The 72,089-nt window shown below is 38.0% G+C and overlaps 3 protein-coding genes and 1 non-coding gene across 4 annotated transcripts; all 4 read right to left on the bottom strand.

The window, feature by feature from the left end:
* Positions 1-5,433: 5,433 nt before the first annotated feature.
* LOC133252267 (U6 spliceosomal RNA) lies at positions 5,434-5,537 on the bottom strand. Its single transcript, XR_009737879.1, has one exon. It is a non-coding gene; the product is annotated as a U6 spliceosomal RNA (small nuclear RNA).
* A 12,082-nt stretch (positions 5,538-17,619) lies between these two features.
* On the bottom strand, positions 17,620-18,658 carry LOC133252036 (olfactory receptor 2T29-like). Its single transcript, XM_061424792.1, has one exon. It carries the CDS (start codon positions 18,580-18,582, stop codon positions 17,620-17,622), a length of 963 nt encoding a protein of 320 aa, XP_061280776.1. The 5' UTR covers positions 18,583-18,658.
* Positions 18,659-54,950: 36,292 nt separating this feature from the next.
* Positions 54,951-64,371, bottom strand: LOC133252128 (olfactory receptor 2T3-like). Its single transcript, XM_061424844.1, has 2 exons — positions 64,120-64,371; positions 54,951-55,715 (listed from the first exon to the last, which is right to left on the bottom strand). Exons 1-2 carry the CDS (start codon positions 64,369-64,371, stop codon positions 54,951-54,953), a joined length of 1,017 nt encoding a protein of 338 aa, XP_061280828.1.
* Positions 64,372-68,972: 4,601 nt separating this feature from the next.
* Positions 68,973-69,926, bottom strand: LOC133252127 (olfactory receptor 2T29-like). The gene has a single exon (XM_061424843.1). It carries the CDS (start codon positions 69,924-69,926, stop codon positions 68,973-68,975), a length of 954 nt encoding a protein of 317 aa, XP_061280827.1.
* Positions 69,927-72,089: the final 2,163 nt, after the last annotated feature.

The raw sequence follows: 72,089 nt of genomic DNA, 5'->3' as shown, positions 1-72,089 counted from the left end.
CTCCAGACTTTCCTCCATATGGCAGCACCATTGTACATTTCCACCAACAGTGTATGGAGGTTCTTTTTTCTCCACACCCTCTCCAGAATTTATCATTTGTAGACTTTTTCATGGTTGCCATTCTGTCTGATTTGAGGTTATGCCTCACTGGAGTTTTGATAGGTGTTTCTTTAATAAGTAGTGATGCTTAGCATATTTTCTTTTTTTTTCCCTGGAGAATTCTTTTATTTTATTTATTTATTATTTTTTACTCTATAATATTGTGTTGGTTTAGCCATACATCAACATGAATCCACCACGGGTGTACATGTGTTTCCAATCCTGAACCCCCCTCCCACCTCCCTCCCCATACCATCCCTCTGGGTCATCTCAGTGCACCAGCCCCAAGCATCCCGTGTCATGCATCGAACCTGGACTGGTGATTCATTTCTTATATGATATTAAACATGTTTCAATGCCATTCTCCCAAATCATCCCACCCTCTCCCTCTCCCACAAAGTCCAAAAGGCTGTTCTATACATCAGTGTCTCTTTTGCTGTCTCGCATACAGGGTTATCATTACTATCTTTCTAAATTCCATATATATGCATTAATATACTGTATTGGTGTTTTTCTTTCTGGCTTACTTCACTCTGTATAATAGGCTCCAGTTTCATCCACCTCATTAGAACTGATTCAAATGTATTCTTTTTAATGGCTGAGTAATACTCCATTGTGTATATGTACCACGGCTTTCTTATCCATTCATCTGCTGATGGACATCTAGGTTGCTTCCACGTCCTGGCTATTATAAACTGTGCTGCGATGAACATTGGGGTACAACATGTGTCTCTTTCAATTCTCGTTTCCTCAGTGTGTATGCCCAGCAGTGGGATTGCTGGGTCATAAGGCAGTTCTGTTTCCAGTTTTTAAAGGAATTTCCACACCGTTCTCCATAGTGGCTGTACTAGTTTGCATTCCCACCAAGAGTGTAAGAGGGTTCCCTTTTCTCCACACCCTCTCCAGCATTTATTGCTTGTAGACTTTTGGATCGCAGCCATTCTGATTGGTGTGAAATGGTACCTCATTGTGGTTTTGATTTGCATTTCTCTGATAATGAGTGATGTTGAGCATCTTTTCATGTGTTTGTTAGCCATCTGTATGTCTTCTTTGGAGAAATGTCTATTTAGTTCTTTGCTCCCCCTTTTTTTGATTGGGTCATTCATTATTCTGGAATTGAGCTCTAGGAGTTGCTTGTATATTTTTGAGATTAGTTGTTTGTCAGTTGCTTCATTTGCTATTATTTTCTCCCATTTGGAAGGCTGTCTTTTCACCTTGCTTATAGTTTCTTTTGTTGTACAGAAGCTTTTAATTTTAATTAGGTCCCATTTGTTTATTTTTGCTTTTATTTCCAATATTCTGGGAGGTGGGTAATAGAGGATCCTGCTGTGATTTATGTCAGAGAGTGTTTTGCCTATGTTCTCCTCTAAGCGTTTTATATTTTCTGGTCTTATATTTAGATCTTTAATCCATTCTGAGTTTATTTTTGTGTATGGTGTTAGAAAGTGTTCTAGTTTCATTCTTTTACACGTGGTTGACCAGTTTTCCCAGCACCATTTGTTAAAGAGATTGTCTTTTCTCCATTGTATATTCTTGCCTCCTTTGTCAAAGATAAGGTGTCCATAGGTGCATGGTTTTATCTCTGGGCTTTCTATTTTGTTCCATTGATCTATATTTCTGTCTTTGTGCCAGTACCATACTGTCTTGATGACTGTGGCTTTGTAGTAGAGCCTGAAGTCAGGCAGGTTGATTCCTCCAGTTCCATTCTTCTTTCTCAAGATTGCTTTGACTATTCGAGGTTTTTTGTATTTCCATACAAATTGTGAAATTATTTGTTCTAGCTCTGTGAAAAATACCGTTGGTAGCTTGATAGGGATTGCATTGAATCTATAGATTGCTTTGGGTAGTATACTCATTTTCACTATATTGATTCTTCCAATCCATGAACATGGTATATTTCTCCATCTATTAGTGTCCTCTGTGATTTCTTTCACCAGTGTTTTATAGTTTTCTATATATAGGTCTTTAGTTTCTTTAGGTAGATGTATTCTTAAGTATTTTATTCTTTTCGTTGCAATAGTGAATGGAATTGTTTCTTTAATTTCTCTTTCTATTTTCTCATTATTAGTGTATAGGAATGCAAGGGACTCCTGTGTGTTGATTTTATATCCTGCAACTTTACTATATTCATTGATTAGCCCTAGTAATTTTCTGGTGGAGTCTTTAGGGTTTTCTATATAGAATATCATGTCATCTACAAACAGTGAGAGTTTTACTTCTTCTTTTCCAATTTGGATTCCTTTTATTTCTTTTTCTGCTCTGATTGATGTGGCCAAAACTCCCAAAACTATGTTGAATACTAGTGGTGAGAGTGGGCACCCTTGTTTTGTTCCTGACTTTAGGGGAAATGCTTTCAGTTTTTCACCATTGAGGATAATGTTTGCTGTGGGTTTGTCATATATAGCTTTTATTATGTTGAGGTATGTTCCTTCTATTCCTGCTTTCTGGAGAGTTTTTATGATAAATGGATGTTGAATTTTGTCAAAGGCTTTCTCTGCATCTATTGAGATAATCATATGGATTTTATTTTTCAATTTGTTAATGTGGTGTATTACATTGATTGATTTGCAGATATTGAAGAATCCTTGCATCCCTGGGATAAAGCCCACTTGGTCATGGTGTATGATCTTTTTAATGTGTTGTTGGATTTTTATTGCTGGAATTTTATTAAGGATTTTTGCATTTATGTTCATCAGTGATATTGGCCTGTAGTTTTCTTTTTTTGTGGCATCTTTGTCAGGTTTTGGTATTAGGGTGATGGTGGCCTCATAGAATGAGTTTGGAAGTTTACCTTCCTCTGCAATTTTCTGGAAGAGTTTGAGTAGGATAGGTGTTAGCTCTTCTCTAAATTTTTGGTAGAATTCAGCTGTGAAGCCGTCTGGACGTGGGCTTTTGTTTGCTGGAAGATTTCTTATTACTTTTTCAATTTTCGTGCTTGTGATGGGTCTGTTAAGATTTTCTATTTCTTCCTGGTTCAGTTTTGGAAAGTTATACTTTTCTAAGAATTTGTCCATTTCTTCCACATTGTTCATTTTATTGGCATATAATTGCTGATAGTAGTCTCTTATGATCCTTTGTATTTCTGTGTTGTCTCTTGTGATCTCTCCATTTTCATTTCTAATTTTATTGATTTGATTTTTCTCCCTTTGTTTCTTGATGAATCTGGCTAATGGTTTGTCAATTTTATTTATCCTTTCAAAGAACCAGCTTTTGGCTTTGTTGATTTTTGCTATGGTCTTTTGTTTCTTTTGCATTTATTTCTGCCCTAATTTTTAAGATTTCTTTCCTTCTACTAACCCTGGGGTTCTTCATTTCTTCCTTTTCTAGTTGCTTTAGGTGTAGAGTTAGGTTATTTATTTGACTTTTTTCTTGCTTCTTGAGGTATGCCTGTATTGCTATGAACTTTCCCCTTAGCACTGCTTTTACAGTGTCTCACAGGTTTTGGGTTGTTTGTTTTCATTTTCATTCATTTCTATGCAGATTTTGATTTCTTTTTTGATTTCTTCTGTGATTTGTTGGTTATTCAGCAGCGTGTTGTTCAGGCTCCATATGATGGAATTTTTAATAGTTTTTCTCCTATAATTGAGATCTAATCTTACTGCATTATGGTCAGAAAAGATGCTTGGAATGATTTCATTTTTTTTAAATTTACTAAGGCTAGATTTATGGCCCAGGATGTGATCTATCCTGGAGAAGGTTCTGTTTGCGCTTGAGAAAAAGGTGAAATTCATTGTTTTGGGGTGAAATGTCCTATAGATATCAATTAGGTCTAACTGGTCTATTGTATCATTTAAAGTTTGTGTTTCTTTGTTAATTTTCTGTTTAGTTGATCTATCCATAGGTGTGAGTGGGGTATTAAAGTCTCCCACTATTATTGTGTTATTGTTTATTTTCCCTTTCATACTTGTTAGCATTTGTCTTACATATTGCGGTGCTCCTATGTTGGGTGCATATATACTTATAATTGTTATATCTTCTTCTTGGATTGATCCTTTGCTCATTATGTAGTGTCCTTCTTTGACTCTTTTCACAGCCTTTGTTTTAAAGTCTATTTTATCTGATATGGGTATTGCTACTCCTGCTTTCTTTTGGACTCTATTTGCATGGAATATTTTTTTCCAGCCTTTCACTTTCAGTCCGTATGTGTCCCTTGTTTTGAGGTGGGTCTCTTGTAGACAACATATATAGGGGTCTTGTTTTTGTATCCATTCAGCCAGTCTTTGTCTTTTGGTTGGGGCATTCAACCCATTTACGTTTAAGGTAATTATTGATAAGTATGATCCCGTTGCCATTTACTTAATTGTTTTAGGTTTGAGTTTATACACCCTTTTTGTGTTTCCTGTCTAGAGAAGATCCTTTAGCATTTGTTGGAGAGCTGGTTTGGTGGTGCTGAATTCTCTCAGCTTTTGCTTGTCTGAAAAGCTTTTGATTTCTCCTTCATATTTGAATGAGATCCTTGCGAGGTATAGTAATCTGGGCTCTAGGTTATCGTCTTTCATCACTTTAAGTATGTCTTGCCATTCCCTCCTGGCCTGAAGAGTTGCTATTGAAAGATCAGCTGTTACCCTTATGGGAATCCCCTTGTGTGTTATTTGTTGTTTTTCCCTTGCTGCTTTTAATATTTGTTCTGTGTGTTTGATCTTTGTTAATTTGATTAATATGTGTCTTGGGGTGTTTCACCTTGGGTTTATCCTGTTTGGGACTCTCTGGGTTTCTTGGACTTGGGTGATTATTTCCTTCCCCATTTTAGGGAAGTTTTCAACTATTATCTCCTTAAGTATTTTCTCATGGTCTTTCTTTTTGTCTTCTTCTTCTGGGACTCCTATGATTAGAATGTTGGAGCATTTAATATTGTCCTGGAGGTCTCTGAGATTGTCCTCATTTCTTTTAATTCGTTTTTCTTTTTTCCTCTCTGATTCATTTATTTCTACCATTCTATCTTCTACTTCAGTAATCCTATCTTCTACCTCCATTATTCTACTATTTGTTGCCTCCAGAGTGTTTTTGATCTCATTTATTGCATTATTCATTATATATTGACTCTTTTTTATTTCTTCTAGGTCCTTGTTAAACCTTTCTTGCATCTTCTCAATCTTTGTCTCCAGGCTATTTATCTGTGATTCCACTTTTATTTCAAGATTTTGGATCATTTTAACTATCATTATTCAGAATTCTTTATCAGGTAGATTCCCTATCTTTTCCTCTTTTGTTTGGTTTGGTGTGCATTTATCCTGTTCCTTTACCTGGTGGGTATTCCTCTGTCTCTTCATCTTGTTTATATTGCTAGTTTGGGGTGTCCTTTCTGTATTCTGGCAGTTTGTGGAGTTCTCTTTAAAAAATATGGAATGCTTCATGAATTTGCATGTCATCCTTGTGCAGGGGCCATGCTAATCTTTGTATCGTTCCAATTTTAGTATATGTGCTGCCGAAGCGAGCACCTCACTGTAGCTTTGATTTGCATTTCTCTAATAACTTTGATTTCTTAAAGGAAATCAACTCTGAATATTCATTGGAAGGACTGATGCTGAAGCTGAAGCTCCAAAACTTTGGCCAACTGATGAGAAGAGCCAACTCATTGGAAAAGGTCCTGATGCTGGGAAAGATTGAAGGCAGAAGGAGAACGGGATGACAAAGGATGAGATCACTGACTCAATGGACATGAGTTTGAGCAAGCTCTGGGAGATGGTGAAGGACAGGGGAGCCTGGCATTGTGCAGTCCATGGAATTTCAAAGAGTTGGACATGACTGAGCACTGAACAACAACAAAAATAACTAGTGATGTTGGACATCTTTTCTTGTGCCTATTGTCCATCTGTATGTCCTTTTTATAAGTGTTATATAAAAGATTCAAGAAAAACACTTTTGCTTTTCCTAATAAACATAGAAAATAAGGGAATTGACAAAATATAGTCAAGAATACAATATTGTAAAGTAATTAACCTCCAATTAAAATAAATAAATTTATAGTTAAAAAAATAAAAAAAATAAAATGGACCTCAAACTGAAAAAAAAAAGAATTAATAAAATGTGCAAGAACCAGAAAAAGTCAAAACCAATAATGACCCTTTTGATCCTATAATTTTGTTTTCTGTTTGTTTTATCCCATCATCAGATGATGCTGAAAGCTTCATTTGATTGGGCTAATGAAAGTGGCCACAATTAACTGTATAAAGAGAAACAGGAGAGTGACATCACTTCTGTTTTGACTGTGCTCGTTAGGGGGGTGGATGATGGTTCTGTATTAATATATACCTTCAGGGACCTTGAAGTAAAATGTAGATAAGAGTGCTAAAAAAAAAGACAACTGATGTCTTTCTTGCACACTTCTGGTTTTCCTCTTATGTCTTTAAAAAAAATCTCCTTTTATTATTAAACTAGAAATCTTGAACAATTTTAACATTAATCTAAAATCTTACCATCATGAATAAAATCTTATCTATGACATAGATATTATTTTATGTATGGCCTTAGCCTTTTCATATTACAAAAAAATTTATTGTATATGTGTGTTCTTACTGTTTCTTCAAGAATATTTTGTGAGGTATTGATGACTCTCTTGTCTTTCAATGATAAAGATCCTATAATTCATAGTCTAGTTGATATGTTAAAGACAACACCAGTAACTGGTTTTGTAGTTGAGACTAAAATTTCTGTGGTCTTCTTTCCATCTTCATTTGGATCACTCTTTGATAGGTTACTGATTGTACTCTTTCTTTTTTTTTTTGTAACTCATTTGGAATCTGTGTTGTTTTAATGTTCATTGCATTTTAGATAATCAGTTTTAAGTTAAATGTCAATGTGTTAATTATAGAAAAATATTTTAAAAGACACAAACTATTATAAAGAAAATTTTATTTATTTATTTAAAATTTTATTTTATTTTTAAACTTTACATAATTGTATTAGTTTTGCCAAATATCAAAAGTCAGTCATAATATAGTCTCCCAGATAAGTTGTGCCTTAATAGTTATAACTTGGCTTCTGAATAAAGACATGTAGAGAGTTTATACCATGTACCAGGCAGTTGTTTAAGAACTAAGACCCAAGAAAGAAGCAGCTATACCCTGATGGAGTTACAGTCAAATTCTTCTGAATCTTTTTCTATACATATGTTCTCAAATTATGTTATTTCCCAATGGCATCCTTTCTGTATACTGTCCTTTGTCCACATGGAGACTTTTGTATGTAAGATCCACACTTGGGGGTGGAGACTCCTGTGTCCTCCAAGGTTTTAGCCTGTATATAGCTTGTCTTAACCCTTTTGTCACCTGGTTTCTGTTAAGGATCTGAGAGTGCAAGCCCTGGGAGGCACTGGACAATGGGAGGAAGAAGGAAACTGTGACTTTTTCTTGCTTCTGGTGAGGGTCTCTGGTAGCTCAAGGAGCTGTAGGCAACTGACAGCCACATGGGAACTGTGGGATCCAGCACACCGAAGGCAGTTTCTATAGCACTGGCAAGATAAAGGCCTCTGGGTTGCAGTGAGGTAGGTCTCACTAGCAGCCCCAGAATGTAATGTCTCCGTCAGTTCGGTTCAGTGCAGGCAGGTGGAGCCCCTGTGTTTGACAAGGACTCCTCGTCCTTGGGTGATGACACTCCCTTTGCTGCTTCTCCAGTCTCCAATCTCCCCTTTGCTGTCTCTTAAACCATGTCCTATATTATCCCTTCAGCTTGAAATGTGTCAAGAGTTTGTAAATCAAATTAATTATGCCTCAATTACAATACTTTTAAACTGAGTATTTCCATTACATTCAAATTTCTAAATTATAATTTGTGTTGAAATAAAAGTGATCCATAGAAAGTACTCTCTGAATGAAGATTTTCTGAGACAATTTAAGGAGGGTGTAAACTATTTGAAATTTCTTATACATAAAATTTCTCATATTTTGAATTTATTTTTGAAAAGCTTCAAAGTGTGCTGACATCAAGTTTCACCTGAACTAGCATTAAAGTATATATGTTTTTTAATTTTAGTCAATTTGATAAACACATCACTGTTTAACTCATCTTTCTTGATTATTAGTGTGTTTATATGACTTTTCATGTTTATCCATGTAAACAATGCTTATTTGAAACATGTATCTTCTTCATAGGCTTTTTTATGTTGAAAGATTTTGTATTTTATATTGAAAGATTGAAAGATTTTTTAAAAATGTGTTAATATATTGTTAATATGTGTTAATATATTGAAAACAGTCATTTGTGAATAGTATGGATTGTATATTTATTTCAATTTTGAATTTATACTTTGACTCAGAATTTTAAAAAGTAATTTAGTTTAACATGTAAACTTTATTTCTTTTTGCACTTATGTGTTTAGAAAGTCCTTACACATTTTGATAGACTAAAAATATTAACTTTTACATATCTCTAAGATTAATGGTTTAGTTGCTAAGTTGTGTGCAACTCTTGCAACCCCATAGCCTGTAGTCCACCAGGCTCCTCTGTCCTTGGGATTCTCCAGGCAAAAATACTGGTGTGGTTGCCATTTCTTTCTCCAGGGTTTTAAGAGTGAGTTTAAGAGCATTTTTGTATGCCTAACTCCTAATAAAATGATAACTTATGCAGGTTTGGTATGGAATAGATTTCAAACTTGATTGTTTTCGAGTGGAGATTAACTTCAAATGTTAAATGAGTCTTTAATTCACTCATTCCAAAAACATTATTCACTGCTAGTTATTTGCCTGCCCCTAGTGCAGTTTCATGATGGTGAAAACAAGATCCTTCCCTTATAAAGTTCATATCCTAGTGAAAAATAAATGCAATAAACTACAAAATATGTAGTATTGTATCAGATGTTAATAACTACAGTGACTAAAACTAAAGCAGAGTGATAGAATAAGAATCACAATGAAATCTATTTTATACTGCCTTATTAAGACCACATTAAGAATGTGAAATTTCAACACTCCCAAAAATGAAACAAGTGAGCAAGATATTAAATATCTGGGCAATGATATTTTAAATAGAGGGAACAAGAAGTGAAAGGCCCTGAGAAAGAAACTCACTTGCCATGTTTGTCACTAGTCAGCAGCAATTTTTCTGAAATAAAAATTTTGGAGAAACATACAAGATTAGGGTAGACATTGACCAAATGGCAGGTTCTTCAGAACTGTGAGAGACTTCCAAAAGCCCAATTATCATCAAAATATGATTAAGGAAATGATTTTAAAGACACATGTACAAACTCACAAGACTACATTAGCAGTTTTCTACTGCTAAGCAATTTTAAACTCTTGGCTTAAATTTTACACTTGGTCATGGCTTGTAATCATTTTTACAGTTTTGTATTTCAGTTTGCTAATAGTTGTTAGGAAATTTTCATCTGCATTCAAGAGGTATATTGAGATTTAATTTCTGTTTATATCTTGACTAGATCTGATAGAGTGCCTGATGAATATGGATGGAGGTTTGTGACATTGTACAGGAGACAAGGATCAAGATCATCCCCAAGAAGAAGAAATGCAAAAAAGCAAAATGGCTGTCTGAAGAGGCCTTGCAAATAGCTGTGAAAAGAAGAGAAGTGAAAAGCAAAGGAGAAAAGGAAAGATATACTCATTTGAATGCATAGTTTCAAAGAGAGAGAAGAAAGCTTTCCTCAGTGATGAGTGCAAAGAAATAGAGGAAAACAATTGAATAATAGAATAGGAAAGACTAGAGATTTCTTCAAGAAAATTAGAGATACCAAGGGAAGAGTTCATGCAAAGATGGGCTCAATAAAGGATAGAAATGGTATGGACCTAACAGAAGCAGAAGATATTAAGAAGAGGTGGCAAGAATATACAGAAGAACTATACGAAAAAGATGTTCATGACCCAGATAATCACAATGGTGTGATCACTCACCTAGAGCCAGACATCCTGGAATGTGAAGTCAAGTGGGCCTTAGGAAGCATCACTATGAACAACGCTAGTGGAGGTGATGGAATTTCAGCTGAGCTATTTCAAATCCTGAAAGATGATGCTGTGAAAGTGCTGCACTCAATGTATCAGCAAATTTGGAAACCTCAGAAGTGGCCACAGGACTGGAAAAGGTCAGTTTTCATTCTAATCCCAAAGAAAGGCAATGCCAGAGAATGCTCAAACTACCACACAGTTGCACTCATCTCACATGCTAGTAAAGTAATGCTCAAAATTCTCCCAGCCAGGCTTCAACAATATGTGAACCATGAACTTCCAGATGTTCAAGCTGGTTTTGGAAAAGGCAGAGGAACCAGAGATCAAATTGCCAACATCCATCGGATCATCAAAAAAGCGAAAGAGTTCCAGAAAAACATCTGTTTCTGCTTTATTGACTATGCCAAAGCCTTTGACTGTATGAATCATAACAAACTATGAAAATTCTTCAAGAGATGGAATACCAGACCACCTGACCTGCCTCTTGAGAAATCTCTATGCATGTCAGGAAGCAACAGTTAGAACTAGACATGGAAAAACAGACTGGTTCCAAATGGGGAAAGGAGTACTGTCAAGGCTGTATATTGTCACCCTGCTTATTTAACTTCTATGCAGAGTACATCATGAGAAACGCTGGGCTGGAAGAAGCACAAGCTGGAATCAAGGTTGCTGGGAGAACTATCAATAACCTCAGATATGTAGATGACACCACCCTTATGGCAGAAACCAAGAAGAACTCAAGTCTCTTGATGAAAGTGAAAGAAGAGGAGAGTGAAAAAGCTGGCTTAAAACTCAACATTCAGAAAACTAAGGTCATGGCATCTGGTCCCATCACTTCATGGCAAATAGATGGGGAAACAGGGGAAACAGAGACAAACTTTATATGTTCGGGCTCCAAAATTATTGCAGATGTTGACTGCAACCATGAAATTAAAAGACACTTGCTCCTTGATACAAAAGCTATGACCAAACTAGACAGCATATTAAGAAGCAGAGACATTAGTTTGCCAACAAAGGTCCATCTGGTCAGAGCTATGGTTTTTCTAGTAGTCATGTATGGATGTGAGAGTTTGATTGTAAAGAAAGCTGAGCACTGAAGAATTGATGCTTTTGAACTGTGGTGTTGGAGAAGACTCTTGAGAGCTCCTTGGACTGCAAGGAGATCAAACTAGTTACTTCTAAAGGAAATCAACCCTGAAAGAAATGAATGATGCGGAATCTGAAACTCCATAATGCTTTGGCCACCTGCTAAGAAGAACTGACTCATTGGAAAAGACCCTGAGGCTTGGAAAGACTGAAGGTAGGAGGAGAAAGGGGTGACAGAGGATGAGATGGTTGGATGGCATCACTGACTTGATGGACATGAGTTTGAGCAAGCTCTGGGTGTTGGTGATGGACAGGGAAGCCTGGCATGCTGCAGTCCATGGGGTCACAAAGAGTCTAACACGACTGAACAACTGAACTGAACTGAACTGAACAATTGTGTAAATTCAAGGAATACATATTGATTTGATTCATTAATGTATTATGAGTAATATTGTAACATTGTAGCATTTTTTTTTTTTTTTAGCAATTCTCTGTGAAAGTCACTCAGTCATGTCTGACTGCTTACGAGCATGTGGGCTATACAGTTCATGGAATTCTCTCTGCGAGAATACTGGAGTGAGTACTCTCTGTTGCTGCTGCTGCTTAGTTGCTTCAGTCGTGTCTGACTCTATGTGACCCCATAGACAGCAGCCTACCAGGTTCTCCGTCCCTGGGATTCTCCAGGCAAGAACACTGGAGTGGGTTGCCATTTCCTTCTTCAATACATGAAAGTGAAAAGTGAAAGTGAAGTGAAAGTGAAGTCGCTCAGTCATGTCCGACTCTTCAAGACCCCATGGACTGCAGCCTACCAGGCTCCTCCGTCCATGGGATTTTCCAGGCAACAGTACTAGAGTGGGGTGCCATTGCCTTCTCCAGGGTACTCTCTACCATGTCACATAATTTTGTATTGTGTCAGCTGTGATAATTAAATCTCTTCTCTTAACAAGTTTTCTTATCACAATACAAATTTTTTTACATATTTACTATTATGTCTATTAAATATTCAGGATTTATTTATCTACAGTTTATTTGTTTGTTCCCTTAACAATACCTCTCTTTCCTCATTCTTCAGCTGCTGAGAATCACTTTTTTACTCTCAGTTTTCACAAACATTTTTTTTTTTTTACATTGCACATTCAAGTGTTACCACACAGCATTTGCCTTTCCCTGGTTTATTTCATGTTCTCAAAGTCCATACATGTTGTTAAAAATGGCAGGATGTCCTTCTCTCTCATGGTTAACTAATATTTTGTTGAAGTAGTTCACAAATAGTCCATGAACCCCATATTTTTAATCTATCCTTCCACTGATGGTAAATTGATTATTCCCATTATCAGTATATTGTGAATAATGCTATAATACATTTGGGAGTGCAGACATCCTTTTGATATTCTGTTGTCAATTCTTTGGTTTATGTTTCTAGAACAGGAATTGCTGGGTCATAGGGTAATTCAATTTTTAATTGTTTTAGGGAAACTCCATATTTTTTTACATAGTAGCTTTACCAATTAATTACTATAAAAATGCACAATACTTCCCTTTTCTCCATATCCTTGTTAATACGTGTTATTTCTTGACTTCTGGATAATAGCCATTCTAACAGGTGTGAAATGATATCTAATTGTTGTTTTGATAGGCATTTTCTGATGATTAGTGATGTTAAGCATCTTTACATGAGCTTGTTGGATTTTTGTACATCTTCTTTGGAAAAATGTGTATTTAGCGCCTCTGCCCATTATTTAAGCAAAATTGTGTATTACTATTGGTTTATATGAATTTATATATATTTTGGATATTTACTCCTTATTCATTGTATTGTTTGCAAAATTTTTGTTCCATTGTCTTGCCTTTTCATTTTGTTGATTATTTATTTGGTTGTGTAGAAGTTTTTTTTAACTTATTTAACTTATATGCATAATACATCATGAGAAATGCTGGGTTGGATGAAGCACAAGTTGGAATGAAGATTGCCAGGAAAAATATCAATAACCTCAGATATGCAGATGACACCACCCTATGGCAGAAAGTGAAGAAGAACTAAATAGCCTCTTGATGAAAGTGAAAGAGGAGAGTGAAAAAGTTGGCTTAAAAGTCAACATTAAGGAAACTAAGATTATGGCATCTGGTCCCATCTCTTCATGGCAAATAGATGGGGAAACAGTGGAAACAGTGTCAGACTTTATTTTCTTGGGCTCCAAAATCACTGCAGATGGTGACTGCAGCCATGAAATTAAAAGACACTTGCTCCTTGGAAGAAAAACTATGATCAAACTAGACAACGTATTAAAAAGCAGAAACATTACTTGCCAACAAAGATCTGTCTAGTCAAAGCTACGGTTTTTCTAGTTGTCATGTACGGATATGAGAGTTGGATTATAAAGAGAACTGAGCACCAAAGAATTGATACTTTTGAACTGTGGTGTTGGTGAAGACTCTTGAGAGTCCCTTGGACTGCAAGGAGATCCAATCAGTCTATCCTAAAGGAAGTCAGTCCTGGGTGTTTATTGGAAGGACTGATGCTGAAGCTGAAACTCCAATACTTTGGCCACCTGATGCAAAGAACTAACTCATTGGAAAAGACCCTGATGCTGGGGAAGATTGAAGGCAGGAGGAGAAGGGGACAACAGCAGATGAGATGGTTGGATGGCATCAGTGACTCAATAGACATGAGTTTGGGTGGACTCCGGGAGTTGGTGACAGACAGGGAGGCCTGGCATGCTGCAGTACATATGGTCACAAAGAGTCAGACATGACTGAGTGACTGAATTGAACTGAACTAAGTTTTTAAGTTTGATATAGTCCCAGTTTTTGATTTTTACTTTTGTTCATATGCTCTGTTGTCATAATAAGAAAATAATTGCTAAGACCAATGCTGAGGAATTTTCATCTATGTTTTCTTCCTAGAATGTTACAATATCAGGTCTTAATGTTTTAGTCTTTGATCCATTTTGACAAAATTTTGTGTATTGTGGAAGACGAGTTGCCCATTTCATATTTTTGCATGAGTTCATCCAATTTTTCCAGCATCATTTTTCACAGAGACTATCATTTTCCTAGTGGGTGTTTTTGGCTCCTTTGTAGAATAATAGCTGAACATACATGCAGGGATTTAATTCTGGGCTATCCATTCTGTTCCAATGGGTGAATATTTATTTTAAGAATGTATCATTCAGTTTTAATCATTTTACTTTGTATTAATAGTATGTTTTGAAATCAGAAAGTGTGATGGATCCAGGTTTGTGTGGTTTTCTTGGGATTGCTTGGTCTCTTTGGGCTCTTTTGTGGTTCTGTGCAAATGTTAAGATGATTTTTCATATTTAATATCATTGAAGTTTTGATAGTAATTGTGTTGAATCTATAGATGGCTTGACTATAATGGACATTTAAAAATATTCACTCTTCTGGTTCATGAAATGGGATGGCTTTCTATTTGTTTTATATCTTTTTTTGATATCTTTCAGCAATCTCTTGAAGTTTTGTTATTTAGATCATTATTTTCCTTGGTATGGTTTATTCTTACATATATTATTATTTTTGATGTTACTTTAATTGGAATTATATTTTTTATATGTTTAAATACTATTCCATAGAAATTCAAATGCCTTCTGTGTGTTGATTTTATATCCTGCAACTTTATTGAGTTTATTCCTAGCTACAAATGTTCTAGTTTTCTAATTGTATATTCTTGCCTCCTTTGTCATAGATTAATTGGTCATATAAATGTGTGTCCACTTCTTGACTCTCTGTTCCATTGATCTATGTGTCTGTTTTTGTTCCATCACCATACTATTTTGAATATTATAGGTTTACAGTACAGTCTGAAGTCATGGGTTATGATATCTCAAGCTCTTGTTCCTCTTTCTCAAGATCGTTTTGGCTGTTTGGGGTCTTTTTTCTATACATTCAAATAAATTAATTTATATTAAAAATAAAATACAAAAAAAATTCAAAATTGTTTGTTCAAGTTATGTGAAATTTTTTCATTGTTATGTTTATAGGGATTGCATTGAAAATGTAGAGCACCTTGGTCAGAATAATCAGTTTAAAAATATTAAATATTCCAATTCAAAAGAAGGCTATATCTTTCCATCTGTTTTCTTTGTCTTCAATTTCTTTCATCATTGTCTTATAGTTTTCCAAATACAGGGTTTTCTTTTACCTCCTGGGTTAATGGATTCCTAAGTATTTTTTCATTTAATTTTATTTTTTTACTTTTGATGTGACTCTACATGGGACAGTTTCCTTAAGTTCTATTTCTTATAGTTCATTATTAGCATGTAGAAAAGCAACAGAATTCTGCATATTCATTTCGTGCAAATTTACTGAATTCATGGAGCATCTTTAGTAGTTTTTCACTGGTGTGTTTAGGGTCTTCCATGTCTAATATTCTGTCACTTGCCAACAGTGACAGTTTTGGCCTAGATTCGAGTTCATATGAGATTTTGTGTGGCTCTTTTAATAATGAAGTCTCTATTTTTCCCAGGCTTCCCCAGTGGCTCAGAGAGTAAAGAATCTGCCTGCAGTGCAGGAGACCTGGGTTTGTTTCCTTGGTTGGGAAGATCTCCTGGAGAAGGAAATGGCAACCCGCTCCAGTATTCTTGCCTGGAAAATCCCATGGACAGATGAGGCTGGCAGGCTACAGTCCATGAGGTCACAAAGAGTCAGACATGACTGAGCGACTAACACACACACTCTATTTTGCCCAGTCCTTCAAGTCTCTAGAAAGCAAGTCCTACTGGCCTTTACACCAAATGCTCTGGGAGTTATCTTCCCAGTGCAGGACTCCCAAGCTTTGAAGTCTACCATGGGTTCATAAGTCTCCTATGGGACAATGTTTGCAGTATAATTATTGTCTAGTTTAGGTATCACCCTCCTAGGGTTCTGAGACTTGATTATATTGTAAGCCCTCCTCTTCTATCCATCTCATTGGTATACCTTTTTATGTTTTTTGTTGTAGAAGATTTTTTTGAAAGGTTCTGGTCTTTTTAACTAGTTGTGTTCTGTTCTGTTTTCACTGAACAGATTTCACTGAACAGATTTAAGGTACAGATTCAGCAAAACCCTGGTTATGTATTTTTCCCAATCCCTCCTAGTTGTAGAGTATGGTCCATTCCACTTAGATTGACACCATTAGGCTCACCATTTTCACTCACCCAGACTCCCTACTTCTAGTCTTGTACTTCTTCAAATGATTACCAACAATTTAGCATTTCTAAAATGCAAGTCAGATCATTTTTATTGTTTTTGAAGACCTAGATACAAAAGGGCAAGAAAATAGAAGATAAAGTGAATAAGGAATAGAGAAATTACTGGAATAATTACTTCACTTGATTTGCCACTGACATTACCTTTAGTCATGATTTTCTTTTCCCACGACATCAGGTCCCTGAGCAAGTCCCCCTACCCCAGAATCCTTTACTAATCTGAGAGTAGCGTCTAGAGCTCCCAGGTTTTCTCTCAGCACCACTTTGTTTGGCTGAACTTGCTTGTCAGAAGTGGAACATCAAAAGCATCAAAATAATATGTATATATATTTTATTATAAGTGTTTGTACAAACTACACTTACAGTTCAAATTTGTAGGGATAGTAGGCATGTTCAATTAGGATTCTAAACTAACTTAGCTCTTATTTTTAATTATAAGATAAAAAATATTGTTTGAGTCAATGAAGGACTAAATGTTTTTTCTCCTTTCTTATATAATGTTACATACTTCAAATCTTTGCTCTGATACCATCTCCTGTGAAAAATGTTCCCTGCTTGAGAGAACATTGGGGTTAATATAATTCTGTCCATTTAGACTTAATATTCTCCCCACAGTACCTTGTGGGGTATTGAATTTTCAATATACCACAAGAAGCTAAGGATTTCAGACAGGAAACACTCACTAGGTAGCTTCAGAATTGGATCATGAGGAACGAACTAGTCCACAATAAAGACAGGCAGAAGATATGTAGCAGTCATGATTAGCTATGATAGAATGAACGTGATTTCTAAGATTGGTCACACAGCCAACCAAGCAGAAACTATGGACTAAAAAAGGAAGAAATGTCTGATAATTTTGCCTTTATTTTAAAGTAATTTCAAATATATACTGGTACCAAGGATAATCATAGTACAATGAACACATATAAAGCTTACCTACATTTATCTGTTAACATTCTTTTGCCTCATCACATTTTTCTGTCCATCCCTTTCCCATTAGTTGCATAAATTATGATATTTTACTCTAAATAACTTAGTTATGTATTTCCTAAGTATATGAATACTATCCCTCAGCATCACTGTGCACTTATCAACTTCATAAAATTGAAACATGGATTTAGTATAATTGTAAAAATAATTTTACAAGAAGTATAAAATTAAAGATAAATTTTACAAGAAGTATAAAAATGAGCTTTCCAGTACAAGGAAACAGTTCCTTCAAAGGGATGAATATAGGATGACACATCATGGTAGGACAATCCAAAGAATAGCTTAAGCAGAAGACTATATATTTCTGATAAATAAACTGAAGAATAAACCATTAGCATAAAAATATCTTATTTCATAGTTCTCTGAAAGGCAGATTCCACATTCAACAAGTTCTTTAGAGCCCCTGTGATATCCTTATTCCTAAGACTATAGATTAAAGGGTTTAGAACAGGAGTGAGTATGGTGTAAAAGATAGATACAGCCATGTCCTTCTCAGAGGTGTGGTAGGAGCTGGGGAACATATAGCTGTAGGTTGAAGTTCCATAGAAGAGGATGACCACAGTCATGTGGGAAGAACAAGTCATAAAAGCTTTTTTCCTGCCCTCTGCTGAATTCATCCTGTGGATGGTGAGGAGGATGAATGAATAAGAACTTGAAATGATGGTCACAGGGATGAGGAGTATGAGAACACAGCACAGGTACATGAGTGTCTCATACAGGGAAGTGTCTGAGCAGGAAAGCTTCATTACAGCAGGCACCTCACAGAAGAAATGATGGATCTCCCGGGATCTGCAGAAGGGGAAGGTCATGGTGATGGGTGTGAGCATAAAGCCATCCACTGATCCCAGAAACCAGCAGCCAGACACCAGGAGGAGCCACACCTTATGGCTCATGAGGGTAGAATAGTGGAGTGGATGACAGATGGCCACATAGCGATCATAGGCCATGGCAGCCAGAAGGAAATATTCTGAACCTCCTACTGTTAGATAGAGAAACATCTGCATTCCACATTCAGGGGCTGAGATCTTATTCTTACCCATGACCTGGTCCATGAGCATCTTGGGAACAATTACAGAAATGTATATCATGTCCATGAGAGACAACTGGCTGATGAAAAAGTACATGGGAGTGTGGAGGTGGGCATCAGAATATATCAGAAGGATCAGCATGATATTCCCAGACAGGGCCATCAGGAAAATCACAAAAATGACTACACAAAGAAGAATTGGGTACTTGGATTGACTGAAGAGTCCCATGAGGATGAAATCCAACTGTTCAGTGTAGTTGGCCACCCAGATGGAGTTGTCCATGAGATTTCACCTAGACCACCAAGGAGAGCTTTGTGATTAACAGATTATTCATGGGATATGACCACCTGAAATGAATATTTAGTGAGATTGTGGGGTGTGCGTGAGTTTGTGTGTGTGCATGCTCAGAAACTCAGTTGTTCTAATTATGAAGAAATGTCGCAGGGCTGTAGATTTCGGGATTAATAATTGCTTGCAACTTAGTTGAAATCTGAGATTCCACAACTTTTGCTTAAGGAGTTGGTTACTCATAGTAAAACTACAGTGTTTTGTTACAGAAGTCAGAATTGAATCAGTCTGTTTTAAGGAACCAACAAATCTTATACGGTCTTTGAATGTATTCCACATGAGAAATAATTAGAAAATAGCTGACTAATACTCCATTGTGTATATGTACCATAGCTTTCTTATCCATTCATCTGCTGATGGACATCTAGGTTGCTTCCATGTCCTGGCTATTATAAACAGTGCTGCGATGAAGGTAACAATAACCCTGCATATGAGACAGCAAAAGAGACACTGATGTATAGAACAGTCTTATGGACTCTGTGGGAGAGGGAGAGGGTGGGAAGATTTGGGAGAATGGCATTGAAACATGTATAATATCATGTATGAAACGAGTTGCCAGTCCAGGTTTGATGCACGATACTGGATGCTTGGGGCTAGTGCACTGGAATGACCCAGAGGGATGGGATGGGGAGGGAGGAGGGTGGAGGGTTCAGGATGGGGAACACATGTATACCTGTGGCGGATTCATTTTGATATTTGGTAAAACTAATACAATTTTGTGAAGTTTAAAAATAAAATAAAAAAAAAAAGAAAATAGCTGAAACATAATTTGGGGAAAATCTATACTAAATGTTTGAACTCCCTTTGCCTATAGGTTCTGGCCTTGCTGTGAGGCTCTGTGTTTATGTAGAGGGAGCCATGCATCCACAGGAGAAGACTGGGGTCCTCAGAAATGGCCAAATATTTAGTTATAGTGAGGGCACTGAGTGAGGAGCCCAGATTCTGAGTCAGGACTGTGGCTGCTGGTTCACATTATCCTCTACCCACCATTCCTCTGTCCACAGTACATAAAAATAATACAATTTGGTCTCTAATATGGTTAGGATTAAATGAGGTAAATGAAGTAAACTAATTAAATTGCTTAGAATATTACCACAGATGAATAAGCACGTATAGTGTTAAAGTATTAATATATAGAGTTATGACAGCAAATTCTGTGTAAAAGATGGCTATTATTTACCAATATTTTTCTATTATTTGAGATGCATTATTTCAGTTTGCTAGTTTTAGCATCTATTTACACATGTAAGAATTTGATTATTTCTGTAGTTCTGAAATAATATAATACATAGATTTGTGTGATGTACATATATACACATGAATGTACCTGTATGTATAATCTCAGATGTTTTGTAAATGCATACAAACACTGTAAAATATATATTTATATAAATATGTAAATGTAAATACATATACAATATATATTTCTTATTTTAATTTTGCTATGCAAAGCTTTATGGAAAAATCCCATCTCAGTTCTATCTAGTACATGCTTCTCCAACACAATGTCCTTAAAGTTGATGCCATTTGTTCTAAGTCTTAGTGAGAACTAGCATTTAGAAGATAACTGTCATTTACAAGACAAAGCTTTAGTTGTTTCATGAATATCATCTATCTGCTTTATTGTCAATGGTGATCAATTTTTCATGGAGACAGAGATGCAGAAAGAAAATGTAAAAAACAGGAGTCGTTGACTCCAATTCAAGGTTCCCTCTTCTATCTTTCTGTTCACAGCCTAAAACTATCTCAGAGAATGAAGACAAATCAAAGAAAAATTAAACTTGGTTACACTTAAGGAGGTCACAGTCTATTCAGGGAAACATATCATATAAAATGTGATTTTAAGTAGAATTTTAAAAGAGATACAAAGTAAATAAGAAAGAGTGATAAAAGAATATTATGTCTGGCCTTGCTGAAGAGAATCACAAAGCCCAGACATATATCTACATCTGCTCTTATGGAGATTAAAACTTTGAAACTTTTCAATTTCTTACATGTTAAATGTTAAAATATATGTTATTACAAATCAGAAGGAAACGTTGGCTACTCTTTCTGGGAAGACTTTACATTTCAGGAAGAATTGCCAAGTTTCATATATATTTTATATTCTTCTGTTTTCAATTTATCTTTTAAAATTTTTAATTGGAGGGTAATTGCTCCATAATGCTGTTCTTTCTTCTGCCACACAACAATGTAAGTCACTCACAAGTGTACACCCTGTAACTCTGGAACCTCCTTCCCATCCCCCCATCTCAACGCTCTAGGTTGTTTTAATAACAGATTATACTCTTGTAATAATCCCAGAGACTAATGACAACATTTGACCTAGAAACAATCCCAAATTCTGGGATGCTAAAGAAGTAGACAGCACTGAACATGAATTTGATCTCTTAATATGAATAATAAATTTGGGAAAAATTCCATTAAAATATAATATTTCTGTCAAATTCTACTTACACTGGCAGATGAAAGCTAAGATCTATGTAAAGTGTAAAAACAGTCCAATAAGCTAAAGAAACACCTGTGACTGAGTTGTTACTTGTGGTCAAAGTGAAGTAAGGACCAATGTAGTGACTGGCACATGTGAAGAGCTCAAATCTGTTTGCTGAATAAATGATGGGTGAGCAGAAGGGTGAGTAGGAGGCACTGGTCAAATCTCTGTTGCACTTTGATAAACGGGAGCCACTGTGATCAAGTCACACTGAAGAGCCCATGTAGGACTCCGGACAAACAAGGCAATACAGTCTGTACAACACCAAGCAACTGGCCTCACTGATTGCCCTTACTGTTTTCTATCCAATTGCTTGAGTTTAATGTAAATTGGAAAAGTGTATATTTGACTTGGACAATTATTAAGAGTAGGAGTAGAATAATATCAAATCTTATATGAAACGGACAGCATCTTAGCCATTGTTCTATTGTTTTACAATACTTTTCTCCTCAAGAGCCCATGAGGTACTTATTAATTCACCTTAATTTCTCCTTTTATAGCTTAAATGATTCAGGTTCCTACAGCATTGACCTATCATCATACCATTCCCCTGAAGGAACTTGTGTCTCAGCTCTTGTATCAGGACACAGCTTGTAATGCTGCCTACGTTCTCTGGGGCATAGTCTTGTCTTTACAGTCTACAATTTGGTTACTAGCCATGCATTGTCATTTCACCCAGGAAACATAAATAAGGTTGAAACATTCATTTTAATGTTATAACTTCCAGTATTAATCTTCATTCAATATAAAACTACTCCTTTTTCTTTTGTAAAATTTCTGTCTCAAGGAAACAAGCTCATTATACAATAATAAAGGAGGAATATATATTCTTTTATCCCTAAATAGTTGGAAATCAAAACCCATTTTTAATATGTTGCAGTAAATAATGTTACATAAAAGACTGTGGAAAAAGAAACACTATCATTCCATAAAGACAAATAATAAGGGAAAAATAAGGAAACATAGTCTAGAATTAACAGAATGTGCAAGAAGCAGAATAAATCAAAACCAGTGATTACCCTTTTGATTCCGTAGTCCTGTTTTGCTATCTGACTGACCTCAACACCAGATGATGCCTGAAGTTTTATCAAGATGGACTAATGGAAAGTGTCCACAGTTAACAGTATAAAAAGAAACAGGAGTGTGATATCATCCCTGTTATATTATGCTCACTGGGAGAATGGATGATGCTTTCTATTGATAAATTTCCTCTGGGATCTTCAAGTAGAATACAATTAAGACAGCTAAAAAAATTTACTAGATATCTCTGTTGTACTTTTCTGGTTTCCTTCTCATGTGTTTTAAAATTTTTTTCATTTGTTTTTAAACTAGAAATCTCAAAAATATTAACAATAATCTCAAATTTTACCATAATTGATAAAATCTTATTTATGACAAAAATGATATTTTATATATGGCCTTAGTCTTTCTACAATTTTTTTCCTTATGTATATTTATATATCTTTATTATTTGTTCAAGAATATTTTGTGAGGTTTCGATGCTTTTCTTATCTTTCAAAGATACAGATTCTGAAATTCTTAGACTAATTATGGATCAAAGACTGCACCACTAATCAGCACTGTGGTTAAGACTAAAATTGCAATGATCTCCTTTACATTTTCATCTGGATCATTCTTCAATAGGTAACTAATTGTATTCTTTTTTTTGTTTGTTTACTCAGTTGTAATCTCTATTGCTTTAATGTTGAATTGCATTTTAGATATTTGGTCTTAATTTAATGTATACAAGTTAATCATAAAAATATTAAAAACACAACTTGTTAAAATAAAAATTTAAAAATCAATCATAGTGCACGCGTCCAGATAAAAGTTATTTCTTAACAGTTATATCTTCCTTTCAGACTACAGATATTGAAGAAATGTATACCACGTACTAGGCTTCCCAGGTGGCTCTAGTGGTAAAGAGCCAGCCTGCTGATGAAGGAAACGTAAGAGATGTGGCTTCGATCCCTGGGTCTGGAAGATCCCCTGGAGAAAGGCATGGGAACCTACTCCAGTATTCTTGCTTGAAGAATCCCATAGACAGAGGAGCCTGGTGGGCTACAGTCCATAGGGTAGCAAAGAGTCAGACATGACTGAAGTGACTGAGTGCACACACACCTACTGTGTACCAGACAGTTAGGATAAACCAAGAAATAAGATGAGAGTGACTCTATCCTCACTAAACTTGCAACCAAATTCTTCTGAACATTTTTTCTGTATGTGTTCTCAGATTATAATTATTATTTTCCTGTGGTATCTTTTCTGCATGGTATACTTTATCCAGACAGTGACTTTTGTTGTAAGGCCTATACCTTGGGGGCTGGGGTCTCCTGTGCCCTCCAAAATTTGAGCTGCAGATGGTTTGTCCTAACCCTTTTATCACCTGGATTTTCTTAAGACTCTGAGAGTGCAAGCCCTGGGAGGTACTGAGCAGTGGGAAGAAGGAAGAAGTTGCATCTTTTTCTTGCTTTTGGAGATGATTTCTGGCACCTTCAGCAGCTACTTTCAAGTAATGACCATTGGGGAGCTATGGGATACAGAGCCCCAAGGGTAGTTTCAGTGGTGTTGGCAGGATGCAAATGTCTGGGTTTCACCAGAAGAGCATACTACTGGTAACAACAGATTGCAGCATCTTTATCAGATCAGCTTGGGGGCACTTGGGATCCACATGTGTTGAGGACTCCTGAGCGTGAAGACTCTTTTCTGCTTCCCCAGCCTTCATGACAACCCTTTGTCAACATTCTGTCAATTTCCCTGTATCAGATCCCTTTAATTAGAAATTTGTAAAATATTTGTATGTTACTGGACATAACAATGGGTTTAATGTCTTATCAAATTAATTATACTTCAATTACAATCCCCAATTTGAATAATTAGGTTGAATTCACATTATAAATTATACATTGTGTGAAATAAAAGTGCTTTCATAGAAAGCACTACCTGAATGTAATTTTTTCCAAGTTAAACTACAACAGCATTTAAAATGTTTTAAGTTTCTTCATGCACAACACTAAATTTCTTTCCAAAAACATACTCAAATTGTGCTGTTTTAAATGCATGGAAACTCATACTGCTAGCCATATGACAGGTCATAATTAGAGAGACAAGGAGCAAGCCCTTAATCTGAAAGGACCAAGCTCCTTTCAGAACAAGGAGAACAACTTTATTCAGAAAACCAGCAGACCAAGAGCCTGGTAGACTAATGTCCCAAAGAGTCATCTTACTAGAGTTAAAATTCAGAATGCTTTCAAATTTAAAAAGAAGGCAGTATGGCTAGTTGTTGCAAAATACTTCATCCCAAATTTCTTTGTTCTTGCAGCTGTTCAAGTAGGTCTGGTTCTATAGACTCCAACAAGTCCATCGTTATTTTTTGTTCTTGCAACTTTTCATCTCTATATGAATGGAAAAGTGTTTTACATTAAAGGTTAATACCAGGAGGCAGAGCACTGAGATATTCCCTTACAAAGGCACAGAGCCACCATGATTAAGCACAAGCGATAGAACACAGAGATAAAGAATTACATCTAATGTGGAGTCAGGTTTGCTCTTCTTTGTAACAATTTCCAACTGTAATTGTCCATTCCAAAGAATAGCAAGGAGAGATAAGAAAGCCTTCCTCAGTGATAAGTTCAAAGAAATAGAGGAAAACAGTAGAATGGGGAAAACTAGAGATCTCTTTAAGAAAATTAGAGATACCAAGGGAATATTTCATGCAAAGATGGGTTCAATAACAGATAGAAATGGTATGGACCTAACAGAAGCAGAAGATATTAAGAAGAGGTGGCAAGAATACACAGAAGAACTATGCAAAAAAGGTGTTCACGACCCAGATAATCACGATGGTGTGATCACTGACCTAGAGCCAGACATAGGGAATGTGAAGTCAAGTGGGCCTTAGGAAGCATCACTATGAACAAAGCCAGTGGAGGTGATGGAATTCCAGTTGAGCTATTTCAAATCCTAAAAGATGATGCTGTGAAAGTGCTGCACTCAATATGCCAGCAAATTTGAAAAACTCAGCAGTGGCCACAGGACTGGAAAAGGTCAGTTTTCATTCCAATCCCAAAGAAAGGCAATGCCAAAGAATGCTCAAACTACCGCACAATTGCATTCATCTCACACGCTAGTAAAGTAATTCTTAAAATTCTCCAAGCCAGGCTTCAGCAATATGTGAACCGTGAACTTCCTGATGTTCAAGCTGGTTTTAGCAAAGGTAGAGGAACCAGAGATCAAATTGCCAACATCTGCTGGATTATGGAAAAAGCAAGAGAGTTCCAGAAAAACATCTATTTCTGCTTTATTGACTATGCCAAAGCCTTTGACTGTGTGGATCACAATACACTGTGGAAAATTCTGAAAGAGATGGGAATACCAGACCACCTGATCTGCCTCTTGAGAAATTTGTATGCAAGTCAGGAAGCAACAATTAGAACTGGACATGGAACAACAGACTGGTTCCAAATAGGAAAAGGAGTATGTCAATGCTGTATATTGTCACCCTGTTTATTTAACTTATATGCAGAGTACATCATGAGAAACGCTGGACTGGAAGAAACACAAACTGGAATCAAGATTGCCGGGAGAAATATCAATAACCTCAGATATGCAGATGACACCACCCTTATGGCAGAAAGTGAAGAGCAACTAAAAAGCCTCTTGATGAAGGTAAAAGTGGAGAGTGAAAAAGTTGGCTTAAAGCTCAACATTCAGAAAACGAAGATCATGGCATCCGGTCCCATCAGTTCATGGGAAATAGACGGGGGAAACAGCGGAAACAGTGTCAGACTTTATTTTTATGGGCTCCAAAATGACTACAGATAGTGATTGCAGCCATGAAATTAAAAGACGCTTACTCCTTGGAAGGAAAGTTATGACCAACCTAGATAGCATATTCAAAAGCAGAGACATTACTTTGCCAACAAAGGTTCATCTAGTCAAGGCTATGGTTTTTGCAGTGGTCATGTATGGATGTGAGAGTTGGACTGTGAAGAAGGCTGAGTGCCGAAGAATTGATGCTTTTGAACTGTGGTGTTGGAGAAGGCTCTTGAGAGTCCCTTGGACTGCAAGGATATCCAACCAGTCCATTCTGAAGGAGATCAGCCCTGGGATTTCTTTGGAAGGAATGATGCTAAAGCTGAAACTCCAGTACTTTGGCCACCTCATGAGAAGAGTTGACTCATTGGAAAAGACTCTGATGCTGGGAGGGATTGAGGGCAGGAGGACAAGGGGACAACAGAGGATGAGATGGCTGAATGGCATCACTGACTCAATGGATGTGAGTCTGAATGAACTCCAGGAGTTGGTGATGGACAGGAAGGCCTGGCGTGCTGCGATTCATGGGGTCACAAAGAGTCGGACACAACTGAGCGACTGATCTGATCTGATGGAATAATGGAGTAAGGGAAATTGCTTTGCCCCAGGAGTGGATCTGGTCCAAACTGGATGTCCTATGGTATCTTAGATGATGATTCCAGCCCAGGTCTCTGCGTCTCTCAGTTAGAGGATCACATAGTTTAAAGGTAGTGGGTCATCCATAAAAACCCAGCCTGATGGCTATTTGTATTTAGGCCCCCTATGGAATAATGGAGTAAGGGAAATTGTTTTGCCCCAGGAGTGGATCCTAGTTCAGATTGGATGCCCTATTGGATCTTACATAATGATATCAGAGCAGGTCTCTGTGTCTCCCAATTAGAAAATCACAGAATTTTCTAACTGATGCCTGTAAGGAAGGGCATCTTTCTGACCATTTCTTGAGTCCCAGTGTTGGGAATTGAGGAAGGTGGTATAGAAATGAGAGGCAGTGGAAGAGGGTTATCCTAATTTCCTTTTCTTATTTTCCTTAATATACCAGCTTAGATGCTTGCACATATGGTATTTCATCATTCTTCCCCACTTCTTTACAGAATAGCTCTAATAGCAGGATTGTATAAAGCCATTCAAAAGACAATGCTCTTCACCATTTTATTGTAAAATCATAAATAGCAATGGGTCTTCTCTGTCCATTACAGAACTTTTTCCTTCCACTTAAGAATATCCTACTTTAAAATAAGAACAGACAGGTTTGTGTGTGTGTGTGTGTGTGTGTGTGTGTGTGTATTCCTTTCCTTCATTTGACATCTGAAAAAGTTTTAAACATCACAAAACTGATTTGACTATAAATGGAGAAATAGTACTGAAACAAAATGAAACCAAATACCCAAGCAACAAATAAAAAATCTTTAATAAACCCTCAAGCACAAGAACTGTGAACTCAACCCCATGTAATATGACTCCTTAAAAAGTGCTGGGTCCACACCCATGGTACAGGTGACCACAGACAGTGTCTTTGTTAGTTAACAAAGTAAGAGTGACAGTCGGTAATTTTTGTTTCAAATACAGTGTAACGTACACAAGGTCCCAAGATAATTCTGCATAAATCCCTTGTGGAGATCCTAACAGGTACTCTGGCCAAATATTGTTGCAATAAATTATAATGAGGCCACTTCTAAAAAATGTGCTCCAGAGGGCTTTATTGAATAGATGAAAACTTCCCCATCTTTTAAAGACAGAGATACACAACAAAACAAAACAAAAATAACACATACAAATGAAACAAATGAATCAGTTCAGAAATCAGGTGAAAGTCCAGCAAATATTTCCTTTCTCCAGCAGAATATGCCACTCAAATACAAAACAAATTGAATTCTGGAGGAAAAAAAAAGCCCCAAATGAAGGGGAAAAAAGAGTTTCTGGCTATATGTACTGAGGGACTTACTGTTCTGTATCAAATCATTCAGCCTCCATGTGTTGATTTCTTACCCATCTGCCAAGCACTGGGGCAGCCAGTGCTATTACAGGGAATTTTGAAGAGGAGAGCCTCAGAAATTGTCTCTAGTAGCTGCTAGGACCTTCATCTCCAAATTTCCCAACCAGGGCCTCCTAGCCATGAGCATTATGACTCCTGACAGTTCCACCAAAATTTGTTATGGAGATCAAGCTCTTAAAGCTCACTACACCACAGGCCAATAAATTGAGAGACACGGCATTGGGACAAAAAAATAGAGACTTTATTCAGTAAGGCAACAGATCTAGAAGGTAGTAAACTAATATTAAAAAAAAATCCTACCTCAGTTAGAATTAAAACTTCTTTTATACTAAAAGTGTGAGGGGTGTAGCTGGTTGTTACAGATTCTTGGTGTAGGAATACTTTGTCTTCGGTTCAAGTAGGTCTATTCATAGTATTCCTATAAACCTCTAATAAGACAATTGCTATTTTCTTTTCTTCAACATTTTATCTCTATATGAAACGTATTATAACTTTTTGAAGTTATAAAAGTATTGTAAGTTCTTTTTCAATGATCTATCATTATATTCCTTTAAGATATCTTATTTTGTTGATATTGTTTATAATAATTTTTAACATCTGGTGAAACAATTTTCCTTGTTTTTATTATATTTACAGTGAATGTGTCAAAATATTTCCTACTTTTTAACTTAAATTGATCTTTCAATTCATTTGGTAACATTCGGGAGATCTAATTAGAATTTGTATTAACATATAATTAAAATTTCTGGGAAGGATTGTTTAAATGCTAAGAACTTGTATTGATATTCATGGTAGGTATGTCAGGTTACTCAAATGTTAGAAATAAATGCTTATTTTTTTCCTTGATATTTTTCAACAGGACTTCTTTTGATTATTCTAAGATAGTGGATCTCATGACTTCACTTTTATTTGGATTTATTGTTTTTGGAAAGGGAGTATCTATTCCAAAGCTGTCCTATCATTGTATTTTTAGAACAGATAACATGTCTGGTTTCACAAGTTCACAGATGAAAAGAAATTCTGCCCCAGGATGATTCTTACCTGGAGACTCATTTATACCTAATTTATAAGTGTATAAAATTTTTTATTTGGAGTTGATCCAAGATTGGGGATCAATACTTTTGAGGATGTTGGGATAAGGTAACTATATTGTGTAGTTAAGAAGGACATGGATTTGGGGAGCAGAGGTTAGAGTTTAATGGGCTGATTTCTTCTTTCAAAATTCATATATTAAAATCTTAACTTCCAATGCACCATAATGTGATCTTATTTGGAAACATATTGGTAGCAGATATGATTAGTTAAGGTAAGATCCCATTAGAGACTTAACAACAACACTACCCAGTTTGTGGTCCTTTGTTATGCCTAACTAATATAATCTTTTTCTCCTTGAGGAAAACCAATTAATATCAGTTCAGTTAGGTTCAGTTCAGTAGCTCAGTCATGTCCAACTCATTGCAACCCCATGGACTGAAGCACGCCAGCCTTCCCTGTCCATTACCAACTCCCAGAGCCTACTCAAACTCATGCCTATCAAGTCGGTGATGCCATCCAAAAATCTCATCCTCTGTTGTCCCCCTATCCTCCTGCCTTCAATCTTCCCTAGCATCAGGGTCTTTTCCAGTTAGTCAATTCCTCGCATCAGGTGGCCAAAGTATTGCAGCTTCAGCTTCAACATCAGTCCTCCCAATGAATATTCAGAACTGGCTTCCTTTAGGATTGACTGGTTTGATCTCCTTGCTATCCAAGGGACTCTCAAGAGTCTTTTCCAACACCATAGTTCAAAAGCATCAATCCTTCAGTGCTCAGCTTTCTTTATAGTCCAACTCTCACATCTATACATGACTACTGGAAAAACCATAGCTTTGACTAGATGGACCTTTGTTGGTAAAGTAATGTCTCTGCTTTTTAATATGCTGTCCAGGTTGGTCATTGCTTTTCTTCCAAGGAGCAAGCATCTTTTAATTTCATGGCTGCAGTTACCATCTGTAGTGATCTTGGAGTCCCCCAAAACAAAGTCTCTCTCTGTTTCCATTGTTTCCCCATCTATTTGCCATGAAGAAATGGTACAGGATCCCATGATCTTAGTTTTCTGATTGTTGAGCTTTAAGTCAACTTTTTCACTCTCCTCTTTCACTTTCATCAAGAAGTTCTTGAGTTTTTCTACACTTTCTGCCATAAGGGTGGTGTCATCTGCATATCTGAGGTTGTTGTTAGTTCTCCTGGCAATCTTGATTCCAGCTTGTGCTTCATCCAGCCCAGTGTTTCTCATGATGTACTCTGCATAGAAGTTAAATAAGCAGGGTGACAATATACAGCTTTGACGTACTCCTTTCCCTATGTGGAACCAGTCTGTTGTTCCATGTCCAGTTCCAATTGTTGCTTCCTGACCTGCATACAGATTTCTCAAGAGGCAGGTTAGATGGTCTGGTATTCCCATCTCTTGAAGAATTTTCCCCAGTTTATTGTGATCCACACAGTCAAAGGCTTTGGCTTAGTCAATAAAGCAGAAGTAGATGTTTTTCTGGAACTCTCTTGCTTTTTTGATGATCCATTGGATGTTGGCAATTTGATCTCTGGTTCCTCTGCCTTTTTAAAATCCAGCTTGAACATCTGGAAGTTCACTGTTCACATGCTGTTGAAATGTGGCTTGGAGAATTTTGAGCATTACTTTACTAGCATGTGAGATGAGTCTAATTGTGTGGTAGTTTGAACATTCTTTGGCATTGTCTTTCTTTGTGATTGTAATGAAAACTGACCTTTTCCAGTCCTGTGGCCACTGCTGAGTTTTCCAAATTACTGGCATATTGAGTGCAGCCCTTTAACAGCATCATCTCCTGGTCAAACAGGAGATGGCAAGAGTGATCATCGACAGTTTAGGAATCAGTGAACTGAAATGGGCTGGAAAGGGTGAATTTAACTCAGATGACCATTGTATGTACTACTGTGGGTAAAAATCCTTTAAAAGAAATGGAGTAGTCATCATAGTTAACAAAAAATTCAAAATGCAGTACTTGGATGCAATGTCAAAAATGACAGAATGATCTCTATCCGTATCCAAGGCAAACCATTCAATATCACAGTAATCCAAGTCTATGCCCCAACCAGTAATGCTGAAGAAGCTGAAGTTGAACAGTTCTATGAAGACCTACAAGGCCTCCTAAAACTAACACCCAAAAAAGATGTCCTTTTCATTATAGGCGACTGGAATGCAAAAGTAGGAAGTCAAGAGATTCCTGGAGTAACAGGCAAATTTGGCCTTGGAGTACAAAATGAAGCAGGTCAAAGGCTAGCAGAGTTTTGTCAAGAGAATGCACTGGTCATAGCAAACACGTTCTTCCAACAATATAAGAGAAGACTCTACACATGGACATCACCAGATGGTCAACACCAAAATCAGATTGATTATATTCTTTGCAGTCAAAGATGGAGAAACTCCATAGAGTCAGCAAAAACAAGTCTGGGAGCTGACTGTGGCTCAGATCATGAACTCCTTATTGCCAAATTCAGACTTAAATTGAAGAGAGTGGGGAAAACCACTAGACCATTCAGGTATGACCTAAATCAAATCCCTTATGATTATACAATGAAAGTGAGAAATAGATTCAAGGGATTAAATGTGGTAGACAGAGTGCCTGAAGAACTATGGATGGAGGTCTGTGATACTGTACAAGAGGCAGTGATCAAGACCAACCTCAACAAAGAGAAACACAACAAGACAAAGTGGTTTTCTGAGGAGGCCTTACAAATATTAGCTGAGAAAAGAAGAGAAGCTAAAGGCAAAGGAGAAAAGGAAAATATACCCATTTGAATGCAGAGTTCCAAAGAGCAGCAAGGAGAGATAAGAAAGCCTTCCTCAGTCATCAATGCGAAGAAATACAGGAGGATAATAGAATGGGAAAGACTAGAATTCTTTTCAAGAAAATTAGAGATACCAAGGAACATTTCATGCAAAGATGGGCACAATAAAGAACAGAAATATTATGGACCTAACAGAAGCAGTAGATATTAATAATAAGTGACAAGAATACTCAGAAGAACTATTCAAAAAAGATATTCATAGCCCAGATAACCACAATGGTGTGATCACTCACCTAGAGCCAGACATCCTGGAATGTGAAGTCAAGTGGGCTTTAGGAAGCATCACTTTGAACAAAGCTAGTGGAGGTGATAGAATTCCAGTTGAACTGTTTCAAATTAACATCAGGAAGATATCAGTTCTATGTAAGTGAATACCAGCTTAATGTTATTAAGTGGAATGAAAACTTGGTCATCAGCTTGAACTTCCATGACAAAATATTACAGATTGGATATCTTAAACAAAAGAACTTTATTTCCCTATAATTCTGCAGATTAGAATTCCAATATTAAGATTTTGCTTAATTCAGTTCTGGGGAGGATTTCTTCCTGGCTTGCAGATAGCCATCTTCTGACTTTCCACAGTGTGCAGAAGGAAAGAGTGTGCTCTGGTATTTCTTCTTATAAGAAGACTAATCTTGTTGGATCAGAGTGGCACACTTTGGGTCTCATTTAATCTTATTTGCTTCCTTTGGGGTAGCTGGCTCCAGACACATTCAGATTACAGATTAGGGTTTAAACATGTGAATTGGGGGATGGAACTACAGACCTTCAGTATATAACAAACACTCATCAGAAATACATTTTTTTTTCTTCTTTAAGGAACAGTTGTTCATTAAGTTTGTATGGGAAGTAAATGTTGAAAAATTTACTTTCAACCCAGGAAAATGTTGAAAAATAAGAGCAATATTGGAGACTAGACTATTTTGATACTTAAAGTCTTATAATAAAAAAATGTAACATAATAGAAAGTCTATAAACTGACACACTTACAATTACTATGGGAAAATGATGACCTCTCAAGTCATTGTAAAAAAAAATATTGCTAGTTTTTATTTAATTCAAAATTTAAATGTAATTAAATACTGAATAAGTATTTCAATTAAAAGAAAGCTAAAGTCACAGTAAATAAATGTAATATGTTATTCCACTTCCAACTGAACCTTGGAAGGAAATGATGCTAAAGCTGAAACTCCAGTACTTTGGCCACCTCATGAGAAGAGTTGACTCATTGGAAAAGACTCTGATGCTGGGAGGGATTGGGGGCAGGAGGAGAAGGGGACGACAGAGGATGAGATGGCTGGATGGCATCACTGACTCGATGGACGTGAGTCTGAGTGAACTCCGGGAGTTAGTGATGGACAGGGAGGCCTGGCGTGCTGCGATTCATGGGGTCGCAAAGAGTCGGACACGACTGAGCGACTGATCTGATCTGATCTGATCTGATAAAGATATCGCAATCTAAAATTCTTAAGAAATGAAGACACATTTCAATAATAAAGGATATATTCAGAGAAAGTGAACTTAAGGGAATTTGATACCAGTAGAACCTCAGATGAAAAATATATGCAATGAAAGATGAAGATAAACATTGTCGTTTGTTATACATAGAAGTTGTTGGGAGAGTAAATCCTAATAGTTCTCATCATAAGAAAAATAAATTCTTTTATTTCTTTAATTTTCCATTTAACTTTTCATTTAAAGAAGTAAAAGAATATATTTTTTTGAATATATATATATATATTCCGGAGAAGGCAATGGCACCCCACTCCAGTACTCTTGCCTGGAAAATCCCATGGATGGAGGAGCCTGGTAGGCTGCAGTCCATGGGGGCGCTAAGGGTCGGACATGACTGAGCGACTTCACTTTCACTTTTCACTTTCATGTATTGGAGAAGGAAATGGCAACCCACTCCAGTGTTCTTGCCTGGAGAATCCCAAGGACGGGGGAGCCTGGTGGGCTGCCGTCTATGGGGTCACACAGAGTCGGACATGACTGAAGCGACTTAGCAGCAGCAGCAGCATATATATTTTCTATTTCGGGCTTTCCAGGTGGCTCAGTGGTAAAGGATCCTCCTGCTAATGCAGTAGAAACATGAGTCACAGTTTCAGTCCCTGGGTTGGGAATATCCCCTGGAGGAGGAAATGGCAACTCACTCCAGGGCCTCCCAGGTGGCGCTAGTGGTAAAGAACCTGCTTGCCAACACAGGTAGACAGACGTAAGAGACGTGGATTTGATCCCTGGATTGGGAAGACCCCCTGGAGAAGGGCATGGCAACCCACTCCAGTATTCTTGCCTGGGGAATCCCATGGACAGAGGAGCCTGGCAGGCTACAGTCCATAGGGTCGGACATAACTGAAGTGACTTAGCATTAGCACTAGCACCAGTATCATTGCCTGGGAAATCCCATAGGCAGAGGAATCTGGTGGGCTAAAGTCCATAGGGTCTCAAAGAGTTAGATACGACTGAGCACACATGCATATGATTTATTTATATGAAGTATAGTTCATGATGTAAAACATTATGTAAATCTCAAAGGTATATTCTGTTGTTGTTCAGTCTCTAAATCTTGTCTGACTCTTTGTGACCCCATGGACTACATAGTCCATCGAATTCTCCAGGTCCAGAATACTGGAGTGGGTAGCCTTTCCCGTCTTCAGGGCATCTTCCCAACTGAGGTATTGAACCCAGGTCTCCCGCATTGCGGGTGGATTCTTTACCAGCTGAGTCACAATGGAAGCCCATTATGAACAACTATATGGCAATAAAATGAATAACCTGGAAGAAATGGACAGATTCTTAGAAAAGTTCAATCTTCCAAGACTGAACCAGGAAGAAAGAGAAATTATGAACAACCCTGTTACAAGCACTGAAATCGAAGCTGTGATCAAAAATCTCCCAAAAAACAAAACCCCAGGGCCAGATGGATTCACAGGAGAATTCTATCAAACATTGAGAAGAGTTAATGTCTATCCTTCTAAAACTCTCAAAAAATTGCAGAGGAAGGAATACTTCCAAATGCATTCTATGAGGCCACCATCACCCTGACACCAAAACCAGAAAAAGACAACACACAAAAAGAAAACTACAGGCTAATATCACTGATGAACATAGATGCAAAAATCCTCAACAAAATTTTAGCAAATGGAATTCAGCAACACATCAAAAAGCTCATACACCATGATCAAGTTGGGTTTATTCCAGGAACGCAAGGATTCTTCAAAATACACAAATCAATCAATGTGATACACCATATTAACAAACTGAAGACAAAACTCATGATAATCTCAATAGATGCAGAAAAAGCCTTTGACAAAATTAAGCACCCATTTATGATGAAAACTCTTCCAAAACTGGATACAGAAGGGACCTACCTCAGCATAGTAAAGGTCATATAGATAAGGTTACAGCAAACATTATTCTCAAACTAGGACTGCTTTCAGTGGACACAAGAGTGTCCACTTTCACCACTATTTTTCAACATAGTTCTGGAAGTCTTATAACAATCAGAGAAGAAAAAGAAATAAAAGGAATCCAGATCAGAAAAGAAGAAGTAAAGCTCTGTTTGCAGATGACATGATACTGTATATAAAAAACTCTAAAGACAGTATAAGAAAATTACTATAGTTAATCAGTGCATTAGCAAAGTTGCAGGATACAAAATCAATACACAGAAATCACTTGCATTTCTATATACTAACAATGAAAAGTCAGAAATAGAAATTAAGAAATCAATCCCATTCACCATTGCAGCAAAAAGAATTAAATATCTAGGAATAAACTTACCTACGGAGACAAAAGAACTACATAGAAAATTATGACAACTAATGAAAGAAATCAAAGATGACATAAACAGATGGAGAGATATTCCATATTCCTGGGTAGGAAGAATCAATACTGTGAAAGCGACTATACTACCAAATGCAATCTACAGATTCTATGCGATCCCCATCAAATTACCAATGGCATGTTTCACAGAATTAGAACAAAAAATTTCACAAACTACAGTCATCAAGTCAGTGTGATACTGGCACAAAAACAGAAACATAGACCAATGGAACAAGACAGAAAGCCCAGAAATAAACCCATGCATGTATGGGTACCTTATTTTTGACAAAGGAGGCAAGCTATACAATGGGGCAAAGACAGTCTCTTCAGTAAATGGTGTTGGGATAACTGGGCAGCTACACGTGAAAGAATGAAATTAGGACACTTCCTAACGCCATGCTGCTACTGCTGCTGCTAAGTCGCTTCAGTAGTGTCGGACTCTGTGTGACCCCATAGATGGCAGCTCACCAGGCTCCCCTGTCCCTGGGATGCTCCAGGCAAGAACACTGGAGTGGGTTGCCATTACCTTCTCCGATGCATGAAAGTGAAAAGTGAAAGTGAAGTCGCTCAGTCGTGTCTGACTCTTAGCGACTCCATGGACTGTAGCCCACCAGGCTCCTCTTCCCATGGGATTTTCCAGGCAAGAGTGCTAGAATGGGGTGCCAGTGCCTTCTCCATCCTAACGCCATACACAAAGATAAACTCCAAATGGATTAAATACCTAAATGTAAGACCAGAAACTATAAAACTCTTAGAGGAAAACAGGCAGAACACTCAATGACATAAATCAAAGCAAGATCCTCTATGACCACCTCCTAGAGTAACAGAAATAAAAACAAAAGTAAACACATGGGACTTGATTAAACTTAAAAAGCTTTTGCACAGCAAAGGAAACTATGAGCAAGATGAAAGACAACCCTCAGAATGGGAGAAAATAATAGCAAGTGAAACAACTGACAAAGGATTAATTTCCATAATATATAAGCAGCTCATACAACTCAATGCCAGAAAAACAAACAACCCAATCAAAAAGTGGGAAAAAGGCCTAAACAGACATTTCTCCAAAGAAGACGTACAGAAGGCTAACAAACACATGGAAAGCTGCTCAACATTGCTCATTATTAGAGAAATGCAAATCAAAACTACAATGAGATATCACCTCACACCAGTCAGAATGGCCATCATCAAAAAGCTGACAAGCAATAAATGGTGAAAAGGGTGTGGACAAAAGGGAATGCTCTTGCACTGTTGGTGGGAATGTAAATTGATACAGCCACTATGGAAGATAGTATAGATATTCCTTAAAAAACTAGGAATAAAACCACCATATGAGCCAGCAATCCCACTCCTTGGCATATACCCTGAGAAAACCAAAATTGAAAGATACACTTGTATCCCATTGCTCATTGAAACACTATTTACAATAGCTAGAGTATGGAATTGACTCAGATGCATTCTTCTTAATTTATATAGTCTTCTGTGTTTCTAGTTTGTTTCTTCATTTGTGTAGCATTTCTCTGCCTTTTCATTACTTTTTCTTTTTTTAACTTATTGTGTTTGAGGTCTCTTTTCCCCAGGCTTCAAGGTTGAATTCTTTCTTCCTTTTGGTTTCTGCACTCCTAAGGTTGGTCCAGTGGTTTGTGTAAGCTTCATATAGGGTGAGATTTGTGCTGAGTTTTTTGTTGTTTGTTTTTCCTCTGGTGGGCAAGGTTGAGTGAGGTGGTGATCTTGTCTGCTGATAATTTTGTTGTTTGTTGTTTAGATGAGGCATCCTGCACAGAATGCTACTGGTGGTTGGATGATGCTGGGTCTTGTATTCAAGTGGTTTCTTTTGTGTGAGTTCTCAATACTTGATACTTCCTATGGAGAAGCTGTATACAGTCAGCAAAAACAAGACTGGGAGCTGACTGTGGCTCAGATCATGAACTTCTTATTGCCAAATTCAGACTGAAATTGAATAAAGTAGGGAAAACCACTAGACCATTCAGATATGACCTAAATAAAATCTCTTATAATTATACAGTGGAAGTGAGAAATAGATTTAAGGGACTACATCTGATAGACAGAGTGCCTGATGAACTATGGACTGAGGTTCATAACATTTTACAGGAGACAAGGAGCAAGACCATCCTCAAGAAAAAGAAATGCAAAAAAGCAAAATGGCTGTCTGAGGAGGCCTTACAAATAACTGTGAAAAGAAGGGAAGTGAAAAGCAAAGGAGAAAAGGAAAGATATACCCATCTGAATGCAGAGTTTCAAAGAATAGCAAGGAGAGATAAGAAAGCCTTCCTCAGTGATCAATGCAAAGAAATAGAGGAAAACAATAGCATGGGAAAGACTAGAGATCTCTTCAAGAAAATTAGAGATACCAAGGGAACATTTCATGCATAGATGGGCTCAATAAAGGACAGAAATGGTATGGACCTAACAGAAGCAGAAGATATTAGGAAGAGGTGGCAAAAATACACAGAAGAACTCTACAAAAAAGATGTTCATGACCCAAATAATCACGATGTGTGATCACTCACCTAGAGCCAGACATCGGGAATGTGAAGTCAAGTGGGCCTTAGAAAGCATCACTACAAACAAAGCCAGTGGATGTGATGGAATTCCAGTTGAGCTATTTCAAATCCTGAGAGGTGATGCTGTGAAAGTGCTGCACTCAATATGCCAGCAAATCGGGAAAACTCAGCAGTGGCCACAGGACTAGAAAAGGTCAGTTTTCATTCCAATCCCAAACAAAGGCAATGCCAAAGAATGCTCAAACCACTGCACAATTGCACTCATCTCACACGCTAGTAAAGTAATGCTCAAAATTCTCCAAGCCAGGCTTCAGCAATACATGAACCATGAACTTCCAGATGTTCAAGCTGGTTTTAGAAAAAGCAGAGGAACCAGGGATCAAATTGCCAACATCCGCTGGATCATGGAAAAAGCAAGAGAATTCCAGAAAAACATCTATTTCTGCTTTATTGACTATGCCAAAGCCTTTGACTATGTGGATCACAATAAACTGTGGAAAATTCTGAAAGAGATGGGAATTCCATACCACCTGACCTGCCTCTTGAGAAACCTCTATGCAGGTCAGGAAGGAACAGTTAGAACTGGACATGGAACAACAGGGGGGTTCCAAATAGGAGAAGGAGTACGTCAAGGTTGTATATTGTCACCCTGCTTATTTAACTTCTATACAGAGTACATCATGAGAAATGCTGGGCTGGAGGAAGCACAAGCTGGAATCAAGTTTGCCAGGAGAAATACCAATACCCTCAGATATGCAGATGATACCACCCTTATGGCAAAAAGTGAAGAAGAACTAAAGAGCCTCTTGATGAAAGGGAAAGAGGAGAGTGAAAAAGTTGGCTTAAAGCTCAACATTCGGAAAATGAAGATCATGGCATTTGGTCCCATCACTTCATGGGAAATAGATGGGGAAACAGTAGAAACAGTGGCTGACTTAATTTTTCTGGGCTCCAAAATGACTACAGATGGTGATTGCAGCCATGAAATTAAAAGACGCTTACTCCTTGGAAGGAAAGTTATGACCAACCTAGAAAGCATATTAAAAAGCAGAGACATTACTTTGCCAACAAAGGTTCGTCTAGTCAAGGCTATTGTTTTTCCAGTGGTCATGTATGGATATGAGATTTAGGCTATAAAGAAAGCTCAGCGCCAAAGTTGATGCTTTTGAACTATGGTGTTGGAGAAGACTCTTGAGAGTCCCTTGGACTGCAAGGAGATCCAACCAGTCCATCCTAAAGGGGATCAGTCCTGGGTTTTCACTGGAAGGACTGATATTGAAGCTTAAATTCCAAAACTTTGGCCACCTGATGCGAAGAGCTGACTCATTTGAAAAGACCCTGATGCTGGGAAAGATTGAAGGCAGGAGGAGAAGGGGATGAAAGAGGATGAGATGGTTGGATGGCATCCCCGACTTGATGGACATGGGTTTGGGTGGACTCCAGGAGTTGTTGATGGACAGGGAGGCCTTGCGTGCTGTGGTTCATGGGGTCACAAAGAGTCGGACATGACTGAGTGACTGAACTGAACTGAACTGATGGTTAGTTCTCTGGTATTCTAGGGTCTTGGAGTCAATGCTCCTGGTCCAAAGGCTTAGGGTTTGGTCTCTGGTCAGGAATGAAGACTCTACAAGTGAGATTAAAACAAATACCCCAAAATGAGAAGCCAAAGATGAACCCCAGAAAATGGTAGTTACAAAATCAGGCTAATAATAATCAAAATAATGGAATGCACATGTACATGTACATATACACTCATAAGCAAAATCAAAACAGTCCAACAAAAATAAAGTACAGTAGATTGACTGGTAAACAAAGGAAACCAAAAATTATATCTAGCAGTTAAGAACAAAAATAACTAAAGCACAAACTGGAAAACAAACCTAAAGCAACGTGCCAAGTGGGGAATAAAGCAATGAAAACAAAACTAACAAATATGCTGAAAGGAAAGGAAAGAAAGAAAGAATAGATATGCAAAGCTTGATAGAGATAGATAAAGATGATTTATATATATTAAAGATTAACTGCAAGAGGAAAAGAACAGTAGGAATAGCAAACAAAGAAATAAATGTAGAAAAAATAATAATAGGTTAAAAAAATAAAATTAAATAAAGGGAAAAGTTAAAAGAAAGCCAAAAAAAAAAAAAAAGGAAAAGAAAGGAAAACTCCACAGAACTTCTAAAGCCCAACATAGAGGCAGAGTTTTATAACAATAATAAAAAAAAATGTGACTGAAAAAAAACTCAAAAGCTTAATTAGATTTCATAGTGCCAATAAAGTCGACAACTACAACAGAGGGGGAATAAAAAAGGGAAAGAAAAAGAAAAAATCCAATAGAATATACAGAACAAGTCAAAACGTAAAAATAATAAATGTTTTCCTTGAGTCACTGCTGTCAGAGTCCTTTCCCTCACTGGGAGTCACAGTCCACCTCACCTTCCTAGGATGCCCTCATACACTGTGCTGGTCTCTGGACCTGCTGTGGGGGCAGCTCAGATTCTAATTTGGTTCTACTCCTGTGTGTTCTTGCCTCCCATGTCCACAACTATCAGAACTAGTGCGTTTTCTTTTGTGGGAGCTCTCAGTGTCCTTTCATATATTCCATAGACACAGAGTCTGCCTAGTTTATTGTGAGGATTTAATCTGCAGCTTGTACAGCTGGTGGGAAGGTTTTGGGTATTTTTCCTTAGCCACACTGTCCCTGGATTTCAATTTTCACCTCTGCATGTGGGTCATCCACTGGGGTTTGCTCCTGAGGCTGCCCTGGAGGACGTGGGTCTGCCCCAGTGAAGGCCAGGTGTAGAGGTGGTGCAGCTGCATGGGTTGCAGGGGTTTTTGGCAGCACCAGGTACTCAGGGGAGTTGGTGGCTAGGGCAGTAGAAAATATAGTGCTCTAGAAGGGTATGGCAATCAGTATTGGCCAATACTCTCCAGTATTCTTGCCTGGAGAAACCCCTGACAGAGAAGCCTGGCAGCCCCTAGTCTACAGGGTCGCAAAAAATTAGACATGATGGAAGCGACCCTGCATGCACAGATGCAAGACTTTTTTCTTTGCCTGTGGCAGCTCTGCCCCAGTGAGGGTTGAGCGTGAAGTTGGCACAACTGCTTGGGTTGTAGGGACCCTGGAGGTGGCAAGTGTGCAGGGACACAGACTGCCTCTGCTGCAGGAGTTATGGCTGTATCAGAGTCTTTTTTCAAGCTTCTTGTAGCTGGTGATCAGAAGGCCTCTTTGGCCAGTCTTTCTCCATAGCTCTACTCATTGAGGTACTTAGAGGACTCCCTTGCCTGGGTCCTTCTCTGTTGTTCAGTGTGTCAGATACATAGAGGGGACCCATTGGTTTGGGGTCCTACTCTATAGATCAGCACATCAGGCACTTAAAGGGGCACCTGGGTGGGGCCCTACTCTGTAGTTCAGTGCCTCAGGCATTTGATGGGCCAGCCTCTCTATTGTTCAGCTGCAGATGCTGGCCTATGGGGAGAGAGAGGCTATAGTGATGGCTCCACCCCCTACGCATTACTCAACAGTATCGCCTTGCTTCCATGGCTGCCTGGCTTTCTTCCACTGGCATTTACAATGCAATCGCCTCTCTCACATCCCCTCAACCATTCTCTTCACATTCAACAGCAGCCCTCACCCTCAGATTACTCGCAATCCCTGAACTCCAGCTTCCAGCTGCTGCACATTCTAGGGGACCTGCATCCCTGTCTGGGGTATGTATGGCTGTAGCAAGGACTGTCTGATTCTTTTCCATTTAGGCTGCCACAGATCAGCACTCTCAGCCTTAAATGTTTCTCCTCTGACTCAAACTATTGCCCTGATATGGGGGATCAGACCCCTGCTTCAGTTCCCCCACCCAGCGAGGGCAGGTCCAGTCCTACTAACACTTCTGTTTTTCCCTCTAGTTCCTTTGTCTTACCAAATTTTGCATGATTCTATACATTCTTTTCCACTGTTCAGGTACTCCTGTCTGCTCTGAGCTGGTGTTCTGCATGCACTTCTGTGTCTGAAGGTGTATTCCTGATGTATGGATGGAGAGAGGTGTACTCCAAGTCCACCTACTCCTCTGCCGTCTTGTTCTCCTCTGTGTCTCTATTTTTGCCCTGCAAAATAGATTTTTTTCTAGATTCCATGGATATACATTAATATATGGTATTTATTTTTCTCTTTCTGACTTACTTCACTATGTATAACAGGATCTAAGTACACCCAACTCTTTGCGACCACAAGGATTGTAGCCTACCAGGCTTCTCCATCCATGGGATTTTCCAGTCAAGAGTACTGGGGTGGGTTGCCATTTCTTTCTTCAGGGGATTGTCCTGACTAGGGATCGAAACCGGGTCTCCTGCATTGTAGGCAGACACTTTTACCGTCCGAACCACCAGGAAAGTTGGTGGCTGCACGGCACAGGACTGGAGAGAGGAGATACCCCATATCCAAGTAAGATGGTAGACACAGAGAGAAGGCATCAGAGGGCACACAGACTGAAACCACAATCACAGACAACTAGCCAACCTGATCACATGGACCACAGTCTTGTCTAACAATGAAACTAAACCATGCCATGTGGGGCCACCCAAGATGGACGGGTCATGGTGGAGAGGTCTAACAGAATGTGGTACACTGGAGAGGGGAATGGCAAACCACTTCAGTATTCTTGCCTTGAGAACCCCATGAACAGTATAAAAAGGAAAAAATTTAGGACACTGAAAGAGGAACTCCCCAAGTCAGTAGGTGTCCAATATGCTACTGGAGATGAGTGGAGAAATAACTCCAGAAAGAATGAAGAGATGGAGCCAAAGCAAAAAGAATACCCACTTGTGGATGGGACTGGTGATAGAAGCAAGGTCCTATGCAATAAAGAGCAATATTGCATAGGAACCTAGAATGTTAAGTCCGTGAATCAAGGCTAACTGGAAGTGGTAAAACAGGAGATGGCAAGAGTGAACATCAACATTCTAGGAATCAGCGAACTAAGATGGACTGGAATGGGTGAATTTAACTCAGATGACCATTATATCTACTACTGTGGGCAGGAATCCCTTAGAAGAAATGGAGTAGCCATCATAGTCAATAAAACAGTCTGAAATGCAGTACTTGGATGCAATCTCAAAAACGACAGAATGATCTCTATTCGTATCCAAGGCAAACCATTCAATATCATGGTAATCCAAGTCTATGCCTCAACCACTAATGCTTAAAAAGCTGAAGTTGAACAGTTCTATGAAGACCTACAAGACCTTTTAGAACTAACACCCAAAAAAGATGTCCTTTTCATTATAGGGGACTAGAATGCGAAAGTAGAAGTCAAGAAACACCTGGAGTAACAGGCAAATTTGGCCTTGGAGTACAGAATGAAGCAGGGCAAAGCCTAGCAGAGCTTTGCCAAGAGAATGCACTGGTCATAGCAAACACCCTCTTCCAACAACACAAGAATAAACCCTACACATGGACATCACCAGATGGCCAACACTGAAATCAGGTTGATTATATTCTTTGCAGCCAAAGATGGAGAAGCTGTATACAGTCAGCAAAAACAAGACCAGGAGCTGACTGTGGCTCAGATCATGAGCTCCTTATTACCAACTTCAGACTTAAATTGAAGAAAGTAGGGAAAACCACTAGACCATTCAGATATGACCTAAATCAAATCCCTTATGATTACACAGTGGAAGTGAGAAATAGATTTAAGGGGCTAGATCTGATAGAGTGCCTGATGAACTATGGATGGAGGTTCGTGACATTGTACAGGAGACAGGGATCAAGACCAGCCCAAGAAAAAGAAATGCAAAAAAGCAAAATGGCTGTCTGAGGAGGCCTTACAAATAGCTGTGAAAGGAAGAGAAATGAAAAGCAAAGGATTTCAAAAAGAAAAGATATACCTATTTGAATGCAGAGTTCCAAAGAATAGCAAGGAGAGATAAGAAAGCCTTCCTCAGAGATCAATGCAAAGAAATAGAGGAAAGCAATAGAATGGGAAAAACTAGGGATTTCTCCAAGGAAATTAGAGATAAAAGGGAACATCTCATAAAAGATGGGCTCAATAAAGGACAGAAATGCTATGGACCTAACAGAAGCAGAAGATATTAAGAAGAGGTGGCAAGAATACACAGAAGAACTCTACAGAAAAGATGTTCACGACCCAGATAATCATGATGGTGTGATCACTCATCTAGAACCAGACATTCTGAAATGTGAAGTCAAGTGGGCCTTAGGAAGCATCATTATGAATAACGTTAGTGGAGTGATGGAATTCCAGTTGAGCTATTTCAATTCCTAAAAGATGATGCTGTGAAAGTGCTGCACTCAATATGCCAGCAACTTGGGAAAACTCACCAGGGGCCACAGGACTGGAAAAGGTCAGTTTTCATTCCAATCCCAAAGAAAGGCAATGTCAAAGAGTGCTCAAACTACCGCACAATTCCGCTCATCTCACACACTAGTAATGTAATGCTCAAAATTCTCCAAGCCAGGCTTCAGTAGTATGTGAACCGTGAACATCCAGATGGTTTTAGTAAAGGCAGAGGAAACAGAGATCAAATTGCCAACATCCGCTGGATCATTGAAAAAGCAAGAGAGTTCCAGAAAAACACGTGTTTTTCTTTATTGACTATGCCAAAACCTTTGATTGTGTGGATCACATTAAACTGAGAAAAATTCTTCAAGAGATGGGAATACCAGACCACCTGACCTGCCTCTTGAGAAATCTGTATGAAGGTCAGGACACAACAGCTGGAACTGGACCTGGAACAACAGACTGGTTCAAAATAGGAAAAGGAGTAAGTCAAGGTTGTATATTGTCACTGTGCTTATTTAACTTATATGCAGAATATGTCATGAGAAATTCTGGAGAGGAAGAAAACACAAGCTGGAATCAAGATTTCTGGGATAAATATCAATACCCTCAGATGTGCAGATGACACCACCCTTATGGCAGAAAGTGAAGAGGAACTAAAGAGCCTCTTGATGAAAGTGAAAGAGGAGAGTGAAAAAGTTGGCTTAAAGCTCAACATTCAGAAAACGAAGATCATGGCATCCAGTCCCATCACTTCATGGCAAATAGATGGAGAAATAGTGGAAATAGTGGCAGACTTTATGTTTTTAGGCTCCTAAATCACTGCAGATGGTGACTCTAGCCATGAAAGTAAAAGACGCTTATTCCTTGGGAGAAAAGTTATGACCAACCTGGACAGCATATTAAAAAGCAGAGGTGTTACTTTGCCAACAAAGGTCCATCTAGTCAAAGCTATGGTTTTTCCAGTAGTCATGTACGGATGTGAGAGTTGGATTATAAAGAAAGCTGAGCGCTGAAGAATTGATGCTTTTAAACTATGGTGTTGGAGAAGACTCTTGAGAGTCTCTTGGACTGCAAGGAGATTCAACCAGTCCATCCTAAAGGAAATCATCCCTGAATATTCATTGGAAGGACTGATGTCGAAGCTGAAACTCCAATACTTTGGCCACCTGATGCGAAGAGCTGACTCATTTGAAAAGACCCTGATGCTGGAGAAGGGGACGACAGAGGATGAGATAGTTGGATGGCATCACTGACTCAATGGACAGGAGTTTGAATAAACTCTGGGAGTTGGTGATGGACAGGGAGGCCTGGTGTGCTGCAGTCCATGGTGTCGCAAAGAGTCAGACACGACTGAACGACTGAACTGATTAATGGACTGACCTGAGGAATATCTGTTTAGATTTCCCATTCAGTTTTTGATTGGGTTGCTTGTTTGTTTGCCTTTTATACTGAGATACATGATCTGATTGTTTATTTTGGAAATTAATGCTTTGTCAGATGCTTCATTTGGAAATATTTTCTTTAATTCTGGGGGTTTTCTTTTTTGTCTTATTTATGGTTTCCTTTGCTGTGCAAAAGCTTTTAAATAACTCTATGTACTGGGTCAAAAAGTTCTTGTTGTGATTTATGTCAAAGAATGTTTTGTTTATGTTTTCTTCTAAGAATTTTATAGAGACTGGCCTTGTATTTAGGTCTTTAATCTATCTTGACTGTATTTTTATGTTTGTGTTAGATAGTATTCTAATTTCCTTCTTTTACATATAGCTATCCAATTTTACCAGCACCACTTATTGAAGAGGCTGTCTTTTCTTCATTGTATATTCTTGCTTCATATGTCACCAATTAGGTGACCATAGGTGCATGAGTTTATATCTGGGCTTTATAAACTATCCCATTAATCTATATTCCTATTTTTGTGCTAGTACCATAGTATAGTGTTATTGTAGTTTTGTATTATACTCAAGTCAGGGAGCGTGATTCTTCCAGCTTTGTTTTTCTTCATCAAGATTGCTTTGATGATTTCCAGATCTTTTGTGTTTCCATTAAAAAATTTTAATTTTTTTTGTTATAATTCTTGAAAGTTCTAATTCTTGAAACTGCTAATATGGTAGGGAGTGCATTGAAAAAATACATTTCTTTGAGTATACAGTCATTTTCATAATATTAATTCTTCCAATCTAAGAATGTGGTGTATATTTCCATCTGTTTTTGTTGTCTTTGATTTCTTTCATGGCTATCTTATAGTTTTCTGTATACGAGTCTTTTGTCTCCTTAGGTATGTTTATTCCTAGGTATTTTATTCTTTTTGCTGCAATGGTAAATGGCATTGTTTCCTTAATTTCTTTTCCCCATCTTTTGTAGTTAATGTATAGGAATGCAAGAGATTTTTATGAATTGTATTTGTGTTATGCAAATTTACCAAATTCATTGGTGTGCTCTATTATTATTCTGATGACATCTTTTGTATTTTCTATGTATCATATCATGTCATCTGCAGACTGTAAAGGTTTACTTCTCCTTTCACAATTTGAATTCCTTTGATTTTTTTTTTCTTCTGTGATTGTTGGGTTTAGAACTTTAAAACTATTTAATAAGAATAAGTTTAATAAGAATGTTTAATAAGTTTAATAAGAATGTTGAGAGTGGGTATCTTTGTCTTGTTTCTAATCTTAGAGGAAATGCTTTCAGTTTTTCATTGTTGAGAATGGCTTGCTGTGGGTTAGTCATATATGGCCTTTATTATGTTGAGATAGGTTCCCTCTATGCTCACTTTGTGGAGTTTTTATATATATCATTAATCAGTATTGGTTATTTTCAAAAGCTTTCTGTGGGTATTGAGATAATGATACAGTTTTTAGTCTTCAATTTTTAAAATGGTATAGCACATTGATTGATTTGCACAAAGAATCTTTGCATCCCTGATATAAATCCTACTTGATCATGGTGTATGATTCTTTTAATTGAATATTTCAATTTTTAAACTGCTAGTTCAATTTCTTGAGTCACATTTGAGCCAATAGTCTTACAATTTTTAAAATTAAGGATAGAGTCCCGTTCTAGATTATGAAAGGTAAGAAGCTCCATAACTGATTGAGTTCTGTTCAGTTTCAGAGTCACTGCACGCCAAATTAGAGACACTTTCAGAGAAAATAAAGGACATAGTAGCTAAGGCACATGGAAATATGAAGTGAAGTATAATATAGTGTTGCTGTTGCTTAGTTGCTATGTCCTGTTCCACTCTCTTGAGACTCCATGAACTATATAGTCCACCAAGCTCCTCTGTCCATGGGATTTCCCAAGCAAGAATACTGGAGTGGGTTGCCATTTTATTCTCCAGGGGATCTTCCCAATCCAAGAATTAAATTCATGTCTTCTGCATTGGCAAATGAGTTCTTTACCATTGAGCCATCTGGGAAGACCATAAAATAGTGTACTTAGGTAAAAAAAAAAATTGTGAGATTCCAGGAAATCTAAAGTCTGAATTACGTAGAGATTAAAAATAGGAATCAGACATCTTTGATACTAATTTTGTTTGCACTTTTAAACACATTTCCACAAAAAGTCAAACACAGCATTTAGAGCACACACATTTTGTTTCACCTTTTCTCTTCTTCAACATATTCTGCTCCACCAGAGAGTCTGAGCCACACAAGCTAAAAGAAGCTGATTTTACCATTCCAAGGCCAGGGAAATCAGGCTTAATTTCAGGAGATAGAGTGAAACAGTTATATCATCAGTTTCTTTGTGTTAGGGAATTCAGACAAATTTCTGTTATTTACTACTTTGCATTATTAAATAAGCACAAAAACTAACAAGACTTGCAAAGTCAAAATGACTTTTCAATTTTCTTATTTATTCTTATTACCCATATCTGTTATCCCAGTACCCTGAACACTACTCTTTTGAAAAGACTTTCTCAGAACTATCATTTTTTGTTGTTGTTTTTTCCATTTGTTTTTGACAGTTATATTGTAACTTTCCACTCATGGTACACATGGGAATTGAACATGTTTGCCATTTATGCGTGACAGCTATCAAAAAGCAAATCTAGTTTTTCCATAAAGGTAAAGAATCAGACTCAACTGAGCGACTTTGACTCACTCACTCATTGTGTGTATGTGCTCAGCCACTAAATTGTGGACAACTCATTGTGACCCCATAGACTATAGTCTGCCAGTGTCCTCTGTTCATGGGATTTCCCAGGTAGCAGTACTAGAGTGGATCCAGGGGATCTTCCCGACCTGGGTTTCAAACCCATGTCTCCTGCATTGGCAGGTGAGTTCTTTACCACACAGCCACAGGAAAGCCCTGGTGGTACTGTAGATTCTTTTTTAAGTTCAGATGGGTATTTTCCAGTTTTAAATCACATTTTCTTATTCGATATTTGTTTAGAAGTTCTCTCACTTTCTCTTTGTAAAAACAATTCTGAAATTCAGAAAGGCAGTGTCAGACAGAACATACACATCAGAATCAGAACTTGACCCAGAACTGTTTTAAAATGTTTCTGAGATTGCAAATACCTCAATGAAAGCATATTGGAACTATCAAAGTGGGCTTATCAGTTTTCATAGTTGAAAAATAAATGTATTTGTCTAAAATACAGGCTATGACCTGGTCAATTTCAAGGACAGTGTTTAAGATCCTCCATTGTCCCTTATGGTCTCCCCACCACTCCTGTATAAAGGTTGCACACTGTTTTTCCCAGAACACTTTCACTTTATGGTTCCAGGTTAGAGTTTCACAAGAACAAGAATCTCATTCAAATTAGGAAAATAAAACTTAGGTGGGGAGCATTATTTCTTGGGGTCTGACATATGGCTCATGAGAGAGTGGAACTTTCCCTGATGTGGTAGTTTCAAAGACATTTCTATGATTTAGTCTCACCCTGTGTATCCAATGTAGGCAGCTTCAGATAATTCCATGGTTCCTACTTCTTCACTCTAGCAAGTGTGTTAAACTCAAGGAGTGACTTAGTATTTTTCCAAAACTCCATGTGAAGGATGACAGATCTCCTTCCCTCACCCTCCTCGATGTTTATTTAAGTCCTATTTGTATATAAAAGTTTTCAGTCTTGTAGCACTGCTAGTAGCTTTGTTCTCCTCACAAATTCAAACTGATATAGTTTATATACATCTCATAAACTATAACCTTTAAAGACACCTTTTCCCAATGTTATTTTTCATGATATAATTTTATTTTTGAAAGAATGCAATTGATTAGAAAAAATTAGAAGTCTAAAGATAAGAAAATTATTTTGCTGTAGTCTTTGAATGCAATATATTACATATCAGTTAAGGTGGCAGTTGGAAATACTGAAAACAAACTGTTAATAAGGTCATTCAGAAAATTTTCAAATTGTTGGTTATCAGTTCAGTTCAGTTCAGTTGCTCAGTTGTGTCCGACTCTTTGCAACCCCATGAATCGCAACACGCCAGGCCTCCCTGTCCATCACCAGCTCCTGGAGTTCACTCAGACTCACATCCATCGAGTCAGTGATGCCATCCCGTCATCTCATCTTCTATCGTCCCCTTCTCCTCCTGCCCTCAATCCCTCCCAGCATCAGAGTCTTTTCCAACGAGTCAACTCTTGGCATGAGGTGGCCAAAGTACTGGAGTTTCAGCTTTAGCATCATTCCTTCCAAAGAAATCCCAGGGCTGATCTCCTTCAGAATGGACTGGTTGGATCTCCTTGCAGTCCAAGGGACTCTCAAGAGTCTTCTCCAACAACACAGTTCAAAAGCATCAATACTTCGGCACTCAGCCTTCTTCACAGTCCAACTCTCACATCCATACATGACCACAGGACAAACCATAGCCTTGACTAGACAGACCTTTGTTGGCAAAGTGATGTCTCTGCTTTTGAATATGCTATCTATGTTGGTCATAACTTTCCTTTCAAGGAGTAAGCGTCTTTTAATTGTTGGTTATAAGATATGATATTTCCATACCTTTCTGTTGAGAATGTGCAGTTTCTCTTATTAATAGGTATGTTTGTGTCTATCCCTTGACCTTCTCTAGTTTATAATCACTCTAATTCTGGAGAAAATATTGTAAAATTAATATTTATTCATTAATATACTTAGTATAAATTTAATTTTATATTGAATTATATATAATTCATTGTATATTATCTAATATAAATACATAATATAATACTTATATGCATGTATATATGTGTACATGTCTATGCCTAAGAATCAGAAGACGATTGCTTCTTGGGAGGAAAGCTATGACAAACCTAGACAGTGTGTTGAAAAGCAGAGACGTTACTCTGCCAACAAAGGTCCATATAGTCAAGACTATTGTTTTCCCAGTGGCCATGTACAGTTGTGAGAGCTGGACCATAAAGAAGGCAGACACCAAAGAATTGACACCTTGAAGCTGTGTTGCTGGAGAAGACTCCTGGAAGTCCCTTGAACAGCAAGGAGATCAAACTAGTCAATCTTAAGGGAAATCAACCCTGAATACTTGTTGGACAGACTGATGTTGAAGTTGAAGCTCCAGTATTTTGGTTATCTGATGTGAAAGGCCAACTCTTTGGAAAAGTCCCTGATGCTGGGAAAGATTGCAGGCAGAAGGAGAAGAGGGCATTAGAAGATGGGATGGCTGGATGGCATCACTGATGCAATGTACATGAACTTGGGCAACCTTTGGGAGATGTTGAGGGACAGGGAGGCTTGGCGTGCTGCAGTCCATGGGGTCTCAGAGTCGGACACTACTGAGTGACTGAACAACAACAGCATATTATACATACATATTATATTATTTAATAAAATTTATTGTATGTTATCATTTTATATTATTTAAAATATCTTGTCATCAATTTATGATGGCAAGGTATTTTAAAATATATTTTGTATCTAATATATAAATATATTTTATTTTAGTATATTTAGTTTAATTTAATATTTTAAAATTAATTTACTTTAATATATAAAATATATATTCTTATAGTCTCCCTATTCATTCCAGTGTAAGTCATACTTAATTTGGTGTTGACAGCTTCCTGATATCTCCACTGACTTTTATACTCATGTCTGTTCATGTGCTGGTCCTCTCTTTGAAATGTTCTTTTGTCTCTTTACATATGTACAATCTTCAGTTTAGGATCACTGCTCAAATCTAGGATTTGCATCTAGATGCTGCAGGGCTCTCTGGGTGGAGTCATCTCATAGTTCTTATGACTGGGAACTCATGTCTGCACAGATCTCTCCTCCACTAGCAAATAAACTCCTTGAGATAAGAGCTCATGTTCTGGCCAATGCTGTGTCTCTCATAAACTGAAGCACATCTATAACATAGCAAGTAATTCATAAAAGTTTAATAAATGATTGAATAATCCAAGAGTCTAGGAAGATTTGCTATTTCAAAGAGTTTGAGGGACTTGCTTGGTGGTCCAGTGGTTAAAAATCCACCTTCCACTGCAGGGGATGCAGGTTCGATCCCTGCTCCAAGAAGATCCCATGTGTCTCAGGGCAGCTAAAGCCATGGGCCACAACTACTGAGCCACAGCTCTAAAGGCCAATACTGCAACTACTAAAGCCCATGCATCCTAGAGCCCATGTTTCACAAGAGAAGCCATTGCAGTGAGAAGCCCTTGCACCACAACGAGAGAGTAGCCTCTTCTTGATGCAACTAGAGAAAGATCTCAAGCAGCAATGAACACTCAGCGCAGCCAATAAATAAATAAATAAAAACAAATAAGAAATTAGAAAAGAAGTTTGACTGGCAGCATGACATTTACATCAAAGAATATTGGATAAATATAGATTTGTGAGAAAACAGATTAAATTTTATACAATATGGTCTTACAGCTTAATCAGATATTTTTGTGGAACTGTCCACTGGAAGATGCAAAAGGCCAGAAAAGCTGTTCTTTAATTCAACAGACAGCTGACAAGCTCCTCTCATGTGACAGAATCTACAGTGGCTCCCTCCTGTCCATGAAGAAGTAGGGCAGACACATAGAGGCAGTGTCATGGGCAAAGTCACCTTCATCCTGTCATACATAAGAGGGGGCAACATTTATCTAGCCCATGGGTCCTGAAGGCCCAGACCATAGACCAGTATCTGTCTGGGTCCAGTTAGGAAGCTGGCAGCACAGAAAATAGAAGGTATGAGGCGGACAAAGCATACCTCCACCTCCCCCCAGCCATGAAAAAACTAATTTCCATGAAACTGATTGCTGGTGCCAGAAGGATTGAGGACTGCTTATCTAGACTCTTTGAGAGGACCTGAATTAGGCAAGTGAGTTAAATTCACGAAACATCCAAAGTTCCATGACGATGATTAACTTGCAAGTTCTACCTTAGTGAAGAGAAATCAACATACTGGTGGGATAATCAGCTCAACAGAACAGCTGAAAAGCAAATCTAAGATTTACTGAGATAAAAGACAGCTCACATTTTTGGATCAGGTTTTAGGGCTGTCTGTGCATATTATTCTACTTACTCTTCAAGGAAATTTGCTTGAAAGCTTTGCAGTCTCCATCTCTAAAGTGATATAAGGCCACTGGGAGGGCTTGGGAAACTTCAAAAATGCCACACAGATCTTGAGAATTAAAAAGACATATACAGAACTAAACTGAAGATTAATCTCTTTTATTTTATTACACCTACTCAAAGCAGTCCCTCAATTTACGGATGAATTTAAACCCAAGTTTTAGTTTTTCTTTGTTTTTTTTTTTTTTTTGTGCTCCTGAATGACAAACATGTAATCCATCCATACATTAAGAACAAACAAAATCTACATAAAGATAATACATAAGACTTATCTAATGATACCAGCAGATAATGATAGGTAACACTGTTTGATTTGCCTTTTGATTGTGTCCACTTGGGACATTTTGCTTCTCTTATTTCTCTAATCACACTGATTTCTAAAACAAAATGTTACTGACCTTTACAAAAACATATCTTTACTTTTCAGGTACTGATTTTTTCATACTAGGTGGAGTTATTTTAAATTTCAGACAAATTTCATGCATTGCAGGAATAATCATAAATGAGAATCAAAATTATTCAGTTATCAGTCTGTTGAAAGGTATTAGGCATGTGAATATCAGATATCTATCCCTTGATAGCAAGATCAGGGTTCTGTTTCAAATGGTATTAGACACTAAAATTTGGAGTCCAAAACCCCTTGCACATTGATCAGATTAAATGTATTTTTTCTAATTTCTACATTGGGTAAAACTAGACACACGAATTATTTTTTCATGAAAATAATAGTGTCTTGATGCTACTAATAAGTTACTTAGGCCATGCATGCTCAGTCGTGTCCAACTCTTGGTGGTCCCTTGGACAGACTACTGTCTATGAGATTATCCTGGCAAGAATACTGGAATGTATTCCCTTTCCTCCTCCAAGGGATCCACCCAACCCAGAAATCAAACCCGCATCTCCTGCGACTTCTGCATTAGCAGGCAGATTCTTTACCACTGAACCACCTACTATATTTACAGACATTCTATTTGTAGCATGATATACAATAAATGGGACTTCCCTGGTGGCTCAGAGGTTAAAGCGTCTGCCTGGAATGCGGGAGACGCGGGTTCGATCCCTGGGTCGGGAAGATCCCCTGGCGAAGGAAAATGGCAACCCACTCCAGTACTCTTGCCTGGAGAATCCCATGGAGGGAGAAGCCTGGTAGGCTACAGTCCATGGGGTTGCAAAGATTCGGACACGACTGAGAGAAAAGTTATAATAGGTGAATATCCTCAAAACTTTTCATTAATTCCCTGTTTCGGAAGGAAACTACTAAGAAGATTAAGATTTCCTAAACTTCTATCCTCCTTCAAGGATCTTATATTTAGTTTACATATGTCAGCTCACTTCCTATGATAAAGAGTAAAGAAACTAAGTATGAAATTACTTTTAATTATTTTTACATACCCTTATAGCCTGTGAAGTTAGATGAATGCATTAACTCATGGAAACTTTAACGTAGATTGAAGTTTGGTCTATGTAGCCTTAGTCTTATAGCCAAATAGTAAATTTGTATTTATACTATGAGTCTCATATTCAATATTTAAAAAAATGTGTACATTGTTCTTACTAAGGTATAATAGCACTCATTGTTGCTATTATTGGTTGCCACATGTGAATTATGAGCTGAGGGATATTACAGGGCAAGGAAAACTAAAAGATCTCCTGTGTTATGCTGGGATCTGGATTCTTCTCAGTGAGCCACATTTAGGATTAAGGATTTCACACCCAGTCTCATATTAAAAAGGTGAATAAACTTGGGATGGGAGATAAGATCAAAGGCCCTATGTGAGTTTTCTTGATGTCAATTTTTGCTTCACAGATAAAAGGAGTATAAGGACATTAAATATAATGAGATAAATTATGATGAGTAAACAGTATGGAGGAGAAATGTCACATGCAGAAGAAAGAAGGAAGTTATAACTAGACTCAGTGTTGGGGGCCCTGGAAGCAGGGGACAAAGAAGAAGAGAAATTGGTGGGGGATAATATAATAGGGGAAAAATATATAGTCATCCTCAGGATTTCCTCTTCACAACTTTCCTTAGGATCAGCCCTGATTGCATCCTGCTCCTCAGAGCCCCTGTGACATCCTTATTCCGGAGGCTGTAAATGAGGGGGTTCAGCACAGGGGTGATGATGGTATAAAAGGCTGACACCATCATGTCCTGCTCAGCTGTGTGGTAGGAATCGGGAAGCATGTAGGTGTAGATGGTGGCACCAAAGAAGAGCAGAACTACAATCATGTGGGAGGAGCAGGTGGCAAAGGCTTTCCTGCGGCTCTCTGATGAACTCATTCTGTGGATGAGGTGCAGGATGAGGGCATATGAGCTTGAGATGACCACAATGGGGATGAGGACCATGAGAACACAGCACAAGTACATGATCATCTTGTAGAGGGAGATGTCAGAACAGGACAACTTCAGCAGAGCGGGAGCCTCACAGAAGAAACTCAAGATTTTTCTGGAATGACAAAAGGGGAAGTTCATGGCTATGGGGGTGACCACAAAACCATCCACCATTCCTATGAACCAGCATCCAGACACCAGGCATACACAGACTTTCTGGTTCATCAGCAGAGGATAATGGAGAGGTCTGCAAATGGCAGCATATCGGTCGTATGCCATCACAGACAGGAGGAGAAACTCAGCTCCAGCGAGGGTTAGATAGAAGAATATCTGGATCCCACAACCTGAGGGAGAAATTGTATGATCTCCTGTCACCTGGCCCAGGAGCATCTTGGGCACAGTCACAGATATGTACATGAGGTCCATGAGGGAGAGCTGTTCCCTATATCTGTTTCTTTATTGTTGCCCTGCAACCATCTTTCTAGATTCCATATATATGCATTAATATACAATATTTTATCTTTCTCGTTCTGTATTACTTCACTCTGTATAATAGGCTCTAGATTCATCCATTTTGTTAGAGCTGACTCAAATGCATTCCTTTTTATGGCTGAGGAATATTCCATTGTGTATATGTACCACAGTTTCTTTATCCCTTCATCTGTCGATGGACGTCCGGGCTGCTTCCATGTTCTAGCTATTGTAAACAGTGCTGCAATGAACATTATGGTACATATGTCCTTTTCAATCTGGGCTTCCTCAGGTTATATGCGTAGTGGGATTTCTGGGTCATATGGTGGCTTTATTCCTAGTGGAATCTCCATACTACCAGCCATAGTGGCTGTATCAATTTTCATTTCCACCATGTGTATTTTCAATTTTGGTTTTCTCAGGTTATATGCCTAGTAGTGGGATTGCTGGGTCATATGGTGGTTTTGTTCCTAGTTATTCAAGGAATCTCCATACTATCTTCCATAGTGGCTGTATCAGTTTACATTTCCACCAACAGTGAAAGAGGATTCCTTTTTCCGCACACCCTCTCTATCATTTATTATTTGTAGACTTTTTAATGATGGCCACTCTGACAGAAGTGAGGTGATCTCATTGCAGTTTTGATTAGCATTTCTTTAATAATGAGCAAGGTTGAGCATCTTTTCATGTATGGTAGCCAACCGTAGGTATTCTTTGGAGAAATGCCTGTTTAAGTATTTTTTCTACTTTTTGATTGGGTAGTCTGTTTTTCTGGTATGGAGTGGTATGAGCTGGTTGTATATTTTGGAAATTCTATGTCAGTTCCTTCATTTTCTATTTTCTCCCATCATGAAGCTTGTCTTTTCACCTTGCTTATAGTTTCCTTTGCTGTCCAAAAGCTTTTAAGTTTAATTAGGTCCCACTTGTTTATTTTTGTTTTTATTTCCATTACTTGAGGAGGTGGGTCATAGAGAGTCTTGCTTTGATGAGTGTTCTGCCTATGTTTTCCCCGAAGAGTTTTATAGTATCTGGTCTTACATTTAGGTCTGTAACCCATTTTGAGTTTATCTTTGTGTACGATATTAGGAAGTGTTCTAATTTCATTCTTTTACATGGGTCAAATTAGATCAGTCGCTCAGTCGTGTCCGACTCTTTGTGACCCCAGGAATTGCAGCACGCCAGGCCTCCCTGTCCATCACCAACTCCCGGAGTTCACTCAGACTCGTGTCCATCGAGTCAGTGATGCCATCCAGCCATCTCATCCTCTGTTGTTCCCTTGTCCTCCTGCCCCCAATCCCTCCCAGCATCAGAGTCTTTTCCAATGAGTCAACTCTTCACATGAGGTAGTTGTACAGTTTTCCCAGCACCACATATTGAAGGGGCTATCTTTGCCCCATTGTATATTCATGCCTCCTTTGTCAAAAATAAGATACCCATAGGTGTGTGGGTTTATTTTTGGGCTCTCTTTTTCCATTGGTCTATATTTCTATTTTTCTGCCAGTACCATACTGTTTCATTGTTAATATATAGGAATGCAAATGATTTCTGTGTATTGATTTTGTGTCCCACAAATTTGCTAAATTCACTGATTAGCTATAGTAATTTTCTGATAGTATCCTTAGGGTTTTCTATGTATAGTATCATGTCATCTGCAAACAGTGAGAGCTTTAATTCTTCTTTTCCAATCTGAATTCCTTTTATTTCTTTTGCTTCTCTGATTCCCATAGCTAGGACTTCCAAAACTGTGTTAATAATAGTGGAGAGAGTGGACACATTTGTCTTACTCCTGATCTTAGAATGCTTTCAGTTTTTAACCATTGAGAATAATGATTGCTGCAAGCTTATCATATATCAGTTCAGTTCAGTTGCTCAGTCGAGTCCGACTCTTTGCAACCCCATGGATTGCAGTACACCAGGCTTCCCTGTCAGTCACAAACTCCCAGAGCTTATTCAAACTCATGTTCATCCAGTCAGTGATGCCATCCACTGTCGTCCCCTTCTCCTCCCACCTTCAATCTTTCCCAGCATCACGGTCTTTTCCAGTGAGTTATTTCTTTGCATCAGGTGGCCAAAGTATTGGAGCTTCAGCTTCAACGTCAGTCCTTCCAATGAGTATTCAGGACTTATTTCCTTTAGGATGGACTGATTGGATCTCCTTGCAGTCCAAAGGACTCTCAAGAGTCTTCTCCAACATCACAGTTCAAAAGTATTAATTCTTTGGCACTCAGCTTTCTTTATAGTCCAACTCATCCATACATGACTACTGGAAAAACCATAGCCTTGACTAGATGGACCTTTGTTGGCAAAGTAATGTCTCTGCTTTTTAATATGCTGTCTAGATTGGTCATATCTTTTCTTCCAAGGAGTAAAGTCCATATATGATTCATTGAGGTAGATTCCTTCTATGCCCATGTTTTGAAGAGTTTTTATCATAAAAGCTCTTTTTATATGTCAAAGGCTTTTTCTTCATCTATTATGATTTTCATATGATTTTTATTTTTCAATATGTTAATATGGTGTATCACATTGATTTTCTGTATATTGAATATTTGCATCCCCGAAATAAACCCAACTTGATCATGGTGTATGAGCTTTTTAATGTGCTGTTGAATTTTTGTTTGCTAGAATTTTGTTGAAGATTTTTGCATCTATGTTCATCAGTGATATTGGCCTGTAGTTTTCTTTTTTGTGTTGTCTTTTTCTGGTTTTGGTATCAGGGTAATGATGGCCTCATAGAATCAGTTTGGAAGCGTTCCTTCCTCTGCAACTTTTTGAAAGAGTTTTAGAAGGATAGACATTCTCTCTTCTCTAAATGTTTGATAGAATTCACCTGTGAAGCCATCTGGTCCTGGGATTTTGTTTTTAAGGAGATCTTTTATCACAGTTTTGATTTCAATGCTTGTAATTGAGTTGTTCATAATTTCTATTTCTTCCTGGTTCAGTCTTGAAAGATTGAAATTTTCTAAGAATCTGTCCATTTCTTCCAGATTATCCAGTTTATTGCCATACAGTTGCTCATAGTAGCCTCTTATACTCCTTTGTATTTCTGCATTGTCTGTTGTAACCTCTCCTTTTTAATTTATAATTTTGTTGATTTGATTCTTTTCTCATTTTTTCTTGATGAGTCTGGCTAAAAAGACTTGTCAATTTTGCTTATCTTCTCAAAGAACTAGCTTTTAGTTTTATTAATCTTTGCTATTGTTTTTTTTTTTTTCCCATTTCTTTTTCATTTATTTCTGCTCTCATCTTTATTTCTTTCCTTCTGCTAACTTTGGGTTTTTGTTCTTCTTTTTCCAGCTGTTTTAGGTGTAAAGTTAGGTTGTCTATTCAATGTTTTTCTTATTTCTTGAGGTAGGATTGTATTACTGAACTTCCCTCTTAGAACTGCTTTTGCTGCATCCCAAACCAGTCTATTCTGAAGGAGATCAGCCCTGGGATTTCTTTGGAAGGAATGATGCTAAAGCTGAAACTCCAGTACTTTGGCCACCTCATGCAAAGAATTGATTCATTGGAAAAGACTCTGATGCTGGGAGGGATTGGGGGCAAGAGGAGACGGGGACGACAGAGGATGAGATGGCTGGATGGCATCACTGACTTGATGGACATGAGTCTGACTGAACTCCAGGAGTTGGTGATGGACAGGGAGGCCTGTCGTGCTGCGATTCATGGGGTCGCAAAGAGTCAGACACACTGAGCGACTAATCTGATCTGATCTGATAGGTTTTGAGTTGTTGTGTTTTCATTGTCATTTGTTTCTGGAAATTTTCTTGATTTCACTTTTTATTTCTTCAGTAACCTGTTGGTTATTTAGAAACGTATTGTTTAATCTCCATGTGTTTGTGTTTTTTAGTCTTTTTGTTGTAACTGATATCTAGTCTCATAGTGTCATCATCAGGAAAGATGCTTGATATGATTTCAATCTTCTTAAATTTACTGAAAGTTGATTTGTGACCCAAAATGTAGTCTATCCTGGAGAATGTTCCATGTGCACTTGAGAAAAAGTGTATTGTGCATTTGGATGGAATGTTCTGAAAATATCAATGAGATCCATCTGGTCTAATGTGTCATTTAAGACTTGTACTTCCTTATTAATTTTCTGTTTTGATGATCTGTCCTTTGATATAAGTGGGGTGTTAAAGTCTCCTACTACTATTGTGTTACTGTGACTTTCTCAATTTATGTCTGTTAGTGTTTGCCTTATCTATCGAGTTACCCCTATGTTGGGTGCATAGATATTTACAATTGTTATGTCTTCCTCATGGATTGACCCCTTGATCATTACATAGCATTCTTCCTTATCTCTTGTAGTATTCTTTATTTTAAGGTCTATTTTGTCTGATATGCGGATTGCTACTCCAGCTCTCTTTTGACTTTCACGTCCATGAAATATTTTTTCATCCTTTCGTTTTCAGTCTATATGTGTCTTTAGGTCTGAAGTGGGTTTCTTGTAAACAGCATATATATGGGTCTTGTTGTTGTACCCATTCGACCAGTCTATGTCAGTCTATGTCTTTTGGTTGAAGCATTTAATCCATTTATATTTAAAGTAATTATTGATATATATGTTCCTATTGCCATTTTCTTAATTGTTTGGGATTTGTTTTTGTAGATCTTTTCCTTCTCTTGTATTTCCTGAATATGTAAGTCCCTCAACATTTGTTGTAAAGCTAGTTTGGTGGTAGTAAATTTTCTTAACTTTTGCTTGTCTGTAAAGCTTGATTTCTCCATCAATTTTGAATGAGATGCCTGCCAGGTAGAATAATCTTGGCAGTAGGTTTTTCACTTTCAGTATTTTAAATATATCCTGCCATTCCCTTCTGGCCTAAAGAGTTTCTGCTGAAAGATCAGCTGTTAAACATAGGGGTTTCCCTTGTATGTTACTTGTTGCTTTTCTCTTGCTGCTTTCAATATTCTTTCTTTGTGCTAAATATTTGTTAGTTTGATTAGTATGTGTCTTGGCATGTTTCTTTCTTTTGTCATATATGGGACTCTTTGCACTTCTTGGACTTGATTGACTATTTCCTTTCCCATGCTGGGGAAATTTTCAACTGTAATCTCTTCAGAATTTTTCTCATGCACTTTCTTTTTCTTCTGAGACCCCTATAATTTGAACATTGGTGCATTATATATTGTCCCAGAGGTCTCTGAGACTATTCTCAATTCTTTTCATTCTTTTTCCTTTATTCTGCTCTTCAGCAGTTACTTCCACCATTCTACCTTCCAGCTCAATGATCCATTCTTCTTCTTCAGATATTGTGCTATTGATTCCTTCTAGAGTATTTTTAATTTCAGTAATTGTGTTGCTTGTCCCTGTATGTTTATTCTTTAATTCTTCTAGGCCTTGTTCATTGATTCTTTCATTTTCTACATTCTATTTTCAAGGCTTTGCATCATCTTTACTATCATTATTCTGAATTCTTTTTCAGGTAGTTTGCCTATTTTCTCTTCATTTATTTGGATTTGTGGGTTTTTAGCTTGTTCCTTCATTTGTGCAGTATTTCTCTGCCTTTCCTTTTTTTTTTTTTTAAACTTACTGTGTTTGAAGTCTCCTTTTCCCACTCTTCAAGGTTTAATTTTTTTCTTCTTTGGTTTCTGGCCTCATTAGTTTGGTCCAGTTATGTAAGCTTTGTGTAGGGTGTGATTTTTGCTTGTATTATGGTGGGTGGAGGTGAGGTGTTTTGTTTTTTTTTTGTTTTGTTTTGTTTTGTTTTGTTTCCTCTGATGGGCAGGGCTGAGTGAGGTGGTAATCCTGTCTGCTGATGATTGGGTTTGTATTTTTGTCTTGTTTGTTGTTTGGGTGGGGGTGCAAAGGGTGCTACTGGTAGTTGGGTGATGATAGGTCTTGTATACAAGTAGTTGCCTTTGTGGAATTCTCATTATTTGATACTCTTTAGGGTTAGGAGTTCTCTGGTAGTCTAGGGTCTTGGAGTCAGCACTCCCACTCCAAAGGCTCAGGGCTTGATCTCTGGCTGGGAACAGAGATTCCACATCTGGTTTGTTATGGCATTAAATGGCATTAAAATAAATACACAAAAAATGAGGAAGAAAACAAGCACCCCAGGCAAATGGCAATTACAAAATCAGGTAAATAATAACTAAAATAATGGAATATACAGATACATATACAGCCATAAGCAGAACCAAAACAGTCCAAAAAAATTAAGCATAAAAGATTGACCCTGCAAACAAAGGAAACCAAAAATGAAATCCACCAGATAAGAACAAAACTAACTAAAGTATTAACTGGAAAACAAAACTAAAGCAAACTGCTACCTGGGGAATAAATCAACAAAGACAAAACAAACCAACAAATATAGTGAGAAAAAGAGAGAATAGAAATGCAAAGTTAATTAGAGGTAGATAGAGAAGATTTATGTATATTAAAGATTAACTGCAACAGGAAAAGAACAATGGGAAAAGCAAACAAAGGAATAAATGTAGAAAAATAATAATAAATTTAAAAAGTTTAATTAAAGTTAAAAGAACGGGGAAAAAAAAGAAAAAAGAAAGAAAAATGGATAAAAAAGGAAAACCCCACAGAACCACAAAAGGCCAATATTGAGGCAGAAGCATATAAGAGAAATAAAATGTGTGATTTTAAAAAAATTCTCAAAGGTGTAAATAGTGAAATCAACAACTACAACAACAAAGTGGGGGAGGGAGAAAAATTAATAATAAATCCAGAAGAAATTACAGTAAAAGTCAAAATATAAAAATAATAAATGCTTCTCTTGAGTCTCTCCTATCAGTGTACTTTCCCTCTCTGGGAGTCACGGTCTACCTTGCTTCCCTAGATTCACTCCAACACTGGACCTGCTGTGGGGGCAGCTCAGACTCTAATCTGGTCCTACTCCTGAGTGTTCTTGTCTCCAATTTCCGGAGTTTTCAGAACTAGTGGGTGCATTTTTGTTTTTGTTTTCTTTTTGAGAACTCTCAATGTTTTTTTTAAATATATTCCATAGACACAGAGTCTGCCTAGTTGATCGTGTAGATTTAATCTACAGCTTGTACAGCTGATGGGAAGGTTGTGGGTCTTCTTCCTTAGCCACACTGTCCCTGGGTTTCAACTGTGGCTTTATCTCCACCTCTGCATGTGGGTCATCCACAGGAGTTTGCTCCTGAGGTGCCCAGAAGGACTTGGGTGTGCCTCATTGAGTGCCAGGTGTGGTCATGGTGCAGCTGCTTGGGTCACAGGGGCCCTGGCAGCACCAGGTACTCAGGTGGCTAGGGCAGCAGGAAATATGCTCTTCTAGAAGAGTGGCAACCCACTCCACTACTCTTGCTTGAAGAACCCCCAGACAGAGAAGCCTGGAAGGCCACAGTTCACAGGGTCACAAAGACTTAGTCACCACTAAAGCAACCCACATACACAGATGCAGGACTTTTTCTAGCCTGTGGCAGTTCTGCCCTAGTGAGGATTGAGTGTGAAGGTGGTGCAGCTGCTTGACAGTACCAAGTGCGCAGGGACACAGACTGGCTCAGCTGCAGCTATGGCTCTATCAGAGTCTGGCAGCTAGCAATCAGAAGGCCTCTTTGGCTAGTCCTTCTCTGTTGCTCCGCCCATTCATGCACTTAGAGGTCTCCCTTGCCTGGGGTCCTTCTCTGTTGCTTGGTGCATCAGGCACATGAAGGGCTCCTCTGGCTGGGGTCCTTCTCTGTTGTTCCATGCCTCAAGCACTTGAAAGGCCAGCATCTCTATTGTTCACCTGCTGGTGTTGGTCTTAGTGTGTGAGGAGAGAGAGGCTACCATGATGGCTTCATCCCCTACGCATGACTCAGCAGTATCCACTTGCTGCCATGGCTGCCTGACTTTTCTCCACAGACATTTCTCAACACAGTCTCCTCCCTCATGTCCCCTCAGGCTGTCTCTCTGCAGTCAACAGCAGGCTTTGCCCTGGCATTGCTCCACAATCCCTACACTTCAGCTCCCAGCCACTGTGCCTTCTAGGGGAACTGCAACCCTGTCTGGGGTACGAATGGCTGCAGAAAGGAATGTCTATGTGATTATCATTCCATTTAGGCTGTCACAGATCAGGGGCTCCACTCAGCCTCAAATGTTTCTCCTAAGTCACAAATAAATACCCTGAGTTCCCCCACCCACTGAGGGCAAGTCCAGTCTTACTAACTCTCCTGTTTTTCCTCCTTGTTCTTTCATTCTAGCAAGTTTTCCATGGTTCTATATATTCTTTTCCAGTGGTCAGGTACTCCTGCCCACCCTCTGCAGGTGTTCTGCAATCACTTCTGTATCTGAAAGTTTATTCCTGATGTATCCATGGAGAGAGATATACTCCATGTCCACCTACTCCTCTGCCATTTTCTTCCTCATGTTTGTATTTCTTGACAACCTTCATCCTCAATCTCCTCCCACCAATTCTCTGCCTTTAGTAACCACAAATATGTTTGTCTTGTTATCAATGTGTCCTAAAGCAGCAGTCGCCCTGAGTCCACCCAGATGTAGCCCTGGGGGTGGCTGTGTTCTTTTCCACTGCCTTGAGCTATGCTCAGTGAAGGTGAAGGAGAGCCTGAAATCCTCCTGATGGGAGTCTGAAAGATAAAGCTTGAGAAGAGGAGTTTGAGAGGTCCAGGAATGGATGTCTCCAAACTGATAATGCATGGCCATGCATGGGCACAGCTGTACCAATTAAAATCTCAAAATGCTTCCAATCTTAGTGGGTAAACAGTCACTGAGCTGAGGTCACCCCAAGTATCCATGCCATAACCAGGAGCTAAAGGGCTTTTATCTGGCATTTTGAACTTCATCTCCTAGAAAACTCTGTAAAAGCAAAGTAATATCTCTGCTCTTTAATATGCTATCTAGGTTGGTCATAACTTTCCTTCCAAGGAGTAAGCGACTTTGAATTTCATGGCTACAGTCACCATCTTCAGCAATCTTGGAGCCCAGAAAAATAAAGTCAGCCACTGTTTCCCCATCTATTTGCCATGAAGTGATGGGATTGGATGCCATGATCTTAGTTTTCTGAATGTTGAGCTTTAAGCCAACTGTTTCACTCTCCTCTTTCATTTTCATCAAGAGGCTCTTTAGTTCTTCTTCACTCATTAGGATTTTAATTTTTACAGAGATCAGGCAATGTGCTAGGTGCTAGGGGTCTGGCAGGACAAAGATAAACTAGATTGTCCCATTCCCTGACCTCACGGAGGTCACAATCTTGAGGAAATGGGGATGAATAATAAATGTTCATATAGAGGATAACCAGGGCTGTGATATGTTAAGCATTGGGTATTGTGGGTACCAGAAGTAGTCCTTGACCTAGTGTGGGAGAGTTCTTAGGGGAGCAGGCATCTAAGTGAGGACCTGAAGGATGATCAGGAAATTACCCAGATAAGCAGAGAAGAGGAGAAACATTGAGACAGAAGTGACTGCATGTGCAAAGATCCCAGGATGAGAATGTATGACAGAGTGGAGAAACTGTAAGTGATTCAACAAGGCTGGAAATGAAGTGTGCAGTGATGACAAATGGAGAGATTCCAAGTGGACTGCATCCCCCAAAGGTCAACCACCCCTTCCCTGGGCCAGTGAGGGTAAAAGGGCATATAGCAAGCAAAAATGGAGGCAAAATGCGTGAGGGCAAAAATGTGTGGACAAAAATGTAATGAGGGTCTCTTTTGGGGACATGTTGGAGAGGTAGGTATAGATGGGTCGTTTCTAATCAAAAGGTAAGGAGTTCCTTTATAATACAGATGACATTTAAGTCTGAATAGAAGATGAATAAATGCTCACCTGGTACAGAGAGAATGGCATCTATAAAGGAGCCCCACATGGACAAAGAAATCTAGGGTTTAGAAATCTGGGGTTGTTCTTTCACCTGTCCTTAATGTGTGCCTTTCTTGTCTCCAGGTTTTAATGGACATGGTCTGAATGAGCCTCCTACAAGTAAATATCTTTGCATCCATCTTTCATTTCAGCCTCCGTGGGTCTTTTGCCAAGCTTTTCTTTTTGCTCACAAAGGGAGCTGTCCCCAAACTCAGACTGGTCTCCTGAGTGGAGCCAAGATGTCAGTGGGAGGAAAAATGTTGAGACTTTGGTCTCTTTTTGCACCTGCAGCAATGGTACTGGCTTTTCAAATTTTATTTTCTGTATTTTTCTGGGTTAGAAGGGTATATTTGAGCAATAATTTCCTACAGAAATGAGTTGAAGTTCTATGATGAGCTTGTAATTCATGACTCCTACTAACAAAATTTCCTATGGGTGCCACAGAAGTATCAAGGTAAAGATGTAAACACTGGTGACTATTCACTATTAATGGTGAAATTTGCATTTTTTATTCAACGCCTCCCTAATGTATTTTTCCATCCATTTTTCTATCCTACCAGTTATCTGTTTTCTCAAATACAAATCTCCCTCCCTCCATTCCTTCTTTTCTTTTTCCTTCATTTCTTTCATCCACCCAAATAACCATTCACTTGTTTGTCCTTCTTTTGTTCTGTACTTCCATTCATCTCTGAACTTTTCTTCCTGGTATTTACTCTTCTTTCCTCCTCTTTGACTCTCCTATGTCCACTCTTCCTTCATCCATCCAGGTATCCCATTTCTCTTTCTCCATCTATCTGTCCTCTTTTTTTACTCTCTTTCTTGTTTACCCACTCACACTCTCTTGGATTCATTTCATTCATTGTGTGAATAGGAGGCTTGCTCTACTCACAAAATCACTCCTATTCACACAATCCCTCCTTCCCTCACTCTGATTAGTGGTACACCTTTAAATGGTTGTCCTTGGACAAATTTCTGGAACTCAGGTGAGCCTGGGGGGCTTTCTTCCATTCTATGGGAGACTTGGTTTTTTAGTTTGATGAAATGAATTTTTTTTTCTTTTGAAATCTGGTTCATTTAGTACCATATTTAAGAAGCCAAAAGGTCAAGAAGATTTACTCATATCTTTTTTTTCCAAGGGCTTTATATTTTTATCATTGAATTTAGGTCTTTATTTTCAGTTAATTTTGTGTAAGTTGTGAGTTGGGGGACCAACTTCATTTTTTTTTTTTTTTTACACATGGATATCTACTTGTTGCAGTGCTTTTTGTTAAATCATCTATTATTTCCCTGCTGTCTTGGAACTTCTATTGAAAATAAATTGCCTATAAGTGTGTTTGTTTCTAGACAAAAAATCCTACTCTATTGATCTAAATGTCTATATTTATGCAAGTGGGTTGGAAAGATGCCCTGGAGAAGGGAAAGGCTACCCTCTCCTGTATTCTGGCCTGGAGAATTCCATGGACTGTGTAATCCATGGGGTTGCAAAGAGTTGGACATGACTGAGCAACTTTCACTTCACTTTATGAAAGTGGAATGCTCTTTTGATATCTGTAGCTTAGTAGCAATTTTTATAATTGGGAAGCAGAATTTTCCAAGTTTATTATTTCTGCTTATTGGTTTGGCTTTTCAAAGTACTTTGCAATGTTATATGAATTTTAGGATCAGCTTCCAAATTTCTATAGAAGAGCCAGCTGCAATTTTGACAAAGATTGTATTTAATCTGTAAATTAAGTTAAGCAGTGTTTCCATCCTAATAATATTAAATCCTTGACTTATGAATATGAGATGTGTTTATGTTTATTTCAGTCTTTCTAGAATTTTTCAACAAACTTTTGTAGTTTTCAGTGTATGAATCTTAACAGTATTTTTGTTCAATTTCTCCCCAAATTCTTGATATTTTATTCTTTGCTTATTTGTTTTTTAAATTTCATTTTCAGAATGTTAATACCTGGCATTTAGAAATACAGTGTTTGCATATTTGTCTTACATTGTCCTGAACTAATAGAATTCAGTAGTATTTATTTATATTTCTTAGAATTTTTAATATACAAGATCTTATCATTTGTGAATAGAGAGAGATTAAGTTACCAGAATACCTTATCTGTCTCCTGAGAAATCTGTTTGTGGGTCAACAAGCAATAGTTAGAACCAGACACAGTACAATGGACTGGTTCAAAACTGGGAAAGGAGTACAACAAGACTATATATTGTCACCCTGTTTATTTAACTTACATGCAGAGAACATCATGTGAAATGCTAAGATGGATGAATCACAAGATTGGAATCAAGATTCCTGGGAGAAATATCAACAACCGCAGATATGCAGATGATACTACTCTAATAACAGAAAGAAAAGAGGAATTAAAGAGCACCTTGATGAGAGTGAAAGGACAGAATGAAAAAGCTGGCTTGAAACTCAACATGAGAAAAAAGAAAAGAAACCTAAGGTCATGGCATCCATCCCCATCACTTCATGGCAAATAGAAAGGGAAATAGTGGAAGCAGTGACAGATTTTATTTTCTTGGGCTTCAAAATCACTATGGATGGTGACCGTAGCCATGAAGTTAAAAGATGCTTGCTCTTTGGAAGGAAAGCTATAACAAACCTAAACAACGTTTTAAAAAGCAGAGACATTGCTTTACCGACAAAGGTATATATAGACAAACTTCTGATTTTTCCAGTAGTCATGTATGGATGTCAGGGTTGGACTGTAAAGAGGGATAGGCACCAAAGAATTTATGTCTTTGAACTGTGGTGTTGGAGAAGATTCTTGAGAGTCCCTTGGACAGAAAGGAGATGAAACCAATCAATCTTAAAAGAAAATCAACCCTGAATATTCTTTGGAGGGACTGATGCTAAAGCTGAAGTTCCAATACACTGGCCACCTGATATAAAAAGCTGATTCACTGGAAAACACCCAGATGCTGAATTTGAGCAAATTCTGGGAGATAGTGGAAGACAGAGAAGCCTGGCATGCTGCAGTCCATAGGGTCACAAAGAGTCAAAAATGGCTTAGTGACTGATTAACAGCAATTACAATTACGGCACAAACTACATTTACAGTTCAAATTCCTTCCAGGTAGGATCCATGCATTACTCAGATTTTAAACTAATTTCATCTATTTTTAAAAAATTATAATGTAGTATAAGAAATGTTTAATAAAAGCATTTCCATGAGTAAGACATCATGCTGTGTGATCATTAGCTCTGGACCTAAAGAAAGGCCAGTTCTAGGGCAAGATACATTGTTGCACAAGGCTTAAAGAAAGCATGAGGAAGAATGCTCACCTCCTACTGGAAGGGCCCTGGACTGCCTATCAACTCTCTCAGGGATGAATATGGGATTTACATCATGGCATGAAATTCTGAAGAATAATATTGGCAAAAGTCTATACATTTTTGATGTACAGTGAAGGAAAATAAACCATTAGTACAAAAATGCCTTAATTTACAGTATTGTGACTGATCCCATGTTTAACATTTTCTTTAGAGCCCCTGTGACATCCTTATTCCTAAGACTATAGATTAAAGGGTTAAGAACAGGAGTGAGTATGGTGTAAAATGCAGATACAATCATATCCTTCTCAGGGGTGTGGTAGGAACTGGGGAGCATGTAGGTATAGATGGCAGCTCCAAAGAACAGGATGACCACAGTCATGTGGGAAGAACAAGTAGTGAAAGCCTTCTTCCTGCCCTCTGCTGAATTCATCCTGTGGATGGTGAGGAGGATGAATGAATAAGAGCTTGAAATGACTGTCACAGGGATGAGGAGCATGAGGACACAGCACAGGTACATGAGTGTCTCATACAGGGAAGTGTCTGAGCAGGAAAGCTTCATTAGAGCAGGGACCTCACAGAAGAAGTGATGGATCTCCCTGGTTTTGCAGAAGGGGAAGGTCATGGTGACTGGTGTGAGCATAAAGCCATCCACTGATCCCAGGAACCAGCAGCCAGACACCAAGAGGTGACACACTCTATGGTTCATGAGAATAGAATAACGGAGTGGATGACAGATGGCCACATAGCGATCATAGGCCATGGCAGCCAGAAGAAAAAATTCTGAACCTACTAGAGTCAAATAGAGAAACATCTGCATTCCACATTCAGAGGCTGAAATCTCATTCACACCCATGACCTGGTCCATGAGCATCTTTGGCACAGTGACAGAAATGTACATCACATCCATGAGAGACAACTGACTAATAAAAAAATACATGGGAGTTTGAAGATGGGCATTAGAATGTATCAGAAGGGTCAGGATACTATTACCAGATAAGGCCATCAGGAAAATCACAAAAATGACCACACAAAGGAGAGCTGGGTGCTTGGATTGACTGAAGAGTCCCATGAGGATGAAATCCAACTGTCCAGTGTGGTTGGCCACCCAGGTGGAGTTGTCCATAAAGTTTCACCTAGATAAGCAAGGAGAGCTTTGTGATTAATAGATTGCAATATGGTCATACAATATGACCACCTGATATTAATGTTTAGTGAGCTTCTGCTGCATGTGTGTTTGTGTTTTTGTCTGTGTGTGCATACACACCTGCATGCACAGCCATGTATGCAATCTAGTTGTGCTAATAAGAGGAGATGTTATGGGGTTGTAGATTTGAGGATTATAAGATTCCTTCAATTAAATACATTCTTTGAAATAGAAAGAATTCACAACTTGTCTTTCGGTGAATATATTGTGGGTTAAAACAATCAGTTACTAATAGTAAGTTTGCCAAAGTTCAATGTCATGAGATGTCCTGATGCAAACTCTACGTAAATATATATTAAAGCAAATAAGAGTATATAAATATAAATAAGTATAATTTATACTTCCAATTTTAACTGTGGATAAGCAGAGTTTCATAGAGAATCCCATCTCTGTTTTATCTAGTACATGCTTCTGCAACTTCATCTCCTTATAGTTCCTGCCATTTGTTTCAAATATCGGGGAACAGAACTAGCGTTTAGAAGGTCACAGACATTTACAAGACAAGGCATTCATTGTTTTGCAAGCATTATCTGCTTTATTGCCTACAGCAATCAAGTTTTCATGGAAAAAGAGATGCATAAAGGAAAACTGAATAACACTGAAAAGTCTCTGACTCCATGTAATGTTCTGTCCCCTATCTTGCTGCTCACAGTACATATCTGTGTTCAATGCTGAAGACAAATTAAAAAAAAAAAATTAAACTTGGTTACACTTAAGGAGGTCATAATCAGTCGATGAGGGAGAAATATTACATAAATGTGATTTAAACTAGAATATTAAAAGACATACAAAATAAATTATTAAGAACAGTAGGAAAAAAATACACCTGAACTTTCTTAAGAGAATTAGTAGTTTCTCCTAAAATTTTTATCAGGCAGATTACATTTTGGAGCTTTTCATTTTCTTACATGTTAAATGTTAAGTTTTATAAGTCCTTATCAACAAGAGCTCATCTTTGCATGAAATGTTCCTTTGGTATCTCTGATTTTCTTGAAGAGATCCCTAGTCTTTCCCATTCTGTTGTTTTCCTCTATTTCTTTGCATTGATCACTGAAGAAGGCTTTCTTATCTCTTCTTGCTATTCTTTGGAACTCTGCATTCAGATGTTTATATCTTTCCTTTTCTCCTTTGCTTTTCACTTCTCTTCTTTTCACAGCTATTTGTAAGGCCTCCCCAGACAGCCATTTTGCTTTTTTGCATTTCTTTTCTATGGGAATGGTCTTGATCCTTGTCTCCTGTACAATGTCACGAACCTCATTCCATAGTTCATCAGGCACTCTATCTATCAGATCTAGGCCCTTAAATCTATTTCTCACTTCCACTGTATAATCATAAGGAATTTGACTTAGGTCATACCTGAGTGGTATAGTGGTTTTCCCTACTTTCTTCAATTTAAGTCTGAATTTGGCAATAAGGAGTTCATGGTCTGAGCCACAGTCAGCTCCTGATCTTGTTTTTGCTGACTGTCCAACCTAGATAGCATATTCAAAAGCAGAGACATTACTTTGCCAACAAAGGTTCGTCTAGTGAAGGCTATGGTTTTTCCTGTGGTCATGTATGGATGTGAGAGTTGGACTGTGAAGAAGGCTGAGCGCCAAAGAATTGATGCTTTTGAACTGTGGTGTTGGAGAAGACTCTCGAGAGTCCCTTGGACTGCAAGGAGATCCAGCCAGTCCATTCTGAAGGAAATCAGCCCTGGGATTTCTTTGGAAGGAATGATGCTAAAGCTGAAACTCCAGTACTTTGGCCACCTGATGCGAAGAGTTGACTCATTGGAAAAGACTCTGATGCTGGGAGGGATTAGGGGCAGGAGGAGAAGGGGACGACAGAGGATGAGATGGCTGAATGGCATCACTGACTCGATGGACGTGAGTCTGAGTGAACTCTGGGAGTTGGTGATGGACAAGGAGGCCTGGCGTGCTGCAATTCATGGGGTCACAAAGAGTCAGACATGACTGAGTGACTGATCTGATCTGATCAACAAGAGGAAATATTGGCTCCACTTTCTGGGAAGAGTTTAGAAATGCTTATGATGCAGTAGTATTTCAAGTAGAATTTCAGTTTCAAATATATTTTATGTTC

Source organism: Bos javanicus, chromosome 7 (genome assembly GCF_032452875.1).
Source record: "Bos javanicus breed banteng chromosome 7, ARS-OSU_banteng_1.0, whole genome shotgun sequence".
In the NCBI taxonomy this organism is placed as follows: Eukaryota; Metazoa; Chordata; class Mammalia; order Artiodactyla; family Bovidae; genus Bos; species Bos javanicus.
This window is presented reverse-complemented; position numbering and strand designations above follow the sequence as displayed.

Excerpts from the sequence above, each read along its gene's own strand:
- LOC133252036 (XM_061424792.1), bottom strand. The coding sequence starts at position 18,582 with ATGGACAACTCCATCTGGGTGGCCAACTACACTGAACAGTTGGATTTC.
- LOC133252128 (XM_061424844.1), bottom strand. The coding sequence starts at position 64,371 with ATGGCCATGCATTATCAGTTTGGAGACATCCATTCCTGGACCTCTCAA. Across the intron at positions 55,716-64,119 it reads TTACTAAAGGCAGAGAATTG|CTCTCCCTCATGGACCTCAT; the intron begins GTGGGAGGAGAT and ends TATAGGGAACAG.
- LOC133252127 (XM_061424843.1), bottom strand. The coding sequence starts at position 69,926 with ATGGACAACTCCACCTGGGTGGCCAACCACACTGGACAGTTGGATTTC.